We start from the raw sequence: 72089 nt of genomic DNA on the forward strand, positions 1-72089 counted from the left end.
ACAACTTTGTGTGGGGAATTAAGGTATGCCTCCATGTTGTCCTTGATTTTAAGACTTTCGTCCCCGAGACAGTTTTCTCTGGCACAATCATGCAAGTCAGCCAGACCTTGCGCGAGGGGACTCTTCTCGTTTTGGCCATATCTGACCTCCACAGGAAAGCCTTGCATTGACAGAATACAGGAAGTAATTCGGGAATTACTCACATTTCCGGCCCGGATTCTGTCACTCTGAAGATATTGCAAAGGTTGGTGTGGAGTCTCCACTATGTGTTCCCCCTGGATAAACGGGCTGTAATTCTTCAATGCCCACACCTTTGCCAGGAGTGCCTTCTCACAATCATTGAATTTTTCCTCCACAGAGGATACAGTCTTACTCTCATAGGAGATTACTTTATTGACCTTGTCATGCTTTTGATATAATACTGCAGTCAAGCATATATTAGAGAACCCTGTTTCCAAGAAGAACTCCTTGTTTTTGACAGGGTAAGCTAGGCAAGGCGCTTGTGAGAGGCTTCTTTTGAGTTGTCTTACTGCCTCTGCTTGTTCTGGACCCCACTCCCACTTGACCCCCCCCCCTCAAAAGATGGATCAGGGGTCTTGTAATCTCTGCGTAGTCCTCAATGAACTTTCTGCTGTAATTAGTTAGTCCATGGAGGCTCCTTAGTTCCTGCAGAGTTGTGGGGTCTTTTAATTTCTGGAGTGCTTCCACTTTCTTTTCCTGGGGACAGAGACCCTGAGGAGTTATCTCATACCCCAAGAAATTGACACGGGTTCTGCACCACTGTGCCTTTTGAAATGAGAGTTTTGCTCCGGCAGCCCTCAACTGTGTCAGGACATAACGGATCTCCGCTATGTGTTCCTCCACAGTTCAGCTTTTGACTAGAACATAATCTACATAGGCCAGGTTACCCCTTTCAACCAGGGTGGGCATGGCCTTGTGTAGATAAATTTTGAATTCATTGCCGGAGTTGATGTATCCGAAGGGAGTCCAGGTCCACGTGTACTGCTGCCCGCTGAAGGTAAAAGCCAGCTTGTATTGGTCCTCCCTACTGACAGGTACAGTCCAGTACCCATTGGTCAGGTCAATGGCAGTGAATACCTTTGACCCCTGGATCTGGGCCAGCCCTTGATCAATGTGGGGAAGAGACCATCGGGAAGTATGGCCCCGTTTGTTGAGCTCCCTTAGGTCAGCACAGAGTCTCCACTGGCTGTTTGGTTTCAAAATCCCCAGCACCGGATTATTGAAGGTGCTGTGGACTGGACGAATTATCCCACAGGACCCAAGGTTCTTAATTATTTCAGTAAGGGACTCCATTGATGCGAGAGGCAAGCGATATTGCCTCACAAACACTGGAGTCATGCCAGTTGATGTATCTGAAGGGAGTCCGGGTCCACGTGTACTGCTGCCCGCTGAAGGTAAAAGCCAGCTTGTATTGGTCCTCCCTACTGACAGGTACAGTCCAGTACCCATTGGTCAGGTCAATGGCAGTGAATACCTTTGACCCCTGGATCTGGGCCAGCCCTTGATCAATGTGGGGAAGAGACCATCGGGAAGTATGGACCCATTTATTGAGCTCCCTTAGGTCAGCACAGAGTCTCCACTGGCTGTTTGGTTTCAAAATCTCCAGCACTGGATTATTGAAGGTGCTGTGGACTTGACGAATTATCCCACAGGACTCAAGGTTCTTAATTATTTCAGTAAGGGACTCCATTGATGCGAGAGGCAAGCGATATTGCCTCACAAACACTGGAGTCATGCCAGGGTCCGTGGGAATTGTTGTTGTATGGATGTAGGGCGACCACAGCCATATAACCACCGCAAAGCGTTCTTGAAAGTCTAAGAAAACTTGTTTCAATTTTTGCTTTTGCTCCAGAGTCTCACAGGCATCAGCTAGGTTGACTCTCTCTTCAACCATCTGCCTGAAGCCTGGAAAGACTTACGGTTTGACTATCTCAGCGGCCTCCTCCAGCTGGGGAAGGCAGTCCTTGTGGACTTGAAAGATCACCTCATCCCTGCTGAAGCCACAGGTCGCATCTTCCTTACCATAAGGGCAGGAAGAGTACACCAGGAAATTCCCCCCATCCCAGGTGAAGATCCTGTCTGGTGTTGTGTCATCGTCGCTATCACTGTCAAAACAGTCCTTGGGGATTGGTCACAACAGTTCATTACCTAAATCTTTGGAAAAATGTCGGTCATGAACCACCATTCCAATAATGGTGCCTGCGGCCAGAGTGATACTCTTTAGGTCGCTGTTATCCACCTCTATTGCAATGGTGGTGTGTTCTATGTTGACTCGTGGTGTTGGGTTTACCCCCAACCCTTGCTGTTGGGAATGAGCATTAAGATGGACATAGGCGTCAGGGTTTTTCAGTTTCTGTCCTCTTAATGTTTATTTCCAGTGAGAATTGTCGGGTCCGTTCTGGGATGGTGACTTCCTCTTCAATCTGAATTTCAACTGCATATGGCAGCAGTTGAGCTGATCAAAATGCTTTCTCTGGGTCATCAAAGTCCGTGTGATTACCCGCTAATCGGGACCAAGCTTTGAAGTTAATTAGGTCCAAACTAATGGCAAAGCGATTGAGAATGTCACTGCCTAAATAAAATGGAGCAGTGACATCTCGCACGGCCCAACAATTATGGACCATGCTTTTGTTATTCCTAGAAATTTTATTTTAATCATGCAACTGCTAAGCAGAGGATGTTTGGAGTGGGGTGGTTCCAGATTCCATACCCACTGCTGAACTGACTCTACGGCAGGTAGGGCCTGGTCTTTTAGGAGTTTATTGAATAGTGCTTCGCTAATGAAGCTTTCTTCGCTATTCAAGTCAACTCAGGCGAGGACAGACTCCTTCTCGTCATTTAACTGAATCGCGATTAAGCGCTGTTCACCCTTTTTCAGAATGCCAGCTAACTTCTCTGCTGGTTTGATGTCAATTTTGGCTGTGAACTTGGGGTTTTTGAATTGTACATCAGTGATAAAAATTTCAATGCATCTCCCTCCAGGGTGGAATGCCACTTGAGAATGGAAGGGAGGCTGATTTGCAGAAATGGAGAAGAGTTCACCTCACCGTTGGGTGGTCCCATAGCTATGACAGTGACGTGGGGTGCGTCGTCGTTCTGGAAGTAGAACCTGACTAGGTCCGTTTTTTTTCTCAACCATGTGGCATGTGCCATTTAGACTCACATTGTTGACGCTTTGCTTTCATTTAATTGGCCTGTGGGTCTGGGTCCAGAGGCCTTGTTCACGCAATCTATGAGGGGAGACAGCCTGCGGAGGATGTCATTCCCTAATAGCCAGGGGGTTCCCTCTAGCACAACAACCCAGACCTGGTGCTTCATTTTGTGTCGCCCAATTTTAATTTCCAGCTCTGCAGACCCTTCAACAGGAATTTCCTTCCCGTCAAAGTTCTGGAGCTGTCCAGGAAGAGGGGTGAGAGGAATTTCTCCCCCCTTCCCGAATTTAGCTGCTCAAAGACCCTTTTGGACAGCAAGGTGGCTTGGGATCCAGTGTCCACCAGTGCTGGAATTGCGCATTGCCCTTGCACTTGGACGGAGGCGTAGAATCTACCTTCCTTCTCCTTCAAGGGGCAAAGGTAAGTGGTGCTCTGAGCAAGCTTAATGGTCAATTTTCTTATTTCTGACTCTGACACCGGGGTGGTTGGTTCAGGAGGCGGTGTCGGAGTGGGAGAATCTCGCACAGGAGTCTCACACACCGCTATTTGGGGAGTCACAGGCTCCCCTTGTTCTGTTTCCCCCCTTTTCTGGAGGCAGTTAACGGAAGTGGTTGGTGAGGTTTGGGGTTCCTCTTGGGCTGGTTCTGGGTTGCTCCCCCCTTCTAGGAGGCGGTCCCCAGAATTGAGTGGGATAATTTGGGTATCTGGGAACCCAGTATCATGCTCAGTGATTTGAGGAGTCTCAGGCTCCTCCCTTTCTGATCCAGTGCTGTCCACCCCTTGTTGGCAGTCCTTAGAAGGGTTTTGGGGAGCTAGGGACTCTTCTTCCTCTGATTCTGGGCCGCCCCCACCCCCCTGTTGGAGGCAGTCCCCAGAATAGGTTTGTGCATGATCCTGTGTGGGATCTTGGGAACCTGCAAGAAAAAGGTGACAGATAGATATGGGGGAAGTTTTGGGTTCCCCCGGTTCTGATTCTGGGCTGTCTCCGCCGCCCCTTTTTGGAGGCAGTCACCAGGATGGGTTTGAATCAGGGGATTTTCGTGCTGATCATTCTGGGGTTTGATGATGGGCGGTTCTAACTTGGTCCCCACATCTACCCAGTCTGGATTTGGATCCTTTGGGACCCATTTTTTCTTTGGGAGGAGTTCCCCCATCCCTGAAGGAGAAGATCCTTTTCCCAGAATCCTCTGAGGACCCCTCTCCTTCAAACTGGAAGATTTGTACCTCCTCCACAAAATGGGCCTTTTTGGGCTCTTTATTTCTCCTACCCGCCCTCAGCTCCTTGGGTTGCAGACTTTAGGGGCAGGAGATTTTAGTTCCGGTTCCTGGGTATCCAGAGGCTTTTCTCAAGTGGGGAAGGAAGCTTCCTCCAAGGCTTTACACCCCCCTTCCCCTTGTGCCTCCTCCCTGGCAACCGGTGGTTGTCGGGGTTCTTCCCCCGTCATTGCTCTGGAGCACCAGATCCTGGATTTGTGGCATTCTGAGCCGCCATGCTCATCTGGGGGTTCTGTTGAGCTCTCAGCATGCCACCCAGATCCTATGCATTGTTCTGGACCTGGCGCTCTAGTTGGGACACCCGCTATGGCTGGTACGGGGTCCTCAGATCTACCCTTGGTTGGTACCGGGAAGGTTAACTATCCCTTCTCCTAAAAGTTTGGGTACCCCTCCACCCTTGGCCTAACCCTCTCCCGGATTGGGCTGTCTGGGCTCAGGAAAGTGGGGAAAAAAGGATGGGTTGTTTTGGGGGTTGAAATTTGGCGGGTACCTGGGAAAGAAATTTGGACCGGCATTTGGGGGGACTACTGCCCTCCTGGGGAAAGTGAGGAGGGAAGTTCCCTGCGTCTCCTGCTGTCTGGTTGGATCCCCCGCCCCTTGAGCTGGAGGAGTCCACACATAGCCCAGGATGGGTCTATTTCCCTTGTAGCGTGGGCTGATGTAGTCAGGGGAGTTAAGGGTCCCATTTGTGGGGTTACCTCCCTGACTCCCTGTTTGTGATTGGCCCGATGGCCTTCTGCGTTTGCGTTTGTTTGGATTATGTGCGGGAAGGTTTTTAGGCCCCCCCATCTCCAGATCTAAAATGGGGGAAACCTTCACCTCCGCCACCTTAGCAGCAGCAGGGGTGTTGGTTGTTTTGGGGCTTTTGCTACTTTTATTTCCAATGGCTTCTGTACCTCATAGATGCGCGTTGCTTGTTCAATGACCCAGTCTAGTGATCTTTTCTCGTGAAAGTCCGTCTCTAGCTGGGTCATAATATACTTAGGGAGAGCATGAAAGAAGGTGTTTACAAATTCTTTACTGTCGGTGCGCACCCTTCTAGTGGTCTGTGCAAAGGCGCGTTTTAATTCCTGAACAAATTCTTGCGGGCCTGGTCTTCCCCACATTGTAAGTTGTAGGCTGCCTTGCGAGCCTCTTGAGGATTCCTATGAATGGAAAAATGTTTTAGGATGTCCGCCCTATAGGTGCACCATCTGGAATGATTCTGATCCTCCAGCGCCGCAAAGTAGCTGGAAAATGGCCACTTTACATATTGAATACAGCTTTGGCTGTCCTTCAGATGGAAAGTTTCCATCATCTGTTCAAATAGCTCAAGGTGCTCCCAAACCGAATATTTTGCATTCTTGTGGTAGGGCGTAATGACGCTCCTTATGGCTTTTATTTGTTTCAGGGGATCCTTGAGCAAGACCCTTTTGACTTTTTTGGCTTTTTTAGTTCAGGTCACCATGGTCCACTCATCCTCTGACTCAGAGGCACTGCTACCAGAGGTGGCTGTCTGGTCTTCTATGCTCTCCCGGATTCTGCGAGCTTGGGAATGGCTGGCAGAATGTGGGGGCCTAGTTCCTTGGGTCCTGAGGCGCTCAGAAGAGTCTTCTGACTCTTCCTTGCTCCCAGGATTGGCTGAGTACCCCCAAACCCCACTGTCCTAGCTGGGAAGAGGTTTTTAGTATGCTCTTAGTGGGTCTACTTTCATAGAGTTCCTCACCAAATTTTACAGTCTGATCTCTGCGTAAGTTATATTTCTGAGGATCCATTTCTCTGATCCTCCCCTCATTGGAGTCTCCCTGATCAGAGAAGATGGTCCTAGCCCTTGGGAACCCATACATAGATGACCGCCCATCCATTTCTGGGAGGCACTGACCTATTAGCCCCATATTCCTCATAGGGCTGAAGTCTCCCACCCCCATGGCCCTTGGCTCATGTGAGCCGGTGGACATGGGGGTGGCAGAGTCCATGGAATTGGAGAGATTGAGGTCTCTGGTGCTAGGGTTCCTGAGGTTCTGTTCAGGGGTTTCCCTCTCCCTGCGGACCTCATCTCTCTCAGCCCCTAATCCCTGTTGGCATGCAAGAATCTGACCCTTTTGTTCTTCTATTAAAGCCTTACTGGTTTCTATTAATTGTTCCTGCCTGGCTACCTGTCTATGGAGCCTGTCATTTTTCTCACAGAGAGCCTCACTGTCTCTCTGTGCTTCCTGTCTAATTTTGGAGTATTGGGCCAATTTTTGCTGCAGGAGGGTCACCTCCTGAGTCCTGTCCTTACTGGCCTGGTCAGTCTTTGCCAGAGCATCTTCCACCCTCCTGGTGTGCTCTAACAGTTTTTCGCAGTCCAATTTGAGCTCACCCAGTCCCTGAAAGGCCAGGTGATTTTCTTCCATCTTGGTTTTTAAATAAGTGACTTTCTGGCCTAAGGTGTCCCTTTCCTGAATTAGAGTGCCCCTCTGTGCAGCCAGGTCATCCCTTTGTTTTTTGACTGCACCAGCTTTCTGGCGCTCTTCATCAAATTCTGTTTGAGATTCAAGGTCTTTGAGAATTAATCTATTATTTTCTTCTTTTACTTGGTCTATCTGCTCTTGTAAGACGACCATCTGTTCTGCGCAAGCTCTTAAAAGTTAATTGTTGTGCCAGGTTTTGTTGGCTCTTTAGTAAAGAATCCAACCTTTCGTAACATTCTTTTTGCAGTGTCAGTAATTTGGTATCCTGCTCTACCTTCTCTTGCTGCAGGAGATCCAGATCTTCCTTTACTTTTATCAGGTACGGTCTGGTTTCACTCTCTGAATCTTGGCTCTTTTGTAGCCTTTGCTCTGCAGAGTCCAGATCAGTTTCGGCCTTTTCTAAGGATTGTACTTGCCTTTTTGCCAAGATCTAGGTTTTCGGCATATTTTTCCTGTATTTATCCAATGTGGAGGGACAAATATGCCGCTATTCTGGCAATTTTCCATTGCTCTTTTTTTTACCATTGGGGCCATATACAGCTCACTAAGTGCCATGTGTAATGGACCCTGGTCATGCCATATATCTAATCCTGTGGTAGTGGCTTGTTCTTTGACTTCTTGCAGCCAAACATTCTGATCCTGCTCAGCCCATTCACCCCTGACAAACAGTTTGTGCAGTAGGTGTTCTTTTGCCATATTCATTTCCACTGGGGTCGCCATTCCAGAAATATTAATTTCCTTGTGACTTATCTCAGGGTTACTTTTACCTTTGCAAAACAGGCCAAACTCCTTTGAGTGTTTCTATTGAAGGGTGTTTTTACAGTGTAGCACAGTGTGGTCGCCCAACAAGGTGTATGTACCCCGTCAGTTAGCATGCTGTATTAGACTGTGACAAGTGGTATGTCTAATTCAGGATCTTGTGACGAGCCCCCAATCTGTAAGTGATTTCAATCCGGCACTTCACCTAAGTCAATGCCTAGCATGTAATGCACAACTGAAACCCTTACTTATTTGTGTCTAAAAGTTATTTTATTCTGAACGATGTACGACTCATATCACACCCCTCTCTTGGAACCCCCCCCCCCCCCGTCACACTGAACCAGGAATCAGGCTGGTTGGCAAAGTTAAAATATTTATGTAGTTACAAATTAATCACACTATGTTTAGTGGGTATACAATAGTCACCAATGGGGTGATGTTACACTAAGCGATCTCTTTAATGCACAAGGAGCAATAGTTAGCAAAGCAATTCAGCACAGAAATAGTACTTTTGTGTGTGTGTGTTCACAACAGATAGCAGTGTGGTTACTATTTCCCCCTGCACAGCCCTCAACCCCCCAATAAGTGATGTAATGTAAAGAGATAGGAGGAGATAGCAGGTATTAGGAATGGCAGAATTCAAACAAAATAACAATCCCAATTCCCCCCAGCAAACACAAGAGAAAAACGGAATTGATTGGCAAGCGGTTAGACTGATTTTTAAAGTTGTCTAGAGAATGGATTGGGTAAAACACTTAATATGGGCTAAATTGCTGAAATTGTTTAAATTCATATGGATGCCACTTTGGATAGTTGCAGACAAACACTAGAAATGATTTAATACTAAGAAGAAATGTGAAATCTTAAAACTGAGGTCGGAAGCAATCAAAAGCTGTTTTAGACGTGTCCGAATTTTCCCTAAACGAAATTTGCGGCAAACATTTCAGCCCGCGGTAATCGTGATTGCGGGAGAACTTTATGGATTTGGAATGCGCTTTTAGGTTCTATGGAAAGCTGAGGATGTTAGCTACAAGCAGAAGTTGGAAATTTGTGCTACTAGCACGAAAATTGTGGAAGTTATGGACGTTTTAGTGGAGGTCATTTTTTTAGGTGCAAGAATGGGAAAACAGGAATGCACTTTTAAAAGACAAACAGGATTTTTTTACACTAGGGCATGACTATGAAGAAACAAATACCACACGGAAGCACAGCTACTGGATCAGGGCGACTGCCTGCTGAGGAGTTTGCCTTCTTCAGATGAAATATATCAGCGCAAAGATAGTTTTAACAATACTAGTACAGGAGAAAAATCAGAGGGATAAGATAGAGTTTAGACAATTCAAAACATTTCTAACACTGCAGGTTCTGAAGACAAGATAGGATGGATTTCAGATAGGGATTAACTACGAGCAGTACATATACTAGTGACACAGTCCTATTCTATAGATACTCACTAGATATGTTTTCAAACGGAACCGTCAGGATTCTGGTCCCTCAAGATTTCTGGTCAGGGATAGACAGCTGGGCACACCGGACTGGACTGGGTCTGTTCACAGCACGGCACAGGACTGGATCTGCAATGTCTCTGGTCACCGCTCTCTGGTCACAGCACAGCACAACTGGATTGGATCTTTTGGTTCTGATAATTCTTTGAGCGGTGAAGCAGTGTGTGCAGGGTTCTTTCCCCCAGGCTTGAGGGATTTTGAAAGAATGTTGGTATCTCCACTGACTGGTTCTCATGGAACTTTGAAATGAATTTAGGCGCAAATCTAGGGTGAGTGCGCAAAACTACCTTGTCTTTGTGAACTGTTACAAAAGGATCTAGACTTGAGAGTGCCTGCAGTTCACTTACTCTTCTAATGGAGGTGATTGCTATTAAAAAAGCAGGCTTATTGCAAGAACCACAAAGGGACTATATGAGGCTAATTTTCCGCAGCTGGTAAGGGAAGTAAAGAAGGATATGGGAAATTGGACACACTTGACAATATCGTGGTTGGGTCGGGTTAATGCCTTAAAGATGGCAGTGCTTCCGAAACTACTTTATCTTTATCAAATGCTCCCTATTACCAATGCGAAAGGGCCTTTTTTTGGAAGTAAAGAGGATGATTAATAGGTTTGTCTGGCAGGGGAAAAACAAAGAATAGCATATGAAGTCTTGGCCAAAGCGAAAGAGGAAGGGGGAGTGGGTCTGCCTGACATATAGGAGTACTTTCGAGCCTCCCAGCTCAGGGCGCTAGTGCCTCATTTGAGAGAAGAGAACGAAAAACAATGGGTGACGATTGAAAATTATAGAATGAGACCAGTCTCGTTTGGGGAGTGGTTGTGGGTGCCAAATTGTTCTTTCCCTGAGCAGCATTATTAACCATTTTGCTATGGGTACCCTTCTGAGGCTTTGGTGGAATAAGAGGGAAATGAAGCGGCTCACAACATGGCCGTCGCCAATGAGTTGTATATGGGCTGCCCCGATCTGAGATGACATAAGAGACACATTGAGAGTACAATGTTGGTATGAGGCAGGGTTGACAAAATGTGGTCAAATACGCTAAAACAGACAGGATGTATATCGATACAAGAGTTAGAGGCGGGCCTGCAAATAGGCCCATTGGATGCATTTAAATTTCTGCAACTGAAAGGGGTCCTGATGGCGGGGAAATGGAAATCAATTGAAGAGGGATCTCACCCCCATGGAAAAGATACTCGGTGAACGGGTCAGCACGAAGGGTCTTATATCCAGGTTATACACATCCTTGATGGAAGCAAAGGAGACTAAAGTAGAGGGTCAGAGGAAAGTGGGAAAAAGACATGGGGTCTCCAATCTCTGATGCCTTGTGGTCTCGAATGTGCAAGGTGGCGCATAAGACGTCTATCTCAGTGCAATACAAAATGTACATGCTGAAGTTGCTGCAGAGATGGCAATTAGACCCTAAAAGACTTTCTAAGATGTTTGCCCAGACAAGCCTAAAGTGTTGGAGAGGATGTAATGTGGAAGCAAATTATTGGCACATATGGAGGTCTTGCCCTAAGTCACAAATCTATTCGAGGGACGTTCTGGGCTAGATCAGAAAAGTAGGAGTCGTCGTGAGAGATTGTGATCCGGGGTTGGTTCTTTTTGGCTTGGAAGCGCACAGTAATCGATGGGAAAGGGTACTGCATATGGTTCATTTTCTGTACGTGCTTAGCCATAGGGTGGAAGTTGGAAACCCTCCCAACTGAGCAAATGCAGGCCAGAAAGGCCAAAGAACTCTATGAGATGGAGAACTTAACAGATCAACTTCACAACATGGCCTCGGTCAGGGAAATGGAATGGGCCCCCCTTAATGAAGCCTAGAAATAATTGAAGAAAAGAGGGTTTGTTGCTGTCTTTCATTTGTGAATGCCCAAATAGTGTGGACTAATTCAAATTGTTCCTTGATTAGAGATGAGACATAGGAAGGGGTGGGGTGATGGGGGGGCTACTGTTTTGTTGGGGAATCAGAGATGTATGTTATTGAGGAGATATTGTTTCACTGTGTAAGTTCAATGCAAAATGATAATAAAATAAAATGAAAAATAAAATAAAAATAAGCAGTCTTGAGGGTGAGGTTCTTAAGACTTGCCTTGTGCATGGGCTCGAAAGGAGCTCCCCTAAGCCTAGTTAACACCACATTTAGGGCCTATCCGGGAGCCGGGTTAGAAATGGGAGGGTGAATTCTTTTTACCCCTTCCATGAACGCATTAATCACTGGTATCTTCCACCATGACACCTTCTGCTGTGATGTTGTATATGCTGAAAGTGCCGCTAGGTGCAGCTTATTGAGTTGAAGACTAGGCCTGAATCAAGTAAGTGAGTTAGGTATAGGACAAACCGTTTCCATTTACTAGAATAGCAATATCTAGTGTTAGGTTTCCTTGCCTCCCTGAGGATGTCCATACATCTTTGAGGGAGCTGCAGGTGACCGAATTCTATGACCTCAGGAGCCAGGCTGCTAAGTTCAGTGTCTGCGAGCATGGGTGAACCATCTCCCCTCTGTCTTGCAACAACATTTTGTACGGGCAAGGCAGTGTGACTGGAGGAGATAGGGACATCTCCATCAGATGAGCAAACCAGGTTTGGCTGGCCCACATGGGGGCCACCAATATCATCGTGACTGGTTCCTGGTGCATCTTGTGCACGACTTTGTTGAGAAGGGGAGTCGGGGGAAAAGTGTAGACAAATTTCCCTGACCATGTTATCCAGAGTCTGTTCCCCTTGGATCGGGTCTGGGGGTACCTGAAGGTGTAATCTTGGCATTGGGCGTTTTCCAGGGTCGCAAACAGATCGATCTCTGGAAAACCCCATTGTGCAAAAACGTTGGCAACGCTGTATGTGTAATCGCCATGCGTACTCCCTGGGCAACGGAAAGTCTCTGCTGAGTACGTCTGCCAGAAGATTCGAGTTCCCCTGAAACATGTTGTGATAATAGGAACATGTTGCGTTTGAGAGCTCACTTCCAAATGTGTTGAGACAGCTTGGACAGCCCTGGAGAATGAGTGCCTCCCTGTAGAGGTTCAGATAGTACGTGGCGGTGGTGCTGTCTGTGAGGATTAGGATAGTCTTTCCCTGTAGTTGTGTTTCGAACGCTTTCAACGCTTTGAACACTGCCAGCAGTTCCAGCAGGTTTATGTGGTTGGACGCTATGTCTGGCGACCAAACTCTGCTTGCTGTCTGCTGGAGCAGGTGGGCTCCCCACCCTGTAAGGGAGGCATCCGTAGTTAAAGTGGCTTCCACTGCGGGGGTGGTGAAGGATTTCCCTTTCAATAGGTTTTCCCCTCGACTGCCACGGCAGCGAGAGAACTAGGGCCGGCGAGACCACTACTAAATCATCCCACTGCCCGTTGCCCCGACACCACTGGTTGCTTAGCCACTCTCCCATCGGGCGCAGGCGCGCATGAGGAACTAAGTAGAGACATGAAGCCATCATTCCTAGCAGACGCATAGCCTTGCATACTGTTACCTCTCGACTGGCTACATAGTGAGGGATTTGAAATAACATGTTTTGAACCCTCTCATTGGAGAGGAAGACAAGGCCGTCCTTTTTGTTAGAATTAGAGCCCCCTAGGAATTGTTTAACTTGACTGGGGTCTAAGCTGGATTTTTTCTTGTTGATAGAGAAACCCAGACTGAATAAAAGGTCTATCGCCTTTTGGGTATTTGACAGACATGTTTCGTAGGAGTCCCCTGTTATGAGCCAGTCGTTGAGGTAAGGATAAACTGGAATGGATTGCCTGCGCAGGTGTGCTGCCGCTACTGCTAGTACCTTCGTAAATACCCTTGGTGCAGATGCTATGCCGAAGGGTAGTACCTTGAACTGATCATGTTTGTTTTCTATCATAAACCTGAGGTATTTTCTGTGCGCTGGCAAAATCGAAATATGAAAGTATGCATCTTTCATATCCAGACTTGCCATGTAATCCCCCTGTGTGAGCAGAGGAATTACTTCCTGCGGGGTGACCATGCGAAATATTTGTGGTTTTACAAACTTGTTCGCTGGGCGCAGATCTAACAGGACGCATGGTTAGATCCTTTTTGAGTACAAGGAAGTGCACTGAATAAATACCCTCCTTTACCTGTGATAGAGGTACGATCTCTATGGCCCCTTTTTGTTCCAGTATCTCGACTTCTTGAAGAAGTATGCAAAGATGTTCTGGTGTTAGTCTTCGTTGACGTGGAGGTCTGTATTTTGGGGATTGGTTGAACTCTACAGTACCCATGGGCTATGGGTTTTAGCACCCACTGGTGCATGGTTATTCCCTCCCATGCTTTCAGGAATTATGTCAGCCGTCCCCGATCAGAGAGGTATGGGAGGGGACCCGAATCTTCGAGTCATTTGGAGCCTGAGGCAGGAGAACCTCTCGGGGTCGTGTTCCTACCTCTTCCCTTACCACGCCGCTGTCCCCTTTGGGGGTACGGAGCATTGGTTCCCTGTGGAGAGTTACAGTTGTTTCCTGAAGGGGATTGTTGAGTGAAGCGTTGGCCACGATAAAACCTTCCGTTTCCAAATCCTCGCCTTGTGGAAGGTCTCTGAGTAATTTGGTCCAAACTCTTTAGGGTTTTATGTTCTTTTTTTGCAGTCTCTAGGGCCTCATCGACCGCCTTTTCAAACAAGCTGGATTCCTCCACAGGTTTGTTTATAAGAGATGTTTGCATTTCAGGTGTAAACCCTGAATTTTGAAGCCACGCGTGTCTTTTGAGGAGAATGCCCTGAGCGAGGGTTCGGCTGGCTATCTCAGCAGAATCCAAAGTGTTCTTTAAAATACTTTGGTTAACTTGCCTACCTTCAGAGACTTTGGTAAGTAGGCGGGTCCATAGAGGTTCTGGAGCCTCTTGTAGGCCTTCTTGTACTAAAGCCCACTGCGCATCTGCTTAACTAGCCAACAGAGTGGTGTTACTGACGATACACGTGGTGTACGCTGCCGCTGTGGTAACCCTCTTAACCAGGGCATAAAGTCTTTTCCCTTCTTTGTCAGGGGGAGCCTCGTCTGTTGATAAAGGAACCCCTGCTCTTTTCCTTGTGGTAGTGACTACCAAAGAATCTGGGGTGGAATGATCTCTAATACATAGAGGGTCTGATGGAGAAGGGCGGAAGTGGTTTTTCAATTCTTGGGTTTCCACCTCTCATAAGAGCCGGTGTAGACAAAGATGGAGCAAGGCGGTTTTTAATCGAACTGAGTAGAGGGATGGCTTGGCGGCTTCTCTTTTGAGTATATCCTCAACAAAGCTGGCTTCCGGTGCTGCTTCTTCAGTGGCAATTTTAAAGTGATCAGCTGCTTTACCTAACATTACCTTAAACATTAGTTGATCATCAATAGGAGAGGGATTTCTTGTAGGGGTGTTCTGAGGAGAGTCCAAGGCCATGGTTGCGGGTCACCCACATCTGTGTCCTCCCCCCAGCCTTCAATAGGCTCATCTTCAATGGGCTCATGTTCCTCCTCGTTATAGCAAGGACTCTCCTGTACCGTATCTGGTAGAATGTCTTCTTCAGTAAGGTCATAATTATATATGTCCTCTTCTAAAGAGGGGTCAAAAAGCCTTGGGAATTTAGATCTAGGGTTAGCAGGGCTTTCATCCCTTGGCCTTCGTGGTGTAGGTTGTTCTGCACATGAAACAAACTTGTCCAGCTTTTCCATGCAGTCCTCAAACTTTTCCCTAGTCCAGACTGACAATCTAGAATGGTCTTGGGGTGGAAAGGTGTCTCTCTCATAGTCTTCCGTCGAAAAAGTGTTCCTAGCACAGTCGTCCGTCGAAAAACGTAGAGCTCTGTGCCTTAGTGTTGAAGAAAGTCCTTGCTCTCCCTCAGAGAAGTCCTCTGGCGGGACCGATGAAGGTGGGGTATCCCTTTGCCCTTCTCTTCACTTCTGAACGCTGTCCTTAGATCTCGACGGATCTTTGCGTCTTCCGGAGACTTTCGGAGAGTCCCTTGCCTGCCGTTTATGGGAATCGGTGGTCACAATTCTTGCCAGACTGACCTCGTCGTCCTCACCAGTCGGGAGGCGAATAGGTACATCGAATAGGTACATCGGACAGTTGTAAGGGAGTCTGTTTCAGCAGAATCAGGGCCTTGCCCCTACTGGCCACCTTTTCCGCCATTGCTGTAACTTTCGACGGTGATAAGGCCTTGTCTTGAGTCTTTTGTTTGTCGTCGCCGTACGCGTTCCTGTGATGCGTGTCTACGTAACTGTGTTTTGGGGGTAGCACCCTTTGTCTTGGATTGCCCAGTCGCTAGGCGTGCATGCAGCTGCAGGCAGGGCTGCCGATCCCGCCTGTGCTTATCCTTCCATGGGAATTTGCCCTTACAAATAGGGTAAAATCTAGATGGAGTCCTCTCCATAGCTGAGGTTACACAGAGTGACTAAGAACAACTGGGAAAGAGGGAAGAAAGGGAAAAGCATTTTCAGTTTGAAAAGAAATGTCCACCCGACCCCACTCTCCCTACTGTATAGGCTGGCGAAAGGCCCAGCCACGTGGTCGGCAACGCTGACAGGATCACCTTCCATCGAATCTCGCAGGTCTTCGGTGGAAACTGGAACAGCCATAGAGACAAGGGACGGAAGGGTTGACATTAAATATCTTCATAGAATAATTTGACCAAAGGTCGTTGGACAATAGCAATGTTCTTTACGAACTCCGCATAAGGGCAACCAGTTATCTGGGCAGAAAAAACAATCTGAGGGACCTAGAAGCGTGAGGGATTTTGGGTACACTACACGTCACGTACGGATAGTGTTACAGGCATGACCATGTCAACTTCCCCTTTCTATTCTCGAAAGACAAGATGCAATACTCTGTGGTTACCACTGGATGACGGACTATGCACAGCATGTGATTCTAAGCAGATTGACAAACATCAGAAATTATGTTACCACTTGTGACCTTTTTGAAGGTGGTTTACAAATAGTCAATTGGACTCTGTAGTAATTAATCAATTGATTCTGCTCCCTTTGTAAGGATTGTTTATTTACAAGGAGGTCTTCTCTATTTTGTGCTCGGGCTTTGTAATATACCTTTTCCACACTTTTTCTCAGGTATTGCCCACTCCTAAAATCTCCATACTGTAATTTTCACGTGTCTGCTTAATTTGGAGCCAGTTGAACATATTCTACGGGTTTCCTATCATCTCACCATGTGGGGTGCTTTGAAGTACAGTTTTACGTTGGCAGCTATTGGCATGTAGTAGTGAGTTTGTGCTTGTCAACTTCCTATGTATTGTGCTTTGAAATTTCTTGTCTTCCACATATATTTCGACAGCGAGATGCACATTGTTTTGTTTGTCATGCTGTTCTGTGAACTTGAGGTCGGAGTTCTGATTGTTCATCTGGACAAAATCTAACCACTGCTGTGAGCTTATGTTCCATACAATGAACAGATCATCAGCGTAGTGATTGTACAGGACTACTTTCTTTGTGTGCTCTTCAAATATTTCATCATGTAGCGTTTTTTGTTACCACATCCCCATCATCAGATTTGCATATGACGGGGCAAATGTGTTGCCCATCGCTGTACACCATGTTTGCAGGAAAAAAAGTATTGGAAAAAATAAAGGCATTGTGCTCAAGACAAAAAGACAGCATCTCAATAGGCATTCATGTGCTCTCTATAGATTGCCGATTTAGTGCAGAAAAAATATTTGACAGCTTGTATCCCAAATGTATGCTTTATACTCATCTATAGGGAAACTTCATCTATTGTAGTTAGTAGATACGTGTCTTCCCAGGGGATATCTACAATTTTCCTTAGGAAATCGGTTGTGTCCTGAATGTATGATGGGAGTGTCTCCACAAAGGGGAAAAGAAAATGGTCAAGGAAAATGTTGGTTTTCTCCAAGTGTGTTCCTATTGAGGCCACAATGGGTATACATGGAGGTTAAATCAGTCTTGTGTGCATTTTAGGGACAAATAGATTGTTGGTGTGATAGGCTGTTGAGGTACTCTTTCTTCCCATTCAAGTAGGCCCATCTCATACCGTTCATTAAGTTGCTAGTCATATGTCCTTTCATATTGACCAGTAGGATTTGCTGTCAGCGTGGTGTAGTGTGTACTATCATTCAGTTGTAGTTTGGCTTCCTTGGCGTAATCCTCTTTGTTCATTATCACAATATTATCTGAGGGCTTAATTACTATTGTGGAGTCGTTCTTTACGCCCTGGAGGATTTTATGTTGCCAAACTTATGTTGTCATTGATGTCATACTGCTTGGCTCTTTTCTTTAAATCATCTATTACTAGGTCATTAAAGTTATCCAAATGTGCACAATTTGTCAGTATGAGGTTACAGCGAGACAGTGGTTTAAATCCTCTATTTTTAGACAGGCATGTGTTGATTATACAGCAGATTAAATCTGAAATCTCCCACGTCTTCTACATTTGATTCCTCCATGCTGTGATGATCTATTAAATCCAATGTTTGTAGAGTCTTGAGTGGCGGTAGGTCTTGAATAGATAATGGTGTGGGTTTTTCAATTCTCTCTTTCACTGTTTTACCGGGTTCGTGGGCTGTAAACTTTTTCACCAACTTTAATATCCTTTAATATCCTGACGAACTTGTATAAATCTATCTGAGTTTGGGCATCATTCATATATGTCTTTGGACAGAATTTTAGACCATTTGATAACAAAATTTCTGATTTATTCAAGGTCCTTTTAGATAGATTGATGATCAGCATGGTTTCGCCCATTAAATCAGCTTGCCCTTCTTTTGTCCAAAGCGGGTCTGCTGCCCCCAAGGTGTTTGCTCCTGTTGTTGAGGTAGTCTTCTTTCTTCCTCGTCTCGTTTTCCTTGATTTTTCTCTCGTTTGCCCAATGGTATGAGGAAGTGGACACATTCCACGAAAGCTTGCAAATATGCCAAAATAAATGACTTTGTTAGCCTAATTAAGGTATTGACTCGTTGCCTTATTGATCAACATTCTATTGAACCCTTGGCTAACGCAGTACAAACGAACTTGCCAGTAAAGAGTGTTCACTGCATTTTCTGACAATGTTTGTCAAATATGCTAAATTAGATTGACCTGTGGCCTTAGAACACATTGAGGCAGCCAAAACAGAACTTAAGGCCATACAATCAACTGAAGATGGCAATAAACTCCGCTCCACGATCAATGGCAATTTGATTACTTATGAGGAGGAGATGGAACAGGAGAAATACAGGAAAATCATCTGTGACAAAACAGACTATGAAACTGGCAGGGTCTATACATTTGCCAAGGGCTTTGATATTCTTCGCAACATGTCCAAGCCTTAATTGGTGCCATCCCAGTCCTAGGCAGTTGGTACAATTTCCTCTGAATCGGATGTTTCCAATTCTGAAAATTATGAGCCCATTGTTAGGGTCAATTCTTTAGAAGGAATGCGGCTCAAGTGTCAATGCAGGGGTCGCGCAAGAGGAAACGGATGCAAAATGTCAGCTGGAAGAAAACCCACCAGGGTCAACGTGGGAAACAAACTACATCAAGACCCCCAGGGCAGGTTGACTCGCTTTAGGGCTCGAGTCAAAAAGTAAATTCCAAGGACAATACACAGGTTATCAATTTATCTTCCTATGTCCTCACCAGCTCACAGTCGGATCCTTTGAGGTTAGGCCTTCATTTCTGCACAAACAAGAACTTTTGATCATGTTCAAACACGTTTGGATTTTGACCGGTACTTTCGCAAAATTAAACTGAAAATGTTTTTTGCCATCAATCCAGCCAAAGTCACTAAATCAATACCACATGCAGGCAGGACTAATCTACTTATTTCCGACACTGAATCTTTGATTAATCTAGCGACTTTGGAGGATGTATCATTGGATCCTACTAATATCCGTTTTGGTGACTTTGATATTGATTCAGGGTGGTCTGTCTCTTCCCAATTGAAGGTCAAATCCAAGTTCAATCCCCATGTTTGAAGGCATTGTATGACCTCTGTATTGCTGTTTTACGGAAATTGGACAATCATCTGTGTCATTTGCATGTAGCAATCTTACCCAGGTGTCATTTAAGGCACTGTTTGAATTATAAAATCTGTCGGAGGTTGTCAATAAATCAATCATCGGACAAAGGCTCCAACATAGTCTGGCAAAACCGTAGTGACTATGTGGCGGAGGCCCTAAGGCAACTAAGTGACACAATGTGTTACTTACCTTTGTCAACTAATCCTTTTCCACAGATGCAATCCGAAATTAAGGGCTTTGGTTACCAAGTGGTGTGAGAATGGTATTTTGGATGAAGACCATTACATTTTGGGTTCCCTCTTTTTTCACAATTCCCACCAATTTTCTGCCCAAAATTCACAAACCTTTGGTTAATCCACCTGGGAGACCGATTGTCACTTTGTCAGGATCCTTATTGGAGAATATGTCAAGATTTGTAGATGAAACTTTGATTTCTTTTGTTTCAATTTTACACTCTTATTTACAGGACAACAAGGATTTCCTCCAACAAAACAATGAGGTTCCATGGGAAGAGGGTTTGATTTTGGCCAACTTAAACATTGTATCATTGTATACTTCTATAGATCATTTGGTGGGCATCAATGCATGTAAACATTTCTTGGAAACACGTTTGCTTCATTTTTTGTCCCATCGTACTATGATTTTGGAGATGCCAACATTATGTCTCAACAATAGTGTGTTTCTTTTTGAGAGTGTCTATTTTCACCAAGTATGTTGTGCCGCTATGGGTAGTACTTTTGCTCCTCCGTATGGCAACCTGACGATGGGGTGAGGCTACATTTTTTGTCTAAGATCATTTCTGAAGCTTTCCCCACACAAATTGTGGCCTGGTGGAAATACATTGATGATGTGTTTGTTATATGGAAGGGGACAGAGGTTGACTGGTTTGGCTTTGTGCAAAGCATCAATACCAACACTGTTAATTTGAACTTCACAGAGAACTATAGCCCCAGTGAGAAAGTTTATCTTGATGTCATTGTTACATTAAATACTCTGGGGATGCATACATCAGTATATAAAAAACCAACCAGTTCAGGTCTCCCACTGCACGCAACCAGCAGCCACCCTGTTAGCTGTAAAAAGATCATTCCTTATAGGGAATTTGTTCGCTACCGGAGGAACTGCTCAGATATTGCTCAATTCGATCAGTGCTGTGTTCTAGCCTCCCACAATTTTTCACTACTATGTTACTCCAAGGGTGTGATTGAGAGTGCTTACGTGAAGGCTCGTTGTCTTGATAGAGATGTTTTACTCAATACGAAAAAAGTGGTTAAGCAGACTGATAATGATGATCCATGGCCGATTGTCATTTGCTACTTCCTCACATAATGAGAGGAAAATCATTCAGCAGCAATGGCCATGTTCTCAAAATGGACAAAGATTTATCGTCATTACTTTCATCACACCCGGTCTTAACAGTTAGGCAAGCACATTCATTGAAGGATAAGTGGTCTTTTTTAAACCTCTTCCTGAAATGTCTACCAAGTCTGCATGGCTGTCTGCATCTCCTGCGGGCTTTGTAAAATGTCCCACATGTAAGGTGTGCTCCCATGCCACGGCACAAAAATCCTATAGCCATCCTATAACCGCTGTTCATTGCATCATCAAGCAACTGACCACATGCAATACTACCTTTGATGTCTACGTCCTTAGTTGCCCCTGCAACAAATGGTACATGGGCAGCACCACATGCAAATTAAAGAACATGATTCTTCAGCATTTGGGGGCCATAAAAAAGTCTGATCCCATATATCCCATAGCTAAGGACTTTAAGGAACAACATGATCATTTCCAGCTGCTTACTTTTTTTGGGGTGGCTCACAGAGCCATACATCCCAGAGGGGGTGATCGGGTTCTACGGTTACGCCAACTTGAGACCACATTAATTCTAGACTTTGACACAAAGGTACCCCTTGCTCACAATGTCAAAGAATTTTACACTTTTATAGGGGTCTAATTCATGTCATTTCAACATCTTTTCTATCCTAATCGATATCAAACTCTGCTGGACTCTAGTCAGGTATTTTGACATCAATTCTGAAACCTTTTTTCTGGTATTCATTTCAATATTATGTATTTCTACTCTTGCTTCTGATGTTTTCTGTCATTTATATGTAGATATATTCCTGTATATTCTGCTGCCTCTTTTTAGCTGTTAAGTAAAATGAACTACACTTGTGTCCCATTGTATGTGTTTCTGTTACATGGTTATGTTTTGTTTTTTCTTTGCCTGTTTCTTTTTTACTTTTTTCTTTCCAAAATTAGGGTATTATTTTTGTGCATATTGTTCCCTGGTTCCTACGTGCCCGATTGTGTAGATTGCCTCTCAGCCCGTGGGCCACAAGCCTTTTCTATTGTTTTATTTGGGCCTATCATTGAGTCCCTACTTGGTTTACTCGTTCATCACTGCACATCAGTGGGGGAGGAGTCTGGGACCGATTGCGCTAATTTTGCTTAGTTTATATTGCTTGCATGTTACCGTTGTTGGTTTGCTTTCCCTAGGGTTGAGAGTTGTGATGGTTTTCGTAACCTCAGTCAAGGAGAGATACAGCTAATATTGCCTGTAGATCGAGATTTTTACATAATGATGTGTTGAACCCCCAATATGATCCTTTTTATAATATAAAGGTTTTAGTGTCAGGGAGTTGGCAATTACACAAAATTCTAACTATGCATTTATTTTAGCACATTGACATTTTGCGTTCAGTGTTGCTCTTGCACTTTAGATTTTGGCAGCTATGTGTACTTGCGTGAAATAATGATGTGTGCTTTTTATAACATTCTTGCATTTGTGCTGGTACCTGCACAGACTGGAATGGGGATAACGGCCCGCCAGCCCATGGTATTGGCCCAAGCGAAGCAAGGACGGATACCGAGGGCTCTGGACCATTATTTAATATTTTAATATTTGCATTTTTTTAATATTTGCATCGCGCACCGAACCCTGAGGTAACTGGGTGCTTAAAAAACTGAGGTTACATACATAGTGAGGAAGGCAAGTTACAATCACGTGTGGAGACAACACATGGGACCCTGGTTACAGGTGGGGCAGATAACAGGAGATAATGCACAATAGTATAACTAGACAGTAGGTAAAGAACAGTAGCATAAATAGACAGTGGCTTGTTGCTCAGCCATTTTTTTATTCTGGCTTTGAAGGTGAGGAAGGAGGGTTCCTGTCTACGAGGAATGGGAATAGAATTCCATTGTTTGGCAGCTTAGACTGGGAAGCTGGCTATTCCGGCTGTTTTTAGATTAAACCTTGGTACCACCAGGTTGTGGGAGTGAGATGATCTGGTAGTACGTGTTGGTTGGTGTTTGCAGATTTTGTCGGACAGGTATTTCGGGGCTGAGTTTGTGAGGCATTTGTGCGTGAGGGTCAGGATGCTTAGCGTGATTCTGTAATGGATGGGCGTTGTATCTGTGATTGGATATACAGCAGGATCTGGGAAGACTAAGTGTGCTCTTAGAGAGTTATTCTGGAGTACCTGGAGTCTATTTAGATTGTGTTCAGAAGAACCAAGGAATGATGTATTGCAGTAGTCAAGTTTAGTGCAAGTGCTCTATGTAACGTTAGGCAGCTGCTTGTAGTAAGATTTGCAGCTGTAGATCAGTTTATTAGAGTAGGCCGTGGAAGACGCCACACTGCTGACCTGTTTTTTAAGAGAAAGAGTTGAGTCGAGGTAGACCCCCAATGTTTTTATCTCTTTAGATATGTTGATTACATTAACGTCAATGACGAAAGATGAGTATCTGGTGACGAGTTTATTCAGGCGTGCCCGAGTACCCACGATCATTAACTCAGTCTTATCGTTGTTGAGGCAAAGACTGTTGGTGGCCATCCAAGCTTGGATTGCGAGATAAATATCGTTTAGCAGTTTGGAATCGTAGTCGTCGCAGCCAGTGAGGGGGATGAGGACTTGAGTGTCATCTGCGTAGTTGGTGTAGATGACACTCAAGTTGTCCAAGCGTTTGAAGAGTAGCTTTGTAAACATATTGTATAATGTGGGTGACACACAAGATCCCTGAGGGACACCACAGAGTATGGGTGTGGGGTCTGCTGAGGCTGAAGGGGAGAAGACTCTGGTGGTCCGATTTGATAAGAAGGGTTTAAACCAATCGGATGCGTTAGTGGAAAAGGTGTTTGCAGCTGTGTTAAGGTGTTTGTTGAGAATTTGGTGATCGACTAGGTCGAAGGCTGCAGATAAGCCGAGGAGTAGGAGGATCGCTAACTTACCCTTGTCCTTCGCCTCATCCATTTGGATATTGAGATCTAGGAGGGCTGTCTCAGTTCCATGTCTGGGTCTGAAGCCTGATTGTCTAAGTCCTAGGAGTTAATTCTCCTCCAGGTGCTTCTGAATCTGCAGATAGGCCACCCGATCCAGGTTCTTTAGAAGGAACGGGACAGTGGTGATGGGACATTTGGTTCAAGGTTTTTTCTTTTTTAATAAAGGCATTACCCAAGCTTCCTTGAGGTTGTTGGGTACCTGATTGGAAGAGAATGAATAGTTTATCAGCTTGGTGATGAAGAGGGCTAGATTTTAAGCTCCTCCTTTAATGATGGTGGCAGATATCCCCTTGGCAGTGGGTTGGTTTTAGGCTTTTTATGATGTCTTCAACTTCCTTTGAAGTTACTTGTGAGAAGGTGAAGGGTGTGCACGAATGTGGTGTTTTCGCTAGGTCAGGGGCAGACTGGGATCCGGTAGTGAGGCTTGCCTTTTTAGCTTCAATCTTATTTTTGAGTAGAATGATTTTATCTGCGAGGGCTTGCTGGATTTTTGTGCACCATTCTGCGTCTTTGGTGCAGTCTTGTTCCAACACTTGCGATGGGGGATGAAGGCCATTAGCACTCTGGGTTTCCAAAACGGTAAAGGATTTTTCTTCCTACACCTTGGACGCGCGCAGCGTCCCACAGTAGGAAGGAAGGAAAATCCTTTTCCAAGATGGCCACTATGGAAAGGGAAGGCAGGGCTCCGTACAGAGCCCCTCTTCCCTTTCCATGGCGGCCTGCAGAAAGCGAAGAGAGAACCCTGTGACCATATTACCACAAGCGCATATTTTTTTCCCTTTCAAACCTATCCCAATTTTGAAAAACTTTACCACGTAGCCAGTCCCTGGTGGACATGGCCACTTTATCCCACTGGTCGTCCCTCGTGGTCATGGCCAGTAGCCAGAATGCCTGGGTCATGACCTAATGCCACGACCCGGACAATCTGGCCACTGCCCATGGCCACATGCTATACCTCAGTCACCAAAGGTATATCACCATTTTGTGTACCTACATTATGACCCTTGTCAAAAAATAAAAACACAGACACATTTGCAAAACCATGCTTTCAGGTCCTTGTCAATGCTCCGTACACGAGTTTGCTGGAAATCCACCCATGTTTAATTTTTTCAAAAGGGTCAAAATGTACATACACATGCAATAGTTATAACTTAGTCCCCACTTGAAAAAATCCATTAACACTTTGTACAAACATTCAAGGTTGGGTCTCCAATCTTTCAGAAAACCATTGTCCACATTCGTCAAATGGCAACAAAGTTATAAACCATCTAAAATGTTGATACCCCCGGCCCCCAATAATTTAGCCCCGTCTTGACAAAATCCCACCAAAGTTTGCAAAAACATTTACATCTATATATAGATCTAAAATCCTTTTGCAAACTTACATGAAGAGTCATCAACTGACACCACATTTATAATGCTTTACAATATTTTGGGACTCCTCCCCTCTAATTTTGTTCACTCTTGACAAAACAGCAACACAGGGGCGCCAAAGTTATAAGCCATCCAAAAACTGCTTTTCACCAACCCTGTAATACACAAATAGGCATATATGCCGCCGAACATCTAAGATGGACATCACAGGACTGCCCCGCACTTTTCGCAGACATCCGAAAAGAAAAACGCCTTTGGCTTTTTAAGGCCATATCTCATCCCATCACATCCTCATCACCCCTTATCTCCCCCAGAGATTGTTTCATTAGTTTGACAAGTGCAATGTTGTGTTTTTTTAATATGTTTTTACTGCGCTGTCCGCGGACAACAGTCACTGTCCGTGAATGAACAAGACTGGAGACGGACTTTCACCAAATTTGCGGCAGGAGCAGCGGCTTGGTCCCAAAAGGGTGCTTTTGTAAATTTGGTGAAAATCCGTCCAGTAGTTTTTTAAAAAACAACCAAAAAGTAGGTTATATAAAATTAGTGATATCTATGTTCGGTCCACGGACACTGTCCTGATTGGCTAATCGACTTGCATCATGTCCGCTGACATGTGGCGTGTCCTCTGATTGGATGGCGGTGAGCGTGAAGTGCGTCGGATTTTTTCTGAACGCCCGCCATCTTGTATCCACGGACATCCGCGGACAGCGTGGTGAAACTTGATGGAAAAATACTATTTAGTCAAGTGTGTTGGCGTGTAAGACCGTTTGGGGAGGGTGGGGGAGTAAGAGATAGGTCAAATGTTGTATTTATTTAGGTGGCAGGTACCCCTGTTGTGTTTGTTCTGACCGCGGACAGCAGCGCTGTCCTTAATGTCCGTAGTTAATGAAAATGGGGTGTCATTAGGACACGGTACCTGTCCGTATAGTTGGCATGCAAGTCGAAACTCTAAGAATACATCAAGTGTCCTGGGATGTTCGTAAATAAACTAAATGGGGGTGTCCTGAGGACGCTATGCCTGTCCGTATTGTTCGTAGGCAAGTTGACATTGTTCTAAGAAAACTCATATTGTCCGCGGACATCAAAAGTGTCCATATGGCATAGTTAAAATATTTGAGTCTATGGGTGTGATTTATGGGTGTGATATGCTGCAGTGGTTGTGACCAGGGCCTAGAGTCTTGGGTGCATGGCCGGAGGCCGTAGGCCATGCACCCAAGACTCTAGGCCCTGGCCACAACCACCGCAGCATATCACACCCATAGTGGCTTATAACTTCGGCACCCAAGACCAAATTTATAAGCAACAAAGTTATAAGCTAGTATGGGTGTGATATGCTGTGGTGGTTGTGGGCAGGGCCTATAGTCTTCTAAGAACACATGAAGTGTCCTGGGATTTTCGTAAATAAACAAAATAGGGGTGTCCTGAGGACAGGCATTGTCCATATTGTTCGTAAGCAAGTTGAACCTGTTCTAAGAACACACGCGGTGTCCTGAAATGTTAATTAATAAACGAAATGGGAATGACCTAAGAATACTATACCTGTTCGTACTGTTCGTAGGCAAGTTGAAACTGTTGTAAGAACACTCATATTGTTTGCAGACATAAAAAGTGCCCATATGGCATAGTTAAAATGTTTGATTCTATGGGTGTGATATATGGGTGTGATATGCTGCGGTGGTTGTGGCCAGGGCTTAGAGTGTTGGGTGCATGGCCGTAGGCCATGAACCCAAGACTCTAGGCCCTGGCCACAACCACCGCAGCATATCACACCCATAGTGGCTTATAACTTCGGCACCCAAGACCACATTTATAAGCAACAAAGTTATAAGCTAGTATGGGTGTGATATGCTGTGGTGGTTGTGGGCAGGGCCTATAGTCTTGGGTGCATGGCCTTTGGCCATGCACCCAAGACCAAATTTATAAGCATCAAAGTTATAAGCCACTATGGGAGTGATATGCTGTAGTGGTTGTGGCCAGGGCCTAGTGTTTTGGGTGCATGGCCAAGACCAAATTTATAAGCACCGAAGATATAAGCTACTATGGGTGTGATATGCTGTGGTGGTTGTGGCCAGGGCCTAGAGCCTTGGGTGCATGGTCAAGACTAAATTTATAAGCACCGAAATTATAAGCCACTATGGGTGCGATATGCTGCGGTGGTTGTACTTATTAGAATATACTTACTGTTTGGTTTAGTAACTGTAGTACACATATTCTTTGTCAATTTCTGTGATAAAAGAAAAGATCATGTTAGTATTGGTAGTTTGTAATGACTTATAACATTGAATAATAGACATCTTTTATTTATTTTGACCCTCATATTTAGTAGATTACAAACCAGTGTACTGTGCAATTTGCTCAGTTTCTGTGTTTGTTGCTAAAATCATTGGCTCTGTGGGAGAAAAAAATCCATGTTGGATTAAAAAAAAAACTTTTTTGTTATGCTACAGTCTATTTGTTGGTTTGTTTTTAATGTTCACTTGTTGTTTCTGGCTAATGTTCTATCTGTTGGCTTGTTGCAGATTTTTCGAGCAGTTAGATACCCGTTGGCATATTCTGTCTATTTTCTGTTATAATATAGTGGTATTGATTTATCTGTTTGGTTATTGCAAAATCTTGGAGCAGTTAGATACCAGTTGGAGTATTCTGTTTATTTTTTTGTATACTTTAGTGGTATTGATTTATCTGTTTAGTTGTTGTAGAATCTTGGGACAGTTAGATACTTGTTGGCATATTCTAACAGTTTGGAATCGTAGTCGTCGCAGCCAGTGAGGGGGATGAGGACTTGAGTGTCATCTGCGTAGTTGGTGTAGATGACACTCAAGTTGTCCAAGAGTTTGAAGAGTAGCTTTGTAAACATATTGTATAATGTGGGTGACACACAAGATCCCTGAGGGACACCACAGAGTATGGGTGTGGGGTCTGCTGAGGCTGAAGGGGAGAAGACTCTGGTGGTCCGATTTGATAAGAATGGTTTAAACCAATCGGATGCGTTAGTGGAAAAGGTGTTTGCAGCTGTGTTAAGGTGTTTATTGAGACTTTGGTGATCGACTAGGTCGAAGGCTGCAGATAAGCCGAGGAGTAGGAGGATCGCTAACTTACCCTTGTCCTTCGCCTCATCCATTTGGATATTGAGATCTAGGAGGGCTGTCTCAGTTCCATGTCTGGGTCTGAAGCCTGATTGTCTAAGTCCTAGGAGTTAATTCTCCTCCAGGTGCTTCTGAATCTGCAGATAGGCCACCCGATCCAGGTTCTTTAGAAGGAACGGGGCAGTGGTGATGGGACATTTGGTTCAAGGTTTTTTCTTTTTTAATAAAGGCATTACCCAAGCTTCCTTGAGGTTGTTGGGTACCTGATTGGAAGAGAATTAATAGTTTATCAGCTTGGTGATGAAGGGGGCTAGGTTTTAAGCTCCTCCTTTAATGATGGTGGCAGATATCCCCTTGGCAGTGGGTTGGTTTTAGGCTTTTTATGATGTCTTCAACTTCCTTTGAAGTTACTTGTGAGAAGGTGAAGGGTGTGCACGAATGTGGTGTTTTCGCTAGGTCAGGGGCAGACTGGGATCCGGTAGTGAGGCTTGCCTTTTTAGCTTCAATCTTATTTTTGAGTAGAATGATTTTATCTGCGAGGGCTTGCTGGATTTTTGTGCACCATTCTGCGTCTTTGGTGCAGTCTTGTTCCAACACTTGCGATGGGGGATGAAGGCCATTAGCACTCTGGGTTTCCAAAACGGTAAAGGATTTTTCTTCCTACACCTTGGACGCGCGCAGCGTCCCACAGTAGGAAGGAAGGAAAATCCTTTTCCAAGATGGCCACTATGGAAAGGGAAGGCAGGGCTCCGTACAGAGCCCCTCTTCCCTTTCCATGGCGGCCTGCAGAAAGCGAAGAGAGAACCCTGTGACCATATTACCACAAGCGCATATTTTTTTCCCTTTCAAACCTATCCCAATTTTGAAAAACTTTACCACGTAGCCAGTCCCTGGTGGACATGGCCACTTTATCCCACTGGTCGTCCCTCGTGGTCATGGCCAGTAGCCAGAATGCCTGGGTCATGACCTAATGCCACGACCCGGACAATCTGGCCACTGCCCATGGCCACATGATATGATATGATATGATATGGTATTTGTAACGCGCCTATACACAAGTGTTTCAAGGCGCGACGAGGCAGGGAGGGAGGGAAACAAGGGGAAAACAGACAAACGATCCTACTAGGCCAGGTGTCATTCAGATCGCGCAAGTGCAGAGGTAAGGGGAAAAGGAGGAAGTGCAGGGGGGAGGAGGTGGGGGGGAAGTGCAGTACAAGGTAAGTAGCGTAAAAAATAATAAATAATAAATAAAAAGGGCCAGCTGGTGGCAAGTGCGAGGTAAGTGCAGAGCAAGTGCTGGGAAAGGGGCTGTAGGGATACAGTGACAGTCCCACAGTGCAGGGGGAGCCAGGGAGGCAGTGCAAGTGGAGAGTGGCTGGGCCCTGGACCGAGGTTGCTGAGAGTGGCCCAGATGCAGGTTTAGTGCTGAATTCAGTGGGGAGTTAAGCAGGATTAGCAGGGGAGAGGGAGAGAGAAGGCAGAAGCGAAGAGGAAGGTTTTGAGGTGCTTCCGGAACCGGAGATGGTTCTCCTCAAGTTTCAGGGAGGCAGGAAGGCTGTTCCAGAGGGAGGCCCCTGCTGCGGAGAGAGATCTACCCCCAGCTCGTTGCTTCGAGAAGCGGCTGACCATGAGGGAGTTGGAGACGGATGAGCGAAGGGCTCGTGAAGGAAGATATTTAGGAAGAGAGAGTTGGAGGTATTTAGGTCCCAGGCCCCAGGAGGCCTTGTGGACAATGCAGAGGGTTTTGAACTTAATCCTCGCAGCCACTGGGAGCCAGTGAAGAGATTTCAGTCCTGGAGAGATACGGTCCCTGGGCTTGAGGCCAAGGACAAGTCTCGCAGTTCTGTTCTGGATAAGTTGCAGAGGGCGGAGAGTGGAGGCAGGCAGATTAAGATAGAGGCTGTTACAGTAGTTCAGCCTTGAGAGAACCAGGGCTCGAGAGACAGTGAGCTTCTGGGGGAAGGAGAGGAAGGGAAGAATACCTCTGAGGAGGTGCAGCTGGTAGTGTGACTTCTTAGAGACGTCAGATATATGAGGAGAGAAGGAGAGTGTGGAGTCGAAGATGACCCCAAGGTTTTTAGCCTTGCAGGTAGGGGAAGGAAGGGGGCCAAGGGAGGCCGGCCAGAGAGCTGCAGGGAAGGAGGGAGTGGGTGTGCCGATGAGTAGAATCTCAGTCTTACTGGCGTTGAGGCAGAGGTCATTGGCGGCACACCATTCCTGGATAGCAGACAGACAGTCGGAGATGAGGGAAGGAGAGGAGGAGGCTGAGGGTAGCCTGAAAATGAGCTGGGTATCGTCTGCATAGCACTGGAAGTAGGGGCAGAGAGCGGCGATGCGGTGGGCAAGGAGTGCCAGATACTGTTTGAAAAGCCAGGGGGAGAGGTTGGATCCCTGGGGGACACCACAGGTGGAGAAAAAGATGTCAGAGAGGAAGGAGCCCATTTGGACCTGGGAGGGTCGATCGGAGAGGAAAGAAGTCAGCCAGGCCAGAGCCTGACCAGTGATACCCAGGTTATCACGGAGACAGTTGAGCAGGATGGCGTGGTTGACAGTGTCAAAGGCAGAGGAGTGATCGAGCAGAATGAGAACACAGGGAGTGTTGGAATCGAGGTTCAGGAGCAGGTCCTCACGGATGTTCAGGAGAGCAGTTTCCGTGCTTCTGGCCGCTCTGAAGCCGGATTGATGGTCATGAAGATTACCAACAGAGTCAGCATGGAGGTTAAGCTGGGAGATGGCCAGTTTCTCCAGGAGCTTACCCAGGAAGGGAGTAATGGAGATAGGGCGATAATTGGCCGGGCAGGAGGGGTCGGCAGAGGGTTTCTTGAGGAGGGGGTGCACAAGGGAGTGCTTGAGGGGGGATGGGAAGACTCCAGAGGCGAATGAGTGGTTGCAGAAGTCAGCCAGGACAGGAGCCAGGGAGTTGATGTGGTCCTTGATGGTTTTGGAGGAACAGGGGTGAACCTGTTTAGACGAGGCTTTCATAGATCGGACTTGTCTGGAAACCTCATCAGCAGAAAAAGGTGGAAAAGCAGAGAAGGAGGGTGGAGGGGCGGCTGCAAGAGAGCAAGAGGAAGAGCCGGGAAGAGAGGGAGGGAGGAGAGAGGAGGAGAGCGAGGACAGGATGTCCTGAGTTTTTGAGATGAAGTGCGAGGCCAGTGCAGTGCAGAGGGCCTGGGAGGGGACAGGAGAGGTAGAGACTGCAGCAGGGTTGGCCAGCTCCTTGCAGATTTTAAAGAGTTCGGCCGAGTTGTTTGATGCGTCAGAGATGCGGGCTTGGATAAGGGCTCTCTTCTTGGTGAGAACGGAGAGCCGGTATTGCCTTTGGAGCAGGCGACAGGCCAGTTTGTCAGAGGATGAACATGAAGCACGCCATTTCCTCTCTGCCACCCTACACTTGCGTTTTAGGGTGACGAGATCCGAGTCATACCAGGAGTTACATTTGGCTTTGGGCTTCAGGCGGATTCTCATGACAGGGGCAAGGATATCGAGAGTATCAGATATAGAGGAATAGAGCATGGAGAGGGCTGTGTCAGGGTGGGAGTCAGCCGAGGGGGGAGGAGGGGGCGAGAAGGTAGCAGCAAAAGCCTCAACTGACACGCGCTTCATGGGTCGGATGACCGAGAAGGTGGGTGGCAGTGAAGAGGGTGGCTTTGCCTGTGGGGTAGGGAGGGAGAGGTGGGAGGATAGGAGAAAGTGATCACTCCAGGAGAGAGGAGTGGAGAGAGGAAGGGAGAGGGGAAGGTCAGAAGAGATCAGAGCATCAAGAGTGTGCCCTGCAGAGTGAGTAGGCCCAGACGGGAGAATAGAGAGTGAGAGAGAGTTACAGAGTTCGCGAAAGAGACCAGTGGGGGGACAGGAGGCATCGAGGTGGATGTTGAAGTCACCGAGAAAGAGGAGTTGGGTGGTTGAGGACAGGAGTGAGGAGGAGAGGTCAGCCCATTCAGAGAGGAAGGAGGAAATTTGACCAGGTGGCCGATAGATGGTAGCCACGGTAAGGGAATGGCTAGGAGAGAGAGAGAGTCGGCAGACAAGGCATTCAAAAGAGGAGTAGGTCTGCGTGGGAGTGACAGTGGCAGGAATCCACTCAGGGAAGATAAGGGCAACACCACCCCCTGAACGGTTGGGCCTGGGCATGGAGAGGATCTTATAACCGTCAGGTAGGAGTGTGTCGAAGCTGGTGGCAGAGCTGGCTGTGAACCATGTCTCAGTGAGACCGAGGACGTCCAGGTCCAGTTCCTCAAGAAGGCGACAGATATCAGAGGAGTGCTTGATGGCAGAGCGAGCATTTAGAGTGGCAATGTGGAGAAGGTTGCCACCTTTGAAAAACTTCCGGGGAGGGGTGCAGATCAGAGGTATGTCCTGCGGAGGTGTTAGAGAAGGAGTTGAAGAGGGAGCAAGAGAAGGGGCAGGGAGGGAGGGGAGAGGCAAGGTAGCCGAGGACAGAAGAAGGGGGACAGTGGGAGAGGAGAGGAAGTTGATGAGGCGTGGGAGGCGTCTATCAAAGAGGTGATACCTCAGTCACCAAAGGTATATCACCATTTTGTGTACCTACATTATGACACTTGTCAAAAAATAAAAACACAGACACATTTGCAAAACCATGCTTTCAGGTCCTTGTCAATGCTCCGTACACGAGTTTGCTGGAAATCCACCCATGTTTAATTTTTTCAAAAGGGTCAAAATGTACATACACATGCAATAGTTATACTTAGTCCCCATTTGAAAAAATTCATTAACACTTTGTACAAACATTCAAGTTTGGGTCTCCAATCTTTCAGAAAACCATTGTCCACATTCGTCAAATGGCAACAAAGTTATAAACCATCTAAAATGTTGATACCCCCGGCCCCCAATAATTTAGCCCCGTCTTGACAAAATCCCACCAAAGTTTGCAAAAACATTTACATATATATCTATATCTAGATTTAAAATCCTTTTGCAAACTTACATGAAGAGTCATCAACTGACACCACATTTATAATGTTTTACAATATTTTGGGACCCCCCCCTCTAATTTTGTTCACTCTTGACAAAACAGCAACACAGGGGCGCCAAAGTTATAAGCCATCCAAAAACTGCTTTTCACCAACCCTGTAATACACAAATAGGCATGTATGCCGCCGAACATCTAAGATGGACATCACAGGACTGCCCCGCACTTTTCGCAGACATCGGAAAAGAAAAACGCCTTTGGCTTTTTAAGGCCATATCTCATCCCATCACATCCTCATCACCCCTTATCTCCCCCAGAGATTGTTTCATTAGTTTGACAAGTGCAATGTTGTGTTTTTTTAATATGTTTTTACTGCGCTGTCCGCGGACAACAGTCACTGTCCGTGAATGAACAAGACTGGAGACGGACTTTCACCAAATTTGCGGCAGGAGCAGCGGCTTGGTCCCAAAAGGGTGCTTTTGTAAATTTGGTGAAAATCCGTCCAGTAGTTTTTTAAAAAACAACCAAAAAGTAGGTTATATAAAATTAGTGATATCTATGTTCGGTCCACGGACACTGTCCTGATTGGCTAATCGACTTGCGTCATGTCCGCTGACATGTGGCGTGTCCTCTGATTGGATGGTGGTGAGCGTGAAGTGCGTCGGATTTTTTCTGAACGCCCGCCATCTTGTATCCACGGACATCCGCGGACAGCGTGGTGAAACTTGATGGAAAAATACTATTTAGTCAAGTGTGTTGGCGTGTAAGACCGTTTGGGGAGGGTGGGGGAGTAAGAGATAGGTCAAATGTTGTATTTATTTAGGTGGCAGGTACCCCTGGTGTTTGTTCTGACCGCGGACAGCAGCGCTGTCCTTAATGTCCGTAGTTAATGAAAATGGGGTGTCATTAGGACACGGTACCTGTCTGTATAGTTCGCATGCAAGTCGAAACTCTAAGAATACATCAAGTGTCCTGGGATGTTCGTAAATAAACTAAATGGGGGTGTCCCGAGGGCACTATACCTGTTCGTAGGCAAGTTGAAACTGTTCTAAGAAAACACGTGGTGTCCTGAAATGTTTGTAAATAAACAAAATGGGGGTGTCCTGAGGACACTATACCTGTCCGTACTGTTCGTAGGCAAGTTGACATTGTTCTAAGAACACATCAAGTGTCCTGGGATGTTCGTAAATAAACAAAATGGGGTGTCCTGAGGACGCTATGCCTGTCCGTATTGTTCGTAGGCAAGTTGACATTGTTCTAAGAAAACTCATATTGTCCGCGGACATCAAAAGTGTCCATATGGCATAGTTAAAATATTTGAGTCTATGGGTGTGATTTATGGGTGTGATATGCTGCAGTGGTTGTGACCAGGGCCTAGAGTCTTGGGTGCATGGCCGGAGGCCGTAGGCCATGCACCCAAGACTCTAGGCCCTGGCCACAACCACCGTAGCATATCACACCCATAGCGGCTTATAACTTCGGCACCCAAGACCAAATTTATAAGCAACAAAGTTATAAGCTAGTAGGGGTGTGATATGCTGTGGTGGTTGTGGGCAGGGCCTATAGTCTTCTAAGAACACATCAAGTGTCCTGGGATTTTCGTAAATAAACAAAATAGGGGTGTCCTGAGGACAGGCATTGTCCATATTGTTCGTAAGCAAGTTGAACCTGTTCTAAGAACACACGCGGTGTCCTGAAATGTTAATTAATAAACGAAATGGGAATGACCTAAGAATACTATACCTGTTCGTACTGTTCGTAGGCAAGTTGAAACTGTTGTAAGAACACTCATATTGTTTGCAGACATAAAAAGTGCCCATATGGCATAGTTAAAATGTTTGATTCTATGGATGTGATATATGGGTGTGATATGCTGCGGTGGTTGTGGCCAGGGCTTAGAGTGTTGGGTGCATAGGCCCTGGCCACAACCACCGCAGCATATCACACCCATAGTGGCTTATAACTTCGGCACCCAAGACCACATTTATAAGCAACAAAGTTATAAGCTAGTATGGGTGTGATATGCTGTGGTGGTTGTGGGCAGGGCCTATAGTCTTGGGTGCATGGCCTCTGGCCATGCACCCAAGACCAAATTTATAAGCATCAAAGTTATAAGCCACTATGGGAGTGATATGCTGTAGTGGTTGTGGCCAGGGCCTAGTGTTTTGGGTGCATGGCCAAGACCAAATTTATAAGCACCGAAGATATAAGCTACTATGGGTGTGATATGCTGTGGTGGTTGTGGCCAGGGCCTAGAGCCTTGGGTGCATGGTCAAGACTAAATTTATAAGCACCGAAATTATAAGCCACTATGGGTGCGATATGCTGCGGTGGTTGTACTTATTAGAATATACTTACTGTTTGGTTTAGTAACTGTAGTACACATATTCTTTGTCAATTTCTGTGATAAAAGAAAAGATCATGTTAGTATTGGTAGTTTGTAATGACTTATAACATTGAATAATAGACATCTTTTATTTATTTTGACCCTCATATTTAGTAGATTACAAACCAGTGTACTGTGCAATTTGCTCAGTTTCTGTGTTTGTTGCTAAAATCATTGGCTCTGTGGGAGAAAAAAATCCATGTTGGATTAAAAAAAAAAACTTTTTTGTTATGCTACAGTCTATTTGTTGGTTTGTTTTTAATGTTCACTTGTTGTTTCTGGCTAATGTTCTATCTGTTGGCTTGTTGCAGATTTTTCGAGCCGTTAGATACCCGTTGGCATATTCTGTCTATTTTCTGTTATAATATAGTGGTATTGATTTATCTGTTTGGTTATTGCAAAATCTTGGAGCAGTTAGATACAAGTTGGAATATTCGGTTTATTTTTTTATATACTTTAGTGGTATTGATTTATCTGTTTAGTTGTTGTAGAATCTTGGGACAGTTAGATACTTGTTGGCATATTCTAACAGTTTATAGTTTTTTAATTGAAGTTTTGTTAATGTTTAAGTAAAAATTAGTTAATAAATTTTGGTTTTAAGAAGATTAAATAAGTGTTTAAGATTTGCTGGTAATCTCTGCTTTAGAGTAATGGTACTATCATTACATTTGAACCATCCACATTTTTTTTAAATATATGCATTGTAGTGACCTGCATTGGTTGTGGCTCCTGTGTGGTAGATTATACCTATTGTTCTGAAGGTTTTCTTACCAAGTGATACTCGACCATGTGTGAATCCAGTCAGCTTGCAGTTGTTTTTGGTACCAACTGCATTGTAACGTAGAAGCATTAGTATTACGTATTTACTATGTGTTTGTATTAGTAAGGTGGAGCGATTATCCGAATTGTAGGTAGTACATAATCTACCATGGTTTACATTTTGTACAAGTTGCTGAAATGGAACGGATTCACAATTAGGTATGGCTACATACACAAAGCGCTCATTGGGGATTTGTGTTCCTGTGTCACATTGTTACAGAGAGTGCATGTATGTTTCCACATGTATGAAATCTGGAAGATTTCATTTATAGGTATGTTTTTGTTTTCCAGTAGTTGTAGTAAGTACATTAGAAATTCTTGTGGATCTTCCTGTGAGTTTATAGTGAATTTCACCATTCCAGCACAATAGTCCAATTCTTGCCTTATTCCATGAACACTATGTGTTGTCAGGATTGTTTGTTGCGTTTCTATGAAGTACTAACAATTGCAAACACAATTGGTCTGTACTGTGTAAGTAAATGTTGTCAACAATTGGTGGCAACTGAAATAGAATATTCATTGCTACATTTGCGTAGCAACTTACACCTGTTATATTTGAAAATTTAAATGGACCAGATAAGTCCGTGTCCAAGTCATTTTTTCGGAATGTGTGTTGTTTGGTTGAAGAAGTACCCGAGTTACTTTGAGTAATAGGTTTGTCTTTGGTTGTGGTAATTGATGAAGTATTAGCTTCTTTTACTCTCTTTGGGAGGATTTGCAGTGACATCCTGTTGCTTTTCTGTTTGAATTAGTTTTCTTTTACAAGGTTTTACTTTTTGTGGAACAGGATATGTTTTTAGATGGGGTGTATAGTGAACGAAGTCTATTGTATTCTAAAATGCAAGGAATATCAGCGTTTACTTTACTTGCATCAAAGTTGATTAGAAATAGACCGCCAAGTGTACGTAAGCGTGATAGTGCTACGTAGCTCATGCAGTGCTACATAGCTCATGCCTTCTTTAAAGACTGTGTTACCAATATCTATCAATGCTTTGTCTAGGGTAAGACCTTGTGATTTATGAATGGTGACTGCGTATTCAAGAGTTAGAGAAAATTGTTCTCTACGTACATACATGTCTTTGAAGAGAAGGAATCGAGCTGTTGCGCGTCCTATCCTTTTCACTTCTGAAAGTTTGTCAAAGAGAATATTGCCAAACTGAATGTTGTTGTCACATGGGTATGTTTGAAAGCCAACAACTGTACCCAGTGCTCCATTAACTAGTCCTTGATCCACGTCAAGGTTACGTTTAAGCATTACTCTACAATTTAAGGATAATTTTAATATTTTTTCCAACCCAGCTGTGTTGGAGATTGAATTTTCTAAACTATTTAGTCTTGTTGTGTCTTGCTCAAACATGGGTAGTGTCATACCATGTACGTCTAGTTTGTCTGTGGCGCTAATTTCCATTATTGGTTGCATTTCTTTATTTAACATTGTTTCATTGGTGCGCGTGACGCATGCGGAGCTAAGCATAACGGCTCCCGGTGGCCGCTACATTCATCCTGTAAAAAAAAAACCTTTTTATTGAATAATCCCACCCCAGCGGCACACGAGAAGCGGTGGATAAACCAGGGAAGCACTGGCCGCAGCCTCGGGCAGAATTGGAGTGGGGGACGTGAGCTTCAGCCCGAATCTTCCGGCTGGTGGGCCACGGCCATTGTGGCACAGGCGGGGCTGCTGCCCACTCCCTCCCCCCTCCACGGCGCAGCAAATGCAGAGGATCCTGCGTGGGAGGACACGCCGGATCACAACGCCGAGCTGCCTGTAAGCCCCGGCGGCACCCTGCCCATACTGCCGGAGACCCGACCGCAGTTTCCCTCACCGGCCTGCCCTGGAGAACCTACGGAGAGCGAGACACGGAGCGGCCGCAGCCGGTGACACACAAGTGGTGCCCCTCTCGGCCTCAACAGCGCCACAAATAAGCGGAGCCCCGAAACCGATTAGCCCGCGGCTCGGGCCCACACTGTCAGCCTCTCCCCCGGGGAACTCCCCCCATCAGCGAGACTACAACGCCCAGGGTTGAGCTGCAGCACGACAAGGAGAGCCATGTGCTGCGCTCCCCTGCTGATGCATGATACGCTGTAAACGGACACATCCACGACAGGGTACGAGTGTGTGTGAAGTGGGGGTCTGTCCTATCTCCCCCTCAGGTCTCCTGTACAATTTAAACCAACTGTAAAGACCACAGAGACCACGTGGGCCACTTTATGGGTCGGAGATAGGCACTGGCCAGCACCATACCAGGGTATGGAATAATGACATGGTCCGCCCTATGAGGCTTCTGCGCAGTGGACCTGAACTACAAGTAGGGGGGGCGGAAGGTACTTCTCCTCGCAACTAATCGGGACACCCCTGGCCTACGTGGGACCCCCGGACTCTTCCCCCGCTAAACAGCGACCGCAATCCGGCGGAAACACACCAGATTGACCCTTAGGGGGCACTACTACCAGTGAGACGAGCCCTACCCCGCAGGCTGCGCCCCACACTTGTGCCCTGCCACCCTGGAAGCGAGACTAATACTCGCAGCGACCGCGTTTTTACTGTCCTAGACACAGCCCTTGCACGGATTTGCGACAAGCACCTTGCGCAGCCTCTACATGGTCACCTGATTCATACAGGACCTCTCCCAATCCCACATTCACCCCTGGTGTGACAACGGGAAGCACCCGGATCCCTGCCACGCAGGGCCGCTTAATCACCATATGGGTAAAGAAAAGTCCAAACGGCAAACTCTACAAAGTAAGATGGACCTCTACACCGTGGGGGTTCCTCCCCACAGCGGGTCTCAGCCTCCAGAAGAGGAAGGGGCCCCCAAAGAGCCCCATAACCCCTGTGTCTCTTTGTTAGACCTCATGAAGGCGATTGGGGACTCGAGGACATCATTGGAACTCAAAATAGGTGGCCTATCCTCTGAGGTTTCCCTCATACGCCAGGACCTCCACAACATGTCGACCAGGGTTGGAGAGGTGGAACAGAGAGTGTCAGTCACAGAAAACACTGTCCACCGGCTGGAGCAACAACTCACCGCGATCACCCAAAAAGTGGCCCAACTGGAATACCGTGCGGAGGACAGCGAGGGGAGGGCGTGGCGCAATAATCTCAGGATCCTCGGAATACCAGAGAAAGAGGAAGGCCCCAGCGCTGAACTTTTCCTGGAGGATTGGCTTGCTCATGTCTTTGCCCCTAAAAAACTATCCACATTCTTTTCCATAGAGAGGGCACACGGAGTCCCCACCAGCCAACCTACCCCAGGAGCCCCTACTAGAAAAATAATTGCACGCCTGCTGAACTACCGTGACCGGGATGCGATCTTACAAATGGCAAGGGCTTCTGGCCCAATCACATACAACGGCTACAGGGTAGTTTCTATCCCGATTACACTAATGAAGTCCAAAAAAACTGCAAGTCATTTGACTTTGTCAAGAAGAAGCTCCAGTCGCTATCAAATATGCCCTATTCTTCGCGGCATTGCTTAAAGTCCACTATGAGGGCATTACTCATCTATTTTACAACCCCAAAGATGCATGGGACAGGCTTGAAACCCAAGTCCTCACAGATTCCAGAGTGAGGCGCACACCGCCGGACCCGCCCACACAGAAGTCCTGGTCTGGGCGGCCCTCACCCCCTCGATCTCCGACCAATGCAGATGGCGACACGGCTGGGAGCCCTGCGGAAAAGGGATAAGACCCACGCAATATGGGGACTAATCTGCAACACAATAACATGGGAATGCTCACTTAGTGGCTGCCGCTCCTAATGCGGCACAGGTGCTATCACAGTCCGGGTTATCCCGAGGAAGTTTACTAAGTTATAAGTTTAATGTTTGGGCGACAGGTGCTTCCAGTTGGGGAGGAAGTACAGGGTGGGGGGAGTTTTAGGAATGTAAGGAATCAGAACCACGGGACGAGAAGGCATGATACCGACAAACGCTGGCAAGAGAATCAAGCACTGTCTATGGGCAAGACCGTTGACACTAAAATCATCCAGTCATGAGGCACACCACTACGGGGCGGCCCCCGGACGCCTCCCCCCAAAGGAATATCTCTACACACCTCGGAAAAATACACAACCGCCATTGATCCTTCCAGATGCCCCGATAAGAGGCCCACACAGATAGAATGAATTCCAACAAGGTATCCTTACTGTCCTGGAATGTTAATGGCCTTGGCTCCAGCATAAAGCGAAGATTGGTGCTCCAGTACCTTAACTGGTACTCGCCAGTCAAAGCCCTCCTAAATGAAACACATTTGATTGGTACGAGCACCAACTTCTTCAAAAGATCCAACTACTCGCATACCTACCATGTCGGATTCACGAAAGACGCCAGGGGCACGATGATACTCGTCCACAAGCGAGTCCCCCTGCAGGTTAGGAAGGTCAAAGCGGACCCCCGGGCCGCTACGTAATGATACTTGCCGACATCTGGTGCGAGAAATGGGGACTCGCAGCAATCTATGCCCCCCCCATGCTCACGAAAGAACAGCTGTCCGAACTACGGAACTTGCTCCTGGAAGAAGAGGGCGATTTGTGGATGATAGGTGGGGACTTCAAGGAAGTGATGGACACCACAGTCGATAAATCTCATAGGAGATCTGGAAGCCGCCCCGCCTCCACACCACTCGACATGTTCGCCGAAGCCCTGGGTTTGACAGACACATGGCGCTCACTCCATAGCGACGAGGCTGGCTTTTCCTTTTGTTCCCGGCGTGCACAAGTCGCTCTCAAGGATTGATTACACCTTCATCCCCCGCAGCACAAACCACAGACTCCTAGCTGCTGAATTCCTCGCAAGGGGAATTTCGGACCACTCTCCGCTCCTAACCATGAAGAATGCCTGCCGATGTCCGGATCGCAACTGCCGCTTGAACACATACCACCTGCGACTCCCTAAAATTGCGGAGGAACTGGAAAAAAACACAACGGAATATTTCGAAATCAACGAAGGCTCAGTGGACTGCCCAATCTCGATCTGAGAGGCGTACAAGACTGTCCTCCGACAAAAACGACAAGTCCAAAAGATCAGAGAGGCAGAAGCACGAGTCCTGGAGTGTGAACGGCAAATCCTAGAACACAGCAACCAAGAGGCAAAAGAGGCCCTGATCACGGCACAAGATACCCTTAGCAACCTAGCTCTAGACAATGCACAAACAGCCCATCAGCTAGTCCGGAGCCAAATTTATGAACGAGGCAACAAAGCAAATAAGACCCTGGCCTGGTTGGAGAGACGCGAACAAAGCAGGGGACATGTGCGTGCCATTAAATCTCTGGATGGAACATTGCTGACAGATGACTCTGACATTGTTGAAGCATTCACCACCTACTATAAGAATCTTTATACCCCACCCACCGAGAGCTCGCCATCCGAACCCTCATGCTACCTTGACCGGATTGAGATCCCAAAACTCTCACAGCACCAATCAGATCTCCTGAATGTTGAAGTCACAGAGGCCGAGGTGCAAGAGCCGCTTGCACAGCTCCAACCCGGGAAAACTCCGGGTACCAACAGTTTCCCTACAGAGACATGGAAATGCCTCGGTGGTACACTATCCGCCCATATGCACTGTATGTTCCTACGTAGCAAAGAACTAGGGACACTCCCCCCGGACCTAAGGAAGGCATGCATAGTATTCATACATAAACCTGGGAAACCTCCAGAGGAATGTGCCTCCTATCGTCCCATTTCACTGATCAATGGAGAAGCCAAGGTCCTCGCCAGAACACTTTCTAACAGACTACTGCAGGCGATTGAGACTCTCGTCCATCCAGGCCATTGTGGATTCGTGCCCAACAAATCCACTCGCATGAACTTACACAGAATCCAACTGGCGTTGAGTAGAGCCAAAGAAATACCGGCCCCACTAGCCCTCCTGGCGGTGGACTTTGAAAAGGCATTTGACTCTGTGGGGTGGGATGCTTTGTGAGCAATCATGGCTCGGATGAACCTGGGGCAAACATTTATATCATGGGTCAAACTTCTCTATGCATCCCGGATGCCACGGTAAGGGAGAACGGCAGGTCCTCTAAATCATTTCCCTTGGGTCGAGGTACGAGGCAGGAGTGCCCGCTCTCTCAGCTTCTCTTCCTCATGGCCATCGAACCACTCGCAATTGAGCTCAGAGCTAACACCAACTGGACCGGATTCGTCTGGCCGGGGGGGTGGGGTAGAAGACCGCCTCTCGCTCTACACGGATGACCTCCTCATATACCTTAGTAACCCGAGCACTTCATGCCCGACTGTATCCCTCATCCTTAGGGAGTATCAAAACTTTGCGAGCCTAAAGGTGAATGAAGCCAAAACCATTAACTTCCCAATCCAGGGTGGCGGGTCCGCGATCCCTGAGAACTGCCCATACCATATCTCTTGGCCCCGCTGGTCCCCTCTCGCTTTTGATACTGCCATGTTTCCTTCATCTGTTGTATGCCTATGATTCATGTCTATTATTACGTTGTGTTGTTTAAACTCAATAAACAGAGTTATAAAAAAAAAACATTGTTTCATTGAATTTGAAGCAGCTTGCAAGAGTTGGCATTAAGGCCATACAATTGACATTTTTGTGCGCTAATTGTTCCATAACATCAGTAGCACATGCATTATCGCCATAAAGTGCATGGATGTGCCGAGTATTCAATATTGATTGTGCTTCTTGAGATAGTATACCAACTCTAATACTTTTTAAGATGTTGGCATAAGTGAGATCTGTAGATTGCTGCATGTTTTCTGTTAATTCTCTGTATTGGAAATGTTGCCAAAGGTTGACATTTCCTATGCTGCCAACAGTTTTATGGCAGGTATTGTGTCCTAAGTTTTTAAAAATAGGTTCACCTTTCACTGATGTCAATTGAAGAAGATCTCCGAAAACAATAATGTGTTTTCCTCCAAAGAGTTCTTCGTAGTTTGTTTTGAGTACTTCTTGTAATCTGAGGTGAATCAAAGCCAACATTAGGTTGGAGAGCATGCTCACTTCATCGATTAGTAGCATTTTCATTTGTTTTAACACTCTGCTTAGTTCCATTGCAGCTTCTGTAGAAAGTTTGTAATAGTCTAATTTGTTTTGGTGTTCTACTGGCAGGAGTAGTAATCGGTGTAAAGTGACACCGCCTATGTTGGAGGCAGCAAAACCTGTGGGGGCAGTGACAACAGCTGACAGTTTGTTGTTTGTCAATTGTTGAAGGAACTTGCTGATGATTTTGATTAAGAATGTTTTGCCTGAACCAGCTTCACCACTGACGTACAGTTGTATAGGTTTGTAATTTTGGCAGGTGCATTCTTTATTTTCATGTTGTACACCATGTGCTATTTTTTTGTTACTTCTTGAAAAATGCCACGCTGCTCATTGTTTAGTTTTGATTGTAGTATAGTTAAGTCTTCTTTATCTTCATACTGACATATGGTGTTTTCTACTTCTGTCATAGCTAATTCTGCCTCATTTACTATTAGTGGCTGTCCCAGTGGTTCTTGGCTTCCTGTTACAGAAGGTTGACTTCTGTCAGGAGTGTCCTTATCTAGTTGGGCCTGGAGTTCTTCTTCGTGTTGCTGTTCATTGTGCAACATTGTTTTGTAGTTTGTAAACTTTACATCGGTTATAGTGCTTTCATTTGCTTTGAAAGCATCTTCGTAGGAGTCATAGTTATCTAGTATTTCTTCTTCTTTTCTCCATGGTTTAAAGAGTTGTAGCAGGGACATGTAATATAGTTTTTTATGTTGAGGAGTCTTTAATGACAATTTGATATGATTAATTAAACTTGGTTTGGTGAGTTTTACTAAGCTGCCTTCACAATTTGTCACTCTGTATCTACCTTTTTTTTCATCGGGTTTTATATTATTTTTGTATGTGAAGTTTTGGGCTATGTGGTATAGACACATGGTTTCCAAAGTGGTACTTCTGTCTGGGTAGTGTGTGTCCAGCAAATTGTTTTTCAAAATGTCTTGGCTGTTGGGATCATTTTTGGCTATTGTTTCTATGTCGTCGTATGATTTGAGAACTCTTTTTCTAGAGTTAGCAGGACCAAGACTTAGCCATACTATATTTTCAGATTTTCCATACAAAGCAGTACCGGTTAAACGATCTGCTACTTCATAGGAGCCACATTCTCTATGGGAGAGCATTTATATGCCCAAACTGTACAATTTCTGAGACAGTGTTTTGTCTGATGACAGGTCATTCCAGAGGTCTTGAAGCTCTGTTTTTTCTGCTTTGGGTAAGTATGCTGTAACATATTGTGCAACTGCAGTGAAATTGTCTGCAATGTACTGCACATCTATGTTTACATTCCATAAGAGGGCAATGATTGCATTGTAATCATTGATATATTTTTCTTCTTCTGTTCTTTTTATGTAATATGTATTTTTAGGTGATTTACCTTTAACACTATGTCTAACTGAAGACATGAAGTTGTTCACTTGACCTGTTTTTGTAACTGGTCTAGGGAAACCAAAGCGGCATTTGGTTTAGTATTTCCCTCTGTTTTTGTATTTGCGACGACAATATTTGCCACATTTGTCTCTTTGAAATTTTAAAATTTGTGCATGAAGATCACCATTTGTTGTTTCCGATGGAATTTCACATATGACATACTTTTCGATAAACTGTAACACAGTGGCATCATTGTCTTCACCAAATTTAGGAGCATCTTTAATCCATAAAAGCATGTGGATATTTGGTGCTCCTCTGGCTTGGTATTCTTTTCTCCAAAAGAAGTGTTGCACTTATCCGAGGGGAGGATCAGTTTTATTACAAATAAAGTGTAGAATAGCAATGAAGCGATGATAAAAATATCTTGAAACATTAACAGGATCTAGAGAACAAAGTTCTCCAGGTGTTATCATATCTATGTTTGTTTTGTTTTTGTTTGATATGCGTAGGAATTCATGTAAATCTTCCCATGGATATTCAGCACAACTTCATGTAACAAACAAAGTGGGTGGGCCAAGGTTTCTTATCAAACAACGTACATCTCCATGACGTCGGAACCAGTACTGTTTAGTACCACGCATGTTTGCTAATAGATTTGTAATACTTGATTGTAAAACCTCATCTTTTTCTTGAACTTTTTGTAATAATTGTGTAGCTGACATATTTTGAAAGAGGGTTCCTGATTTTAATGTGTGTGCAACTCCGTAACATAGAGTTGCTAGTTCACTTTCAAAGAGTAGGTGGAATATGTATTCCATGTTTTGTCTAAATCTGGGATCTTCAGAATACATCCGTAACGAGCGGTATTCTGATGCTGTTATTTGAATAGGTCTATCATCGTACCTTCCTCCTTTGCCAGTAGGAAAGAGTAGAGGAAAAGCACGTGCTTCTATACTTTTTTCCCATATGCTAATAGGTGATCCTTTGGTTTGTCGCATTTGGTAAGTTTCTAGTGCATCATTTATGGTGTCATTAGAGTGTAGTGGATGCATTGTATAATGGTCTAAAATATTGGATACTGAAGCAGGATCTAGAAGCTCAAATTGACCAGTTTCTGGTGACTCTTGAATTATTTCAGTGGTTTCCTTCAAGTTTTCTTCAATATTCATTTCTTTGTAGTATTCATTATTGACTTTTAGATATTGCAAGGCTTGTCTAACTTTATGTAAGTCTACCAGTTGTTGCCAATTTGTTTTGTCTTTTGTAGGTACACAATTTACTAAGATAATTAAAGATTGCTCTATTGGACGTTGCACTCCCAGAGTGTGCACATTTTGTTTTAGATCTAATGGTAAATACACTACTTTGCCACGAATGACTTTCACCAATTCAGAGGCAGGTAATTTTGCTGTTTTTGGTTGAAGGCGTATTATTGCTTGAAAGGGGTGCACTGTTTGAATTATGATGCTCTCATATAAATTGAGTTGTTGTAGGGGTTTTGGTAGTGGGAATAATTCCAAATTATTTGTGATAGCACGTGAAGGAGTTTGGTTGTTGTCAAGTTTTATAGTGCAGTAACTGCAAAGTATTAAGGGGTCAGTTATTTCATATTTGTTTTCTGCTATAAGGTAGAGAGCTAATTCAACCCATTTAGAATCTTCATTGTCTTCTATTTTGTATGTTAGGTCTATAGTTTATGTGTTACTTTTATAAAAAGTTCTGCGGCAACACACACACACATGTTTGGTACTTCAGCAGATGTACTTTTAAATTTCAGTATTTCTTTTTTTTATATGTGTGTAGTAGAAGGTTCCCATGCGTAGAATTGTTGCTAGTCTGTTGTAAAGCTATTGCATTTTGTAAGTGGCTTTCACTTCCAAAATAGTTTTTCTGGATATAGTCGATTTCTTCGAGTAGGTCTTTGGCTGCACCATGTAGAAGAATTTTATTTAAATTGGCTAGTGCTAAAGCAGGACTTTTAGCATAGTACAGTTTATAGACTAGATTTCTTATAGTTGAATGATGTGTTGATATCATTTTGATATGATGGAAGGTGCTTTTGCAAATAGGTCCTGAAATGCAGGCTAATGAATGTCCTTGTAGTCCTGTGTACTTGCGCACTGGACAGGTATCCATATTTTGCAGTAGTTTCATTTTGATTTTGTCTTTGCCTTTCACATACTTATTGAGGAATTGGCGTAGAGACTTGAAAGATTTCTTGGGAATGTTACACATTGACGTGCATGGCCATTTGTATACTCGACGTTCTGGTTCAGTCGAATGGAGAGGTAATTCTGAGTTTTCTGGGGATATTTTTGTAAGCAGTATTGCTTGTTCCATTATGGTATTATTAACTTTTTCATAACCTCGTCCACTGCTATGTATGGTAATTGTATTTGTTTGCTTTTGTTTGTATGCTTCTTCATTAAAATATGGTTATGCGCTTGTGGTGTGACTCCACTCACCTCCACAGATATTTAAGACGTTATTTTTGTTGACATTTCGTTTACTGAGAAGTCTTTTTTGTAATTTAGTCATTAGTTTTGTTAGTGGTTTCATTTTGTTTAATACTAAAATAAATAACTTTCTTTTGAGAAGGATTGCACTGTCTATCAAAGCTTCTAAGATTAATTTTCTACGGTAGGTTTTAAGGGTAGTGCATGATTTCTCTCCCGTTATAAGATTTTGAAGGACTCTGTGGCGGAACATTTTTGCTAAAATACTTTTTTTGGTATGCTTACTTGGCACTATATCAAGATTTATAGGAGCAGTTCTAGCAGTAGTGGTAGCTGAATTCTTGTTAATCGTTCTCTGTTTCGTTTTACATTTTGATAGAGGAGGCAAAGTTTCTGTACTTGAAGCTTGTTTTGTTTCACTAAATGACTGTATTAGCTGTTTTGTTTGAACTTCTTGTACAAATTCTGCTAGAGATGGATGCTTATTTTGGACAATTCTATTTTCAATTGCTCTACTTCTGCGTTGCTTTCTACCGACTTGCTTTTTGGTAGGCATTCTTTGGGGTCTGTTGAAAAAAATAAAGAAGGTATGGGTTGGGCTGTTCTGCAATGTATGTGTGCTGTGTGCATGAGTGTCTGAGTATGATGGTAAAGATGTATGTGATGGTGTGTGATTGTGCATTGGGCAACTACAACTAGTTGGGATGTGTATTCTTGAATGTGTGTTACTATACCGGGGTTCAGATGACAGTAGAAAGTAAGCTAATGGTGAGGAGAAGCACAGATAGTAAATCTAATGGTATAGTATTAAAACAGTTCTTTGTTCTACAATACTAACATTCTAGGGGCTGAGTTATGTCATTTGTGCGCCGAAAAACAGGGATTTGTGCGCCATTCTGCCTGCAAATTCCTGTTTAACAAATGGGGATTTGTGGACAGAATGGTGTACAATCTATCTCTGTTTTTAGGCGCAGAAATACAAAGAATGAACCCCACAGTGTGTTTGAGTAACAGTAAAAATATTATGGTAGTATTTAACTTACTTTTTTGTGTGGAATGAGCAGGTTTCTTCTGAGTTGTTGTTTGTACTTCAGATTCCGATGCTGCTTTTCAGGAGAGTGGTATTCACTGCAATTGTAAAGGAAAGAAGTTAGTAATGTTGTGTGTTTATAGCACTGATGTTAATTTAGACATTGATTTTTATGTTTTTGTAGAAGTATTCTTGTTTGATATCTGAACATAGTGTGTGCATGCAATTTCGTTTGACTGTGCAGTCTTTGTATTTTACTTTAAATATGTTAGTTCAACATGCTTTGCAAATGTGTGTGTGAAAAGAAATTAAATAGCAGATAGGTTTGGAAGTGACAGTTCATTATAGCAGATATATATTATAGGTTATAGGTTATACAGTTTAAAAGACAGTTAATCTGTTTATATGCATTTATAAGAATTGTACATGTACTATACAGAAAATATGCATACCTGTAGTTTGTGTTCATGCATATGGATATGCATGCAGCTGCAAGTAGAAATCTTGGAGACTTGTACAGTAGTTCTTGTAGTAGGTGCTTTCCAATGATATGACACTTGTACTCAGAGTGATTAACAGTACATTTGAAGTGCTGATCTATGATGATGGAGTTAGATGTAGAGGTCTTGGATCTGATTGGTGGATGGTTGTGTGACAGTTTAGCTGTATCCAATCAGGGAATGGCACAGAGAGTGAAGTGGAAATGGTAGAAGGGCTGCCATGTTACGATATGTCCGCGGACATGGCAGTAGTCCGCGGACATTGCGTGTTACATACAGGGATTTTGGGGTGGGGAGGCATGCAAATGAGAAGGAGCAGAGCAAGGGATTGGTCAGTAAAGTTTAGTGGGTGTGTTGTGTCAGGAGAGAGTTTGTCAGAAAGTCTTTATCCTGAGAGAAGAACAGATAGCTATGGCTGTGTGTTTCAGAAAACAGATTGTCTGGATTTTGGGAGACTCGTGGATACATTGGTTGAAGGTGTATGCAGAAAGCTGTGGAGTAGGTGTAGATCTTGGATTCCCACATGTGGAATTGCACTGGCATGGAGTGCGTGGAATGAAGTGGCTGGACTTCCTACCTTTCTGTGCTATTTTGGAGACAGAGCATCATCCAGACATAATGATAATTCATTGTGGAGGGAATAGTTTAGGACAAGTGTCTGGAATTTCTTTGCAATTTGCAATGAAAGAAGGACTTGGGAAGGTCACGGACATGTTTCCAAATTCTCAAGTAATTTTTTCTCGGATTGCGCAGGGACAAATGTGGCTGCGTTCATCTTCATTTGGTCCACAAATTGAGAAAGCGAGGCGCAATGTCAATAAAGCTGTTTGTGCCTTTCTAAGAGATGTTGGCATGTCCCCTTTTCACAATGAAAATATTATGTTTTGTAGAACATACATTTTTCGCATAGATGGAGTCCATCTTACTTATGCTGGCAATCAGATTTTTCTGAGAAATGTACAAAATGCATTGCGACCTTTTTTGGAATTACAGCCATCCATTTTGCAGTAGGTGTTGACCATTTCAAGTTTTCAAACACAAACATTAGCAAAAGGCACTTTTCAGAGCCACCACTTCCTCCCAGAGAAAAGTGCAATGGTTATGATAGGGCAGCACCACAAAATTTTAGATGTCTGCGGACTTCTAAAAATATACACAGGGCCCTGCTCCATTTATTTGCCACTTCTATTTTTAAACTGTGAAAGGTGGCTCTGAAAAGAGCCTTTTATTTTTGTTGTTTTATATATTTTTTGGTTTTTTATACACAACACACTAGGAGAGGAGGGGAAAGGAGGGTAAGGGGGGGACACCAACCACGGGGATAAGAAAGGGCAGGTGGAGAGAGGAAGATGTAGGGTGGGCCTTACTTAGGTAGTGGGCAGGTCTTCTCGTGCTCTGAGACCGTAGTCTTGAAAGCACTACAAAGTCTCTCCCCCCTGCAGAGTACTGTGTCACAGTACATACACACAACTGTGACTCTCTAAAGGTAAGGGTCATCAGCATTGCGAACGGCCTGTGAGGCAGCTGGAGGAATACGGTGTCCCACAGGAGTGTTCCTTGTGGTGACAGGATCGGAAACAGAGGATGTAGTAGAGGAAGTCAACCTACTACGCTCCTTGCAAGGTACAACCTTGCAAATGGCCCCACCGTGAAATGACCTTAGGTGTCGCTTCATAGTTGTCGTACCAAAGCAGTACGAACCAAGCCTCCCGCGACTGAGCACCATTTTGCACTCTTTGCAGGTTTGTCCGCACGCGCCCTGGGTACACCCAAGAGTCACGGCGAGTGCTGGTGGTAGGGACTTCCACTACCTCATCCTCTTCATCCTCCTCTACATCCTCACTACTGTTCCCCTCTTCAGGCCCTTGAGGAGGTGGTGGAGGAGGGGATGGGGGTAGTGCTGAGACAGATGTAGCACCAGGTGGAAGCAGAGGATCCATGGTTGCCATCCGGTTTCTGAAAAATCAGGAAGATTGACAGCCAAAGTACAGTGTTCTGTCAGGTAGCCAGAAACACCATGAGAGTGAGCTCTGGGGTGTGGCCTTTTATAGAGGTGCTGGTGCGTGCTTCGCGGACACCCGTGCTGTCCGCGGACAGATCGAACACCAAAAAAAGGCTAAAAAAAATCCCGAAAAGTATGTAGAAAGTCAGGATCATTGTCTGGGACATGTGCTATGGTGATTTATTATTATAAAATATTGTGGATTGCCTGAAAAGGTACTTTTAAATTGTTCGGGGACACGTACAGTGTCCGCAATCAGAACATACGCTTAGCGTGGGCGCGGTCACATGATGGCGTTGCGAACATGTCCACAAATGGAACGGGTGCCCGCAAGACACCAAATGCACGGGAACTGTTTTGCGCATGCGCGTCGGTGTTCTACGGACAGTGTTCGGGTCCTCAAAGTAATTAAAGGTACGACACATGTGTGCCGGACAGCTACGGGCAGGCGCTGTGTTTGTAGGACTTATGGGTGTGGTGCGCATGTGCGTAGATAGTCTACGGACAGTGTTCGGTCCTGAAACTAATTAAAAGTGCGACACAAGTTAAACGAACAGTTACGGACAGGCGGTTGTTCTTTGAACAGTTTCAACTTGTCTACGAACAATACGGACAGTCATAGCGTCCTCAGGACATCCCCATTGTGTTTATTTACGAACATCCCAGGACACTTGATGTGTTCTTGGAATAGTTTGAACCTGACTACGAACAGTACGGACAGGTATAGTGTCCTCAGGACACCCCCATTTCATTTACTTACAAACATTTCAGGACACTGCGTGTGTTCTTAGAGCAGTTTCAACTTGCCTACGAACAATACGGACAGACTGACAGGCTGATTCATGGAATCAATGTGCGCCGAAAAAACAGCGCACGTGTGCGAAAACGTGGGATTCGCAGTGAAATAGCGAAAATCGCAGTGCAAGTGCGATTATCGCACAGAAAGCATCGACATCTATTCATGGAAGTCTGTGCACTCGCAAAATGTGGGATGTGCGCTGAAAAAGTGCGCGGCGCACGCTGGCGCACAGGTCACCGAACGCCGTGCGACAAGGCCAGAGGGAATTCGCACATAGCGCGGCGCACATAACAAAAGTAGGCGTAACACGGGGCGTTACACGCAGAATGGGGAACAACTCGTGAAAATGTGGGCGTCACGGGGGAAGTACAGGAGGCAAGTGCGCAGAACGCCCACACGCTTGCCTACAACACGTATTCATGGAATCGAATAGGGAAAAACAGCTCGCGGCCAAAGACGCGCACAGGCCCATACATGTCCGCCACACGAAAGCAGGCAGTAGCGTCCCTGTGCAGGAAAAAAATGTGCGCCAAAGTTCTACACGCGCCAGAAGTTCCACACGCGATCGGGCCTGGGGGAGGGTGTGCGCGTATCTCAGAGGTGCGCGAGAAGTCCGACACGCGATCGGGCCTGGGGGAGCGTGTGCGTGTATTCCAGAGGTGCGCGAGAAGCTTCACACGTGGTCGGGCCTGGTGGAGCGTGTGCGTGTATTTCAGAGGTGCGCGAGAAGTTCCACACGCGATTGGCCTGTGCGCGTGTATTTCAGGGGTGCGCGAGAAGTTCCACACGCGATTGGCCTGTGCGCGTGTATTTCAGGGGTGCGCGAGAAGTTACACACGCGATTGGCCTGGGCGCATGTATTTCAGGGGTGCGCGAGAAGTATCACACGCGATTGGCCTGTGTACGCGATTCCATTGGACCAAAGGCCCTGACAGCGCAGGCGCGTCTGTGACGTGACACGCGCGGGCGTGTCCCTGTACCCGGGGGGATGTTACCAGACCAAAAACTGCACGTGTCAGCCCGCGTAATTGGAGGATAGTGCCTCAGTGCGTATACGCGGAAGTGACGTTGGACGTGTGGTGCGGTTTAAAAGGTGCGTGTAGTACGTCATTTCCTTGTACATGCTTCCCGTGGAGAGCGAGTGGGTGAAATCTGTACTTCTTGTCGGTTCACACGCGATTTACTTCACAGCGTTTCTAGTTCGTACTCCCCGTTACCTCTGTCAGTATTTTTCTGATTTTCTCTTCGACCTGTTTCCACAAACAGCGTTGACTTCTCCTTTTGTCCTGTCTCCTCAGACAGTGTACAAATCTTCTTTTGGCGGGGGTGTTGCCAACACGCACACGCGCGTATTTTTCACGCTCTTTTCACAGGCAGACGGTGAGTCGCACACGTATTTACCAACTGTGCTAGCCCCGTGTGTAGCGTACCCCTTCAGAGGTCATTGTAGGCTGCGTGTGACACGCATACGTTCATTTTTGTGTTTCTGGGTGCCACAGCGTAGTGCAGGTTCCTTTTCCCACGCACGTGGTCTACGAGGGGTCGCGTGCACGTCATTTTCTGTTTTGGGGGTGCCTGTGCGTTGCGTGACCCGTCATCTTTCCCCAGGGGTTCCATACAGCCTTGCTAGAGCACTTGGGTACGAATTCCATCTAGTACCCTACCCCTTTGACCCCCAATTGCCCAGGACAATTGTCCACTGCAACTCCCATACGCACAACTCCATCAGTGCCATGGCTGGGAGGTGAGCAAGTGGTAAGGGTGGCAAAGGTGGCCGAGCTTCAAGAGGTGGGCGTGGTGGGCGCGGTAGGGGACGTGGCCAGGATTTGCAGACTCCTCCTAGCCCCCCACGTGTGGAGGAACAGTCAGGGACACACATCCCCCCCATGGTTGAGGGAAACGTGGCTGACACCATCCCTGCTCAGCCCCTGTTGGACCGGCCCGTTGTGGCACCTGACCTAGCACAGGGTGACTCCCAGGCTGACTTCCAGGTCGCCAAGTCTAGGCCACGGGTGGCGGCGCAAGACAGTGTCACCAGGCCACGTGGTACAGGGGCAGCCATGTCATCTGCTGCCCCGAGTAGGCGGGGTGGGGAGGCTGCAGGGGCAGCTGCAGCTCCGTCCACCCCAGCTCTGACTCTCCCAGCCAGGACAGTGTTGGTCCCGGTACATCAGACTGAGGTTCCCCCTGCCATCATCACACTTCAGCTAATGCCTGCAGTAAGTCATGTGGTCAGTGTGCCATTGCACACTACTACTACACAGTCCACCGGTGCTCCTGCCTCTAGTGTCCATAGCGGCGTGGGGCACTCCGGATCCCCACCACCCACAAAAAGAAAGAGGAAGAGTGCTCGTCCAGTACAGGCTGATGACCCCGACACGGCTATACGGTCCGGCACGCCAAGGAAGCCTAGCTTCAATGATGCCGAACTGGATGCACTTGTGCAGTATGTGTCCGAACATGACGCCGAAATGTTGCTCACTTCAGGGTGTAGGATTACACCTGCTCGACGTCAAGCACACTGACAGTCCATCGCGGACAGCATAAGTGCCCTTGGGTTTATGAGGCACACAGCTGTTGAGTGCTACAAGCGCTGGAACGACCTTAAGCGTAGGGCAAAGAAAAAGCTGGCCTCAAGTCATGCCGTAACTCTGGTGACTGGAGGTGGGTCTCCACAAGGGGACATTGAACTCACTCTACATGAGCATGTTGCTGGGACCTACGTCACAGAGGAGCAGATCCAAGGTGTGGGAGAACTGCCAGATTACGAGGCACTGTCCAGTGAGTGCACATGCATGTGTGTGATCCATGTGTATGTTGTTTGTGGGAGGGGTTCTGGTTGAGTGCCAGGTCAGGGTGTGTGTGCCTGAGTGTTTTGGGCCACCCATGTGCTTCATCCAATGCATTCGGCGCCCCGGGATTTGGGTATTACAGTATCCCTTCTGCCCACAGTAGGCACTTTGCACTACATCACGCCAGTTGCCCTTGAAGTGGCATCTTGCTACAACATTGTTCCGTATTTAGCTGTGTTCATTCAGGCTGATTGTAGAAATTCACCTGGTTCTACTGCGCATCACTTTGCCCTATTGTCACATATATGACATGCCTATGGTACATGCCATCTGTGTGATGGCATGTGTCATGTATGTATATTGGACATGCCACTCAAAGGCCAATGTGTGATGGCACTGCTAGCCAGCATGCAGCTGATGTGTTTCTCTCCCATCTTGGTGTCATCAGTGTCTGACATTTTCCTCCCCTTCCAACTCATGGACAGTGCATGCATGGGAGGGTTATAGTCATGTGGGACATGTGTAAATCAAGTACTGGTACTGTAGCTTGTCTGGCCTAATAGCGTGCCATGGTGCTAATGCCTGTTTCCATTTTTTGTCTTTCATGTTTTTGCAGAGGATGACGCACCTGATGCTGTTGAGGGAGAGGAGATGGTGCAGGCCCAGGAGGGATCTGAAGCACGACCAGGCACCAGTGGGGGACGTGGTTTGGTGGTGGGGGAGAACCCTCTCTTGCTGCAGGCCATACTATCCAGGGGTGTCCCTGGCTGCACCTCCCCAGAACTCTTTTCAGGTGTTGATTTGGATGAGGCCTATGTGGATTCGCAGGTATGTGTTCATGGAAGGGATACTGTTCTGTCCGACCCACCTGCACCAGGGGTAGAGCCCACTGTGTGGATGTCAGTGTTGGTAGGTGCGCCTGTGGTGGTTACGGATGCAGGGCCACACTCCGCAACATCTGATCCTGTTCCTGGGCCAGCAGTTCAGAGGGGAAATGCAGTCCTGCAGCCTCAGGCAGTGCCGACACAGCAAGGCGCAGTTCGCCTTGCCCCAGACAGGTGTGGTGCCCGCCAACGCGGTGGCCGTCCGCCACCGGGCAATACCGTATGGGAGCAATCCATTTACGGTATGGCCAACCAACAGCCAGCATCATCAGAAATTATTGCTCAAGCTATGGAGAGGGTGGCCACTTCCATTGTCCCCCCAGAAAGGCAGATGGAGCTACTACAGCAGGCAACAGACTCCATTTGCCAATCAGTCAGGGAGGACATGTTGGCGTCCAACAGGGACAGACAGGCGGCCCTGGACAATCTGAGGGAATCAATTTCTATAGATGCCCAGGGACAGAGGGAAGCCCTGAGGGGAGAGGTCCGGCACCTCAGGCAGACTCTTGTGGACCTTGAGGCTTCCACTGTCACCGGGACGGAACAGCTGCTGGAGCGCGTCACCCGTACGCTCTCAGCAGAGATGCAGGCAACTCGGGCGGAGGCCCAGGCAACTCGGGCGGAGGTCCGGGCAACACGTCGGGTGTTGCATGGGGATCTCGGCACCATATCCCTCCAGAACGAGGCCTTCCACACCCGCATTCCTGCTGCCATGGAGGACCAAACTAGGGCTTTGTGTGGGCTGCCTCCCATAGCACCACCAGCAGAGGTTGAGGAGAGCGAATCCAGCAGTGAATCTCCCACAATTTAGTAGCCGTGCAGGCCATGAGCCCATGGAGGTGTTTTTTTCCCCAACATTCACGCAGGTGGCTGTTGGTGGGCACCCTGTCGTCGGACCTCCTGGGTGGCCTCCCCCACCCACTCTGGCCCACACATGGCCATTTTTGATTTTTGATTTTTTGTTGCAGTGTGTTGCCTTGTGTGGCTCCCATGGGCATCCACTGTATTCCGGCTGGACACATGCAGGCTTGTCCTGAGTTTGGGTTAGATGCTTGGGTTCGTGAGACACACACCCCTCCTGCTTCCCGTTTCCATGGGCTTGCAAAGGGTGTGCCCAAGTGACAATGACTTACACAGTGACGTTGGACTCCCACGACATGTGTGGGCAGTCTGTAGTCAATGCTGTGTATACATTCCTAGTGCATATTGTTGTTGTATTGTGCACTGCATGGTGTATTGATGTGTGCTTGTGCATCCATGTCTCCCTCCTAATTTGCAGGTTCATTCCTCATGTCTTCACAAGGCCGTCCACTTTGGAGATGGAGCTCATGTTGTGAGCAGTGGACTTCCAGATGTGCGTGGCAACAACACTGTACAGTTGGAGGTGGTGGATGTGCTGGCATTCTCATGTTGTAAGACTACGTATCCTTTGCCTTAGTACTGTCATGTTTATGCTATGTCGATTGTATTGTGGTAAGTATTTGGTCATGTGTGTTGTTGTTTCTACATTTATGTGGGCATATTGTGTGTGGCCAGTTTCCATTAGGGACACTGTACTTTGTGACACATGTCATGTTTGGGGGATGACTTTGTTTGCTCTCACATGCCATGTCATGCCATGGTGTGTTGGGTGGCTATGCTGGGGAGGGGTTGGGTGACATGGTACTGTTGTCATGTTGTGTCTTGCAAGGGGGTAATGATTTTAGCAGCATAGAAGTGTGCCTTTTGAACACAGCATTGGTGTTGTTTGTGTAGGTAGGGAAGCACACAATGGAACACTTCCAGATGTACAATCTCAGGCTGGTATGGTTGTGACAGTTGACTGTCCATTGACACATCATAATTGTCAATTACAATCATCATTGATTGTCAGCTGGTATGTGCCAGGGCTGTGTGCACTCCACAGGGGTGTGATTTTATGTGAGGTAATTAGCCACGAGCTGCGTACGGGCTGCCTCACCCCGTGCCCTTTCCCCTCCCATGCGCAGTGGGCATGCATGTGGTTGGGGATGTGGGGGCACCACCATGTCCACGGCCAGGCCCCGGCGTGTTGCAACGTTGTGCAGGACACATGCTGCCACTATGATCCTGCACACTACTGGGGGAGCGTATAACAGCTGCCCGCCAGAACGGTCAAGGGAGCGGAAGCGTGACTTGAGCACTCCGAATGTGCGCTCCACGATGCCCCGGGTTGCAATGTGGGCTGTGTTGTATCTTACCTGGGGTGGCGTGGTGGGGTTCCGAATTGCCGTCATCATGTGGGTGCTGAGAGGGTAGGCACTGTCCCCTGGGGAGATGGTGATGGGTATCATTAGTGGGGTTGTGACATTACTCAGTATCTGACATGCATGCATGCATAGTGGCATTTTTACTCACCGAGCAGCCATGTATCGCCATGCCGCCCAGCTTCTATGTCCCGGTTTAGGGTAGACATTCTGTAGATGAAACTGTTGTGGGTGGAGCCTGGATAGTTGGCGTATACTGAGGTGATGATTCCCTTGGCATCACATACTACCTGGGCGTTGATGGAATGCCAGTGCTTGCGGTTTCAATAGATGTGCTCAGTTGCCCTGGGGGGACGTAGAGCCACATGGGTGCAATCAATGGCACCTAGCACTTTGGGGAATTGTGCCACCCTGTAGAAATCCTGGGCGACAACCTGCCTTTCTGCAGGTGTTCTGGGCAGGTATAGGTGCCTGCGGACTGATGGGCGTGCAGTGATGATGGCAAAGACCTGGTGTAGGCAGCCTGACTGCGTGGCCTGTGACACCCCCCCCCCACTATGGCACTTATCCGCTGAAATGATCCAGTGGCCAGGAAGTGCAGTACATTGAGGACCTTCTCCAGGGGGCTGAGTGCTTGGGAGCACAGGGTGGTTGATGTGAGGTCATCCTCCCACTCACTGACCAGGTCGAGTATTATGTGAGGTGGAAACCTGTACCTCCCATACACATGGTCATCAGGCATCCCAAAAGGACTGGTTCTGGGTGTAAAAATTCTGGCCTGGACTATCCTCCTCCTCCTCCTGCGGTATCCCACGGCCACTGCTGCTAGGAACGGTATCTTCATCCTGGCGTCTGAGCTTGTTTGTTGTTTGCGTGCACTTTTATGCTGTGCGGGTGGACGTACGCCTACTTCCTGCTGGCGTACTTGTTTCCGGATTGGCCACGTTCGATTCCAAGAATACGTGTTGTAGGCGAGTGTGTAATACTTCCCGCGCACCCCTGGAATACCCGCACCCAGCCCAATCGCGTGTGGAACTTCTCACGCACCCCTGAAATACACGTACCCCGCTCCCCCAGGCCCGATCGCATGTAAAACCACCCGCGAGCCCCTGAAATACACGTACCCCGTTCCCCCAGGCACGATCGCGTGTGATACTTCTCGCGCACCTCTGAACTGCACGCGCCCAGGCCAATCGCGTGTGGAACTTCTTGCGCACCCCTGAAATACACGCACACGCTCCCACAGGCACGATCGCGCGTGATACTTCTCGCGCACCTCTGAACTACACGCGACCAGGCCAATCACGTGTGGAACTTCTCGCGCACCCCTGAAATACACGCACCCAAGCCATTCGTGTATTGGACTTCTCGCGCACCCCTGAAATACACGCACACGCTCCCCCAGGCCAATCGCGTGTGGAACTTCTTGCGCACCCGTGAAATACACGCGCCTAGGCCATTCACGTGTGGTACTTCTCACGCACCCCTGAAATACACGCACCCAGGCCATTCGCGCATTGGACTTCTCGCGCACCCCTGAAATACACGCACACGCTCCCCCAGGCCAATCGCGTGTGGAACTTCTCGTGCACCCCTGAAATACACGCACCGTGGCCATTCGCCTATTGGACTTCTCGCGCACCCCTGAAATACACGCACACGCTCCCCCAGGCCAGATCGCGTGTGAAACTTCTCGCGCACGTGTGTTCCCGGAACCCGTAATACGCGTTCCCCGCTTTGCGTTTGCTGTTTGCCAGTCTGGTAAACTGGTACAGGGTTGGCGCAGCCCTTTGCGATAGTTTGGCGATCTTGATGGCTTTTCCTTGCGCGAGGGCGTTCTTGGGGGCGTAACTGGCGCTGCTGCAGGGTCGCTGCGCCACTCTGCGCCACGTCTGCTTTTGGAGGCGAGAATCCATGAATGCGCTGTGCGCGGAAATTGATTTTATCACACGCGGCTGGCGCAGACACTCGCACGGGCACGCTGTGCGCCACCCGCGTGCGACACTTTTGTGAGGAATTACATGAATCGGCCTGATAGTGTCCTCAGGACATCCCCATTTTGTTTATTTACAAAACATCCCAGGACACTCGATATGTTCTTAGAACAGTTTCAACCTGCCTACGAACAGTACGGACAGGTATAGTGACCTCAGGACACCCCCATTTTGTTTACTTACGAACATTTCAGGACACCCTTGTTGTTCGCGGACACCAAAACTGACTTTTTTTTTACACAAAGGACTAAATTAACACACACAAAGATTTATTTTTCATTATATTATATATATGTACAATTTATGATAGAGAAGGGGAAGCAGAAACTGACACAAACACAGGGGAATTGTGGTTTTCAAGAGGATGGACAGGAGAAGATGAAGGGATGGAAGTCTCATCAAAACGTTTTTCTATGTGGGGAGGGTTTGGGGATAATTGACTGGGATATGGAGAAGGGGGACAGGTACATGTTGCACAATGGTATCTATTTTTTCTTTTATATGGTCCTCCACAAAATCTTTAAAAAGGTGGAAATTTGTCATGAGCTTGTTCATTTCTTCTTTCATGCGCTGAAGAGTTTGTTCTAAAGTATCTTGCTGTGTATTGTTTTCAATGTTTGTATGGTCGGTTAAAAACAAATATATATATATATATTAAGTGCACATAAAGTAATGCTTATTAATTTGGTTATATAGAGAAGTGTCTACCATTAGTTTCACTATCTTCAGACATTTCACCATGTGGGAAATTCTCCTCAAGCCATTCTAAAGTATTTGACATTTCTGTGAGGAAAAAAAGAATATATATTACTTTTATTGTATGTAATATAGATATATTAGAAATATATAAGAAAAAAGAAGTTTACTTACTAGATTGTGGTAAGTTGTCTTCTCACTGTTCTATAGGTCTGCTGTTGCTCCTAGTTGTGCAGTTTCTGTGAGTTAATAATGTTAGAAGCAAATCTTTCTTGTTTTGGTATATTCCATTTTAGTATATATGGTATTTAAATGGATGGTTGATGTATTATATATATAGGTTCTACTTCTTATTTATTACTACATATAATGCGTTTGTGTATTGGTTTTTCAACTTGTGCAGTGTTAACATGGCATGATATAACAATTTAAGATACCCCTGAGTTTTTGGGTAGTGTTGCTGTTGTCAGCGGCCGTCCGCGGACATTCGCACAGTCCACGGACATCAAAATCTCTAGCTGGGGGTTCAGTATGTTCTATGTTACAAATATATAAAGTCAGGGACATTATGGTTAAGTTGCACTTCTAAAAATCTGTGAAATTCAGTAAAAAAACTTTGTTAAAGGGACGTTCTGGTTAAGTTGCGCTACTAAAAACGTGGATCCCCTGCAGGCGCAGCCGCGCCGCCACTGGTGCTAGGCTGCGTGTCACGATGCTCCAGATTACATGATTTCATAGGCCCACCTCCATGTATACTCAACGAATAAATGGTGTGTACTCAACTAGGCCTAAAGGTCTCTTACCCTATATGTTTGCATTGTAGGCAGGGAAAGACTTGTTTGTTTAAACAAAAGTTGTTTGTTTAAAACACGAGGGACAAGGCCGGGGTAATCTAATTATTACAGTCCATTGTATTAGCCATTTTTTAACGTTGATTGTGATCTCTGATTCCACTGTACCCGGTGTAGTAATGGTCACGTGATCTGAACTCATGTTGCCCATACGTAAAGTGTGTTTATGTTCCCCTTAGGTGGTAAGGTGGCTTACAAATGGTTGTCTTGTGGAAGTACCCAGTTGTTTATAAAAACACATTCCATTCTACACTTACATTGAGGCAGTGTTTGATCGTGTCTATATCGTATATCAATTTTTGTTTGCAGGTAGTCAGCCTCAGGTCTCTGTTGCCTCCTCTAGGGGACTTGTCACCGACCTGAATGATACACCAGACCACGTCTGTGCATTTGTGTTGTTTAGACCAATAGTGTGCCACCAGTGGTTTGGCGTCCACTTTATTTCTTATGCAGGACTTGTGCTCGCATATTCTCTGTCGAATTTGTCTTTTGGTCTTACCTATATAGACTAGGTTGCATGGACATTTGATTGCATATACTGCCCATTGTGTGAGGCAGTTTGTGAAAGACTGATTTGGATTGTCCTGTCTCTTAATACAATACTTCTCCAGCATGGGGTCTGGCATGGATTCACATGCTCATGAATATTCCCGGTCGTCAGGCTGGGAATCCTAGGTAAAGAAAAAATCAGTATCAGTTTAGGTTCTGATCTGTCTTTCTTAGTAGTAACCAATCACTGGTCTCTGGGTCATACTGCCCCCAGCCAATGACTGCGCTCTCACTAAGCCCCGCCCCTGGCAGCCATCCTCAGATTTTTACCGCACGCTCAAGTGTTGGGAGTCCTCGTGCTATAGCTCTGAAGCTTTTACTGCGTTTTGCGCTTTTTCAAAGAGATTTATCTCATTTTTAATTTAATCGAGCCTCAAGCTCCACCGTTTCTACTTCCGATCAATGGGGACCCGTTTCGGATTTATCTACGCCCCTCAAGGGTGAAGTTTTCGTCGAGCTACGCTTCTTGGAGGATTCCAGAAGATTCTGAGGCCTACCTCGTGGACGAGAAGAACATGGCCCAGGAGAAGGGAAGCTCGACTCCCGGCAAACTGTTCAGGATCTGCCCTGGATGCAACCTACAAAATGTGTTCAAGGAGGACGAGCATTCTAAATGCCTTTGCCTCCACGAGGACAAAACACACGTGGAGAAGGACTGTGCGTTTTGCATGAACATGTTGGATCGGACTATGAGGGATCGCCGGACCCGCCTCTCCAACTGGCTAGAAGGCAAGAGCCCAGCAGGTGAGAAGAAGAAGAAGTCCGAGCGGTCTTCTAAGTCCTGTGAGGATGCCCCGGCGATGGGGGCCCAACAGAAGGCAAAGCACCGCGAGTCCGCGGGCACCGGGAGCGCCGAATGGTCGGGCTCCTTGGCTGCCAGGCAGGGCGCACGTTCACCGACGCCATCAGCCGCGAGCCAACGCTCTGGCTCGGGGAAGAGAAAATCCGAGAACCCGGTTAAGCTTCTGGAGAGGCCCCGGACACCGAAGGAACCGGCCGAGGGGGAGCGAGGCGGTGACCCTCCCCCTAAGGTGAAGGCCTCAAGCGCGCCCAAGGCGGCGAAGGCTTTGATCCACCCGGCTAGGGCCTCTTATCGAGGGAGTTGCTGCGGCCCTGGCAAATCCTGTGGAGGCTATCCCAGTGGAGGCGACCTCGGGGCCCAGAGTTTCCTTGCCTCCGCGGAGGGAATCCTCTTTTAAGCCCATCGGGAAGACCCACATGAAGACCCCGGTGGAAAAAGATGGGCGGGCCGGTGTCCGTTACAGACACGGACACAACCTCCAAGGAGGAGCTGGCTGAGAATTTGGAAGAGGCCCAGCCCCACGGGAGGAATCCCGAGGAGGGGGACGATGAGAGCGAGGGTGACAACGACGACGAGGTTCCCGTGGAGGAACAACCGTCGCTACCGGCACGCCCGTCGGAACCCAAGCCTCAGGAAACTCGGCGGCCATTTTGACGACAATCCAAGCCTTATGTACGGAGATAAGGACGAGACTGTCCCTACCCCCGACAGACGACCCAGCTGTACCGGGTCCGTCGGGAAGCCCTCCGTATCAAGAGGAGGAGAATTCATCCAGTGCCCCTTCAGCCCTCACGGCCTTCTCAGCCTTTGTTGCCTTCCCCGATCCCGAGGGACGACACAGGAACGGACACGGCCACGACGGGGACGGATGACGACGGCGGTGACGACAGGACTGGCCCCCCGTCTCCGATTCCTCAGGCGTACCCGCCCGACGAGATAGGCTCCTTCGACGCCATGATTGCCAGGGCTTCCGAGCTTTTTCAGCTCTGCCCTGAGGAGAAGAAGGAGGAAGGCTTCCTCTACCAACGGCGCGAGGCCAAGAGGAAGACGGTCCTTGCGGTGCCGTTGCTGGATGACATCTGGGACGAGGGACTTGCCCTCCTCAAGAACCCGTCCACGACACCTGCCAAGAGGGACCGGTACAAGAAGAAGTACCGGGTCCCCGACGCCGCCCCGTTGGGCCTTAGGGCGCAGCCGACCCCGGATTCGTTCGCCTCAGCAGCGGCCAAGAAGAAAGCGGGGGGGCATCAGCTTCATCCTCAACTTCCCCACCGGACGGTGAGGGAAAGAAGCTGGACGCTGTGGGACGATCTTGGCACGGGCGATTCGACCACGAGACGATCCAGGAAGGCGAAAAAGGCGAACTGGTTGGTCCCACCAGCTCAAAGGGAACAAGACTCTCCTGGAAGAAGATCTCCTCTGTCGCCGGGAAAGTGGTGAGTTTCGTACAGCAGGGCTCCACCGGTGGTGTTGTCACTGTAGATGGTTCAGCTTCTCCCCTCTTCGGATTCTTTAGGTCATGTGGCGACTTCTGAAGTTCCAGTCCCCAAAGCCCTGCTTTTATGCAGCACAACCCCCCATTCATCAGCCTAGCTGTCACTCAAACATGCTAAGTGGTGAGCCGGGCGGCTCACCACAGTGTCAATCACACAAGAGTGCGACTTGAGTTGCCAAGGCAACTCAGTCCAGGGTGCCTAATCCCCCTCCCACACATCCTGTTGACCCCAGACAGAGTGGCACCATTTGGAGGGCTTCTGTGGAGAAGCCCGCCAAAATGTGGAACAAAGGGCTCGACTTGGGTTAGAGTTTCAGAGGCGAACACAAACGCCATTTTAAAACCGAGTCCTGGCAAAAAGACCCAACCAGGGAATAAATATTAAATAAATAACCCGGCGGTATCTTTAACATTGCACCAAAAAGTGGTGCGTTTAAAATGAATGGGAAAATCCCATAGGAAATATTCCGGTAGAATATTTCGCGTGGTATCCACTGCCACCAGCCAGAAACTCGACAAGGGGGGACTGGACAGTGCCCCCTTGGAAAACAGACCCAGGGGCAGTCGAATTACCCCTACCAGTACTTCCACAGTATGATGGTTTGTACTGGTTCTGTTCACAATTTGAGACTAGTAAAGCCACTGGTGACTTTACATGCACTGGGAGACAGTAGTCAGTCCCAGGGTATGGAGTCTATGTTTGGGGGTCACTATGACACCCCTGTGTTACTGCACTGAGGGTGCTGTGTAACACACATACCAAAAACACATGAAGCCCTATGGAGTAAAAGACCCCATAGCCCATAAAACACATTACATAGTAAAAGGACATTCTCAAATCATGCCTAAGTGTGGGAGAAAAGGAGTCTCACTCTTAGTAGGAGAAAAGAATAAACCCCAAAAATCCAGCAAAGCTGCTGGGGGACTCACTAGGTTTGGGAAATTAGCCTTAACAGAGAATTCTCCCTAACAACAACGTCAAGAAGACGTAAGTGAAACATTCTTGCAATTAGCAAGTGCTGAAAAAGAGCAGATAATGTTCAGAAGGTAAACATTATTTGTCCTCTGTTTAAACACTCAGTTTATTAATAACACTGCAAAATACCAAAAAGCACCCTAAACCAGAAGGTGTTCCTCAGACGTCCCGTTCTATATTGTCGTGGACAACAGGTAAGAGACCAGGTCGATATGTTGAATAATGAATGAGACATCACCTCTGTATGACACAGCCCTTGTGGGCTCTCCATGACTTTCATGAGGTACTAAATGTAGTTTTTTATGTATTGTTTTTAGACCAGAAGATCTACCACTGGGGGATGGAATTGTTTTCCCGCTATATTTGCTTTGTCCTGAAGATGGCCCAATACCTATATTGAGTGACAGCCCTTGAGAGTGAGCAGTACACGTAATGAGGGCCGAAACATATGTCGACCTACCAGGGAACTGAAAATGTGTTTCCCATTTCTCTGTTACATAACTAAACTATTGTTGTGGAATTAAGGAAAAGTTAAATTAAGTTACTCCATGAGAAAGTTAAATTGGTGTATATAACTGGTATATTTTGAAAATTAATTGTATGTTGAAATGTTTTTTTAAAAAAAAGAAAATAAAGTAAATTGTTTGAAATACAATAAGTTCTTGTCATAAAGGAGTGCCTATAAAGGCCAAAGGCGGTCAATCTACAAAAGTTATAGAGTAGAGTCTGTTTCACTTGCCAGTTGTACCAAAGGGGACCTCTAGAGAGGGGTAGTCGATCTGTCTCCTTGTTCTTTACTGTACAACTCTGCCATAGTACAGATTCGACCCCCCGTGAACAAAAATAGGAGAGAACCCATTTATTTTTCGGCTGACAAAGCTGCCATGTGTACTTTTAGTTTGTTAAACACTAACCCTGCATCCAGTAAGTGGAGCATATAGGCCAGAACATTAGAAGGGGTACCATCAACAGGGCGGATTTGTTTATTCTGGCACCAAATTACGAATCGTTTCCATTTATCATAGTAACAGTGCCTCGTGTTCGGTCTTCTTGACTCTTTCAAGATATCCATACATCTCTGCGGTAAATTGAGATGTCCGAACTCTATGACTTCAGGACCCATGCTGACAAGTTCATCGAGTTGGACTGAGGATGCACGGTTAGCCCCTTGTGCTGGGAGAGTAGGTTGTACAGGTACGGGAGTTTGATGGGGTAGCACACCGCCAGTTCGCGCAGGTGTGGATACCATGGTTATTTCGCCCACATAGGAGCAACCAGGATGAGCGGCATCGGTTCCCTGTGGATCTTGTTCACCACTTTCCTCATCAGAGGGGTTGGTGGAAAAGCATAGGCAAATATTCCTGACCAATTCATCCATAGGGCATTCCCCTTGGAGCCTGGCTGAGTGAACCTGGATGCGAAGTTTGGGCATTGTCTGTTTTCGCTTGTGGCGAATAGGTCTATAGTGGGGAAACCCCACTGAGAGAAGAGGTCTCCTACGACCTCTTCGTGTAGTCGCCACTCGTGTTCCTCTGGGAGGGGATCTCTGCTCAGAGCATCTGCTAGCGAGTTCAGTTCCCCCGGAACATGTTGGGATGACAGGTAAATCTTCCGTTTGAGTGCCCATTTCCAAATTATTTGGGCAAGCTTGGACAACGAACGAGTGCCCCCTTGTTTATTTAAGTAAAACATTGCAGTCGTGCTGTCCGTTAGGATCTGCACTGACTGGTTGGATAGGAGGGGTTTGAATGCCCGAAGCGCTCTGAAGACTGACAGAAGTTCTAGCACATTGATGTGGTTCTGAGCCACTGTGTCAGACCAGAGACCCTGAGCTGTATGATGAAGGAAGTGAGCTCCTCACCCTGCCAGGGAGGAGTCTGTTGTGACAACGGCCTGTATCTCTGGATCATAGAAGGCTTTCCCCTTTGTAAGATTCTATCTTGTCCACCAGCAAAGACTCTGAACCAGTGTTGGCGAAACAACCACTAGATCGTCCCACTGACCACTTGCCCAAGACCACGGTTTCGCCAACCATTCCTGCATGGGTTGCATGCGCAGGGGCGCGTGGGAACCAGGTAAATGCAAGACGCCATCATGCCTAGCAAACGCATAGCTTTGCGCACCCTTATTTGGCGACCAGCCCGATATTGAGGAATTTGCAGCAACACATTTTGAATTCTTTCCCCTGATGGAAAGGCCAAACCCTCTTGGGTATTTAGGACAGCTCCTAGGAACTGTTTTGAGGTGCTTAGCACCAGGCTGGATTTTTTCTCGTTGATTGAGAAGCCCAATTGGAAGAGGAGGTCGATAGTTCTTGCATGTTTAGTCTGCAAATTAGGGGGGACTCCCCTGTAATGAGCCAGTCGTCCAGGTAAGGGTACACTGGGACTGTCTCCCTGCGTGGGTGCACCACCACCACTGCCAGTACCTTGGTGAATACCCTTAGAGCCGAGGCTATTCCGAAGGGCAGCACCTTGAATTGGTAGTGCTGGTTGTTTATCTTGAAACGCAAGAATCTTCTGTGCGCTGGGAACATGGAAATATGAAAATAGGCATCTTTCGTATCCAATGTTGCCATGTAATACCCCTTTTTCAGTAGAGGGATTACCTCTTGTAGTGTAGTCATGCAGAATTTGTGTGGCTTGACATACTTGTTTGCAGGGCGCAAATCTAATACTGGGCGCATTGTTAGATCTTTTTTGGCATAAAGAAGTAGGTTGAATAAATACCCCCTGTTTACCTGGTTGATCGGGATGATTTCTATGGCATCCTTTGCTGGCAGAACGGCGATCTCCTCCAGGAGGATCTTCTGATGTTCCAGCGAGTGTACTCTCTGTCGCGGAGGATGTCATGGGGGCGCCCTAGCAACTCTATGCAGTATCCTCCGGACACTGTGGACAGCACCGATCTGTCCGAAGTGATCCCTTCCCATGCGTGGGTGAAGGTGGAATGCGCCCCCCTACTGGGGATGCATGGGAGGGGACCCGGAGCAGAACATCACTGCCTGTTGGGTGGCGTACCACCTCTGGCGGGGCTGCCTCTACCCCTAGTGCGACCCCTGCACTGCCCCCTGGGGTAGCCCTTTGAGGATTGGGATTGGTTGTTACCCCACAAGGTTATCTGGTTTTGGTAATAATTTGAACCCCTTTGGGAACTTTGGCCCCGAAAGCAGTGAAAATTGTTGTTACCCCTCTTGTCCAGAGGGTTTATAGGTGAGATGGCCAAAAGATTTGAGGGTCGCATACTCATCCTTTGCCATTTTTAAAGCTTCTGCCACTGCCTTGCTCCATTCAGCTCCACAGGCATATCTATCAGGGTTGCTTGGGTTTCGGGTTTGAACCCTGACTGCTTAAGTCGAGCGTGACACTTGATGAGTGCCCTCGGCGATTAACCTCCCAGCATTATCCGCTGCATCAAAGTTTGTTTTTAACATGCAGCCTGATCCAGACCTTCCTTCTGCTGTCAGCCGAGCCAACTGGCTCTTTAAGGGTTCGGGTGCGGAGGAAACCAAAGCGGACTCTTCCTCCCACTGATGGGAATTGTAGCTTGCCAAAAGGGTGGCACTGTTGGCAATTTGTGCCTGATAGGCTGAAGTGGAGACAACCTTTCTCCCCAGACCACATAGATGTTTACTTTCTTTATCAGGAGGTGCTTCCGAAGAAGCAAGCGGGGTGCCTGCTCTCTTTCTGGTGGTTGTTACGACCAGGGAATCAGGCTTTAATTGGTCCCTTATGCACAGGGGTTTGGAGGGTGCGGCACGGAACAATTTCTTGACCCGCGGATTAACCGCTCGAGTGAGATTTGGGATTTGCAGCGAGGGATCAATTCTGCGCTGGATGGATTTTAACAAAGGGATAGCCTGAGTAATGGCTTTCTTGTCTCCTAGGATTGATTCAGCGAAATCCCTGTCTTCCTGGACACTTTGTGTGTCGATACGAAAGTGGGAAGCTGCCTCAGCCAGTACCTCATTGAGGAGGGGTTGTTTGTCTACAGGCGAGTCACGCACCGGGGGGTCTTTAGCAACCGGGAATCAATGTTGTAGGCTTCAGCTTCATCCTCCTCCTCCTGGTCCTCGTCATCCCCATAATAAGGGTCTCCCGCCTGGTCATCAACAAATTGAGGTTCTGTTTCATCACAATATGAATCAGGGTGGTAAGGTTCCACCACGAATGGGTCTGTGACCAAGCCCTGAAACGGGGCGTCAGAGTGGAGTTTCTTAGCAGGAGGTTGAGAGGACTCAGGTGTTACCTTGGGCCCAGCAGGGGCAGAGGTAGGAGGTGTGCTGGAGTAACTACGAAAGTAGTTAGGGTCTTTTTTCATAAAAGTTAGCCATGAATGTTAACCTTTTCATGACCCTGTCTAGGTCTGCTGAGGTCCACTGTTTGGAGCTAGGAATAACAGGTTCTGGTTCCTCACCAGTGCCCATATCCTCAGCCGTGGGAGGAATGAGTCTTGTTTTTGGGGTACATTCTGAAACTTTAGCCTTCCCTCTCTCCTTTGGGGCCTTCGGTTTCTCCCTATGAACATGGGGACCTGAAGATGTCTTTTTGTGTTGTTTATCCCCTCCCCATGGCTAGAGGAATGTTTGCCAGATTTTTAATGGGCCTCCGATGGTTTCGACATATCGCATCGGGTTTCGGAGGTGGGATTCGAAGGAGGACGTGTAGTCGTGGGAGTGCGGTCAGACGCGACGCGTCTAGCCTCTTCAGAGTGCCGAGCGGTTTCGTCATCCAGCGATCGGGCTTCGGGGGCTGTTGACCTTTATCAACCGAAGACGGTTGGGTCTTGTCATGAGGCGAACACAAGCGGGAACGCCCAGAGAACAAAGATTCATTGGACCGCTCTCGTGGTGTAGTCTGGCGCTGACCGCTTGACACGCGTGTCAAGTCACGGCCGGGGCTGATGTACTTAGTGGTGGTAGGATGTGAAGCGCTTTTGCCGCCGGGTGCTGTCCCCACAATGTGGCCACCGGCCAGTCCTTTGGGGTCGGGGGGTGCGCGGGTGTCTGAAGTCACCCCTTTGCCCTCGCCGTCCGATTCGGCGTCGTTACTGCCATCGCTGAATGTTCCTTCTACGCCCATGGCCTCTAGTTGCCTGGCGTAGTGGGCCCAGCGCTTAGTTGAGCGGTCCTTAAGGGTCTTCGGCTTGAAGAGCTTACAAGCTCGACAGGTAGCCTTGGGATGGTCTCGTGGGAGACACAGATTGCACGTAAGGTGCTTATCCACCCAGGGAAACTTCCTATTACATTTAGGGCAGAATTTGAATGGAGTACTCTCCATATGGTACAAAATGGCAGTGGGCGAGTATATGTATGAAAGGGGGAATAGAGAGCCTATATGACGACCCCCGACTCTCCCTACTGTATAGGGCTGAGGCCAGAGGCCTTCCAAGGCCCGGAGTCCATCGTGGCAGTCCTTGACGGCTGACTTCTCTGATCATCACCGGCATCGGTCTTCGGCATACAGTGAAAGGGAAAGGAGAAGTATTAACAGTAATTGTGAACTATTAACGGCTTAGCGCTGAAGGAACTCCGCAACATGCGTCCAACTAGTATGGCGGGAAAAAACAATATGAGGGTGCTACACATGTGAAGGATCATGGGTACAGGGGACATCACACTAGGGATAGTATTACTGGCACGCCCTGTTCGATGTCCCTTTTCGAGTTTCAAAAAACAAACTAATACTCCGCAGCATCCACTAGATGTCAGCCTATGCACAGCATGTGATCTAAGCAGATTTCACAAACAGAATATATATATATATATATATATATATATATATATATATATATATATATATATATATATGATACATTACTCACCGTAATCGTATTTCTGATGCTTGTATCTGCTTAGATACACATACGGTGCATAGGCCGACATCTAATGGAAGCTGCAGAGTATTACAGTTTGTTTTTCGAAACTCGAAAATGGGCGTCGACACAGGGCATGCCAGTAATACTATCCCTAGTGCGACGTCCACTGTACCCATGATCCCTCACGCGTGTAGGACCCTCAGATTGTATTTTTTCTGACATGAGGTAGCATGAGGAGTAGCGTGAGTACAGGTTATCCAAGCAGATAGATAGATAGATAAGACTACAAGCATCCATGCGCCATCTCTCAGAGGGGAGGAAGGGCGGGCGCATGTGAATCTAAGCAGATACAAGCATCAGAAATATGATTACGGTGAGTAATGTATCCCTTCTGAGGCTTGTGGAATCTGCTTAGATCACATGCTGTGCATAGATTAGCGAGCAGTGTTAGAAGGAGGAGTTGGGATGTGAGAAGGGTCATGAGCAAACAGGTGTCTTAGAACCGCTTGTCCCACTTGAGTATCTGTCTTGGAATGAGTGTCAATGGAGTAGTGCTGAGTAAAAGTGTGAATAGAGCTCCATGTAGCTGCTTTGCAAATGGTTTCAAGGAGTACATTTGCAATGAAAGCCAGAGTGGCCCCAAAGCCTCTTGTAGAGTGGGCTCTTGGCGTAAAAGGCAGAGTCTTATCAGAAAGGGAGTAACATAGCTGGAAACAATTGACTATCCACTTGGAGAGGGCAACTTTAGAGACGCAATCTCCCTCTCTGCCTGTAGCTACGGAGACAAACAGTTGGTCTGTTTTTCTTAGCAGCCTGGTCTTATCTACATAGTAGAGGACCACGCTTTGCACATCTAGAGTGTGTAGTTTCACCTCAGCAGAGCTTTTGGGTTCTTGGAAGAAGGCCGGAAGCTCAATGGACTGGTTGACGTGGAATTTAGAAATGAACTTAGGTGAGAACCTAGGGTGTGTTCGTAGAACCAGTTTATCCTTATGAACAGTAAAGAAAGGATCCTGCACTGACAGAGCCTGAATTTCACTGACCCCTCTTATGGATGTAATGGCTACTAAGAAGGCAGTTTTATAGGTCAGGTGTTTGAGACTGGCTTTGTGCATGGGTTCAAAGGGTGGACCCATGAGCTTCGCAAGCACCACATTAAGGTCCCATCCAAGTGGTAGGTTTGAAATTGGAGTGTGGAGTTTCTTTACCCCTTCCATGAAGGCTTTAACCACTGGTACTTTCCACCACGAAACTCTGTTATGGGAGGTGGTGTAGGTTGACAGCGCTGCCAGGTGTACTTCGAGTGAATTAAATACCAACCCTGCATCCAGCAGGTGGAGCATGTAGGTGATAATATTGGAAGGAGTGCAATCAACCAGGTTGATCTGCTTATTCTGGTACCAGATAACAAATCTCTTCCATTTATCAAAATAACAGTGCCTCGTGTTTGGTTTCCTAGATTCCTTTAGGATGTCCATGCACCTCAGTGGTAGGTTGAGATGTCCAAACTCTATGACTTCAGGAGCCATGCTGCCAAGTTCATTGAGCTGGGTTGAGGATGCACTGTTTGAACTTGGTGCTGGGATAGTAGGTTGTGCCAGCACGGGAGTCTGATGGGTTCGCACGCTGCTAATCTGCGCAGGTGTGGGAACCATGGTTGTCTCGCCCACATGGGAGCAACTAGGATGAGTGTCGATTCCCTGTGCATCTTGTTGACCCTTTTCCTCATGAGTGGAGTTGGTGGAAAAGCATAGGCAAACATCCCTGACCAGTTCATTCACAGAGCGTTCCCCTTGGAGTCTGGCTGGGGGAACCGGGATGCGAATACTGGGCATTGTCTGTTTTCGCTTGTGGCGAGTAGGTCTATAGTAGGGGAACCCCAATGTGAGAAGAG

The sequence above is a fragment of the Ambystoma mexicanum genome, chromosome 2q (genome assembly GCF_040938575.1).
Source record: "Ambystoma mexicanum isolate Mex_15411 chromosome 2q, UKY_AmexF1_1, whole genome shotgun sequence".
Lineage (NCBI taxonomy): Eukaryota > Metazoa > Chordata > Amphibia > Caudata > Ambystomatidae > Ambystoma > Ambystoma mexicanum.